General features: G+C 41.9%; 3 protein-coding genes across 3 annotated transcripts; 2 read left to right on the top strand and 1 right to left on the bottom strand.

Moving 5' to 3' along the window:
• Positions 1–39,379: 39,379 nt before the first annotated feature.
• Positions 39,380–48,138, top strand: LOC308287921 (C-type lectin domain family 7 member A-like; the record flags this gene model as incomplete). The annotated part of the gene is made up of 4 exons (XM_080729255.1): positions 39,380–39,650; positions 41,670–41,759; positions 45,493–45,621; positions 47,990–48,138. 4 exons carry the CDS (start codon positions 39,380–39,382, stop codon positions 48,136–48,138), a joined length of 639 nt encoding a protein of 212 aa, XP_080585381.1.
• Positions 48,139–63,782: 15,644 nt separating this feature from the next.
• On the bottom strand, positions 63,783–64,961 carry LOC308287911 (enoyl-[acyl-carrier-protein] reductase, mitochondrial-like; the record flags this gene model as incomplete). The annotated part of the gene is made up of 1 exon (XM_080729243.1): positions 63,783–64,961. One exon carries the CDS (start codon positions 64,959–64,961, stop codon positions 63,783–63,785), a length of 1,179 nt encoding a protein of 392 aa, XP_080585369.1.
• A 637-nt stretch (positions 64,962–65,598) lies between these two features.
• On the top strand, positions 65,599–66,369 carry LOC308287903 (small ribosomal subunit protein uS15m-like; the record flags this gene model as incomplete). The annotated part of the gene is made up of 1 exon (XM_080729233.1): positions 65,599–66,369. One exon carries the CDS (start codon positions 65,599–65,601, stop codon positions 66,367–66,369), a length of 771 nt encoding a protein of 256 aa, XP_080585359.1.
• Positions 66,370–72,089: the final 5,720 nt, after the last annotated feature.

Below are 72,089 nucleotides of genomic sequence, written 5' to 3'. Positions count from 1 at the left end.
CAGCCAGACCGACACATGAACCTCTGAAAGGCGGGGAGCAAAAAGCGCCACTTTGGGGCAGAGCTATATAGTGTACCACGAGTTAACGTAAGGCTAGTTAGCCCCCTCCTCCTCCTCCCCCCCCCCCCCCGCGCCGTGGGCTAGGTTTCCCCGGTCCTGCAATAAGGGGCAGCGCTGCGGTGGAGTGGGTTGGGGGGCCCGAGGAGCCGCCAGGGTCCCGCCAATCGCCCAGGCCATCGATTTTTCCTCTTTCCATCGGCCACCCGCAGTCTCGCTGGCTCTCTCCCACCCACCCACTACTCAGCCAGCCGACCCCCTCCCCATCACCCACACCCCCACCCCCCAAAAAAAGCCTCAAATCCCCCCCCACCCAGCCAGCAGGCTGCACGGCTCCTCTAGCCGCCTGTTTTGACAAGTGCTTTAGACATAATAGCCGGCGTGTCACAGGGAACCTGCTGGCCTGCCAGAAAACGCTAACTAACCATAACACTAATTAGTCAGCAGGAGAATGGCTTTGGAAATGGTAGCTGGAACAGGGTAGAGTGGTGGTGGCGGCCGTGGCCATTGTGGGGAGACTTGGACGTGGTCCTGATTGACTGGGGGGAAAATGGGAGATGCAGAGAGGGAGAGAGAACAGTGTTGCCATGTCCGCTTATTGTAAGCAACTTACTTTGGGTTAGTTTTTCTGTAAAGTAGTTGTAAATTATTGGTACAGTATTAGTTGTGAGTTGTTTGTTTTTAGTTTTTTGTTTTTTTTTGGGGGGGGGGGGGTTCTCAAACATGTCCATGTCAAGGACCCCCAGAATAATGTTTGTCCACAGACATACTGTACATATTGTATGCCCGGGGAACCCCGTAACAGTTTTTTTGTTGTTGTTACAATGGTTGCAAAATATTCAAAATGTTTCTCCTTTTCTTTCAAAATTCGTTTGAAAACAGACAATCTACAAATAGCCAATGTATATAGGTTTAAAGTCCTCGTGCAGCCTATGATAGCCGCTTTGTTTTCTTAGACCTGGTTGCTTAATTCTCTCGCGAAATCTGGCAAAACCGAGCGAGAGAGAGAGAGAGCGATGGGGAGGGCTGAGAAGGAGAAGGAATTCCACACACTCAGCTGCCCTGCCGAACAGAGCAGCAGGGGGGCGATGGGGGGCGGACAAGGTCAGGTTTCGCCCGGGCTCGGTCACGGGCAGCATTTCCCTCCTCGCCCCGCGTGGCCTCTGATAGAATCAGTGTCAGCGGGGTTACTTTCTCCTATAACCGTTTAATGGTTTCATCGCCTGTGTCCCCGAGACATTTTATAAGACAAATAATAAAGTCCCTTTCTCTTGTTACCCGGCAGGTTTCCTTTTTTTCTCTCCCCCTCCCTCCCTCCCTCCCCATCCTGTGGACGCTGACTGAGAATGACATCCATGGCCAACATAAATTCCTCGGGCAGGGATAAGGCAGGCGGATACGCTTTTGAGATTATTGCATCGTATAAGCCCCGCCGCTACTGATGATGAATGGTTACAGATTCCATACCAGCGGGTTTGGCTGTCACTATACTGCAGATGGCAAAGGTATCACTGCATCAAATGGTATCACGACGACAATTTGCAGCACGGAATTGTACACTTCAATATTGGAAAAACAGTCATTTCCTTCCAGTTTGTATAGATCATCTACTCCCGTGGGTATGGTTATTTTGTGAATGTATAAACTGGGGAGTGTGTGGAATTTGATTTCATTTTGGCCAGACAATAATTTTGTGTCAAAGTGTTATTTAACCATAGCAGACCATTGGAAGGAACCTCTTTCCATGCACTGCTAGTTTAGTTTTATAGTATACAATTCAAGGTCAGGCCAGGGCACTTTCCTGGATACCATCAGAAGAACATTTTGCAAAATGCAGCCAGTGTGAACCAACTTTTTCTTTCCCTCACTGAAAAGCGATGGGAAATGTCAGATTGTGTACCTTTTCACTCATCAGAAAAGTGCAAGGAAAGGCAAACTGACAGTATATGGAGACAATAATATACATTTTCAGTTCTATTGACTTTGCCATTATTTCAAAAACATACAGTACGTTAACGTACTTTTACTCAAGTGAATTTTGAATACCAGGCTTTTACTTGTAACAGTATTTCTACATTGTGGTATTTACTATTTATAATATAACTATAACTATTTTAATATAACTTTATAATAAAATTCAAGTACTTCTTCCATCACCGGCAGCAGGGCGAATGCATGCAGACTGAGGAGACTTTTCCGACAGATTTCTATTGTACGTACAGTACGCCCGGCCCCAGATATCAAATCTATCCAGGTCTTGAACAAAAGTCGAAGAAACACTGAGCAAATTAGCTTTTCTTATCTAAAACATGTGGGAACCAGACGAGTCAAGGAGAATGACCCAAAGCTGCCTTGCAAAACAGCAAACACATGCCGTCGGTGGAGTTCTGACAGTCAGATTGGCCCAGGGAGGAGGACAGCTAAAATGGCTGACCCCACATCTTCAAACAGCTAAATGAATGACGTCTCTGAGGCCTTTATTTCCACCGACGTGTGGCTTACCGAGAGAGAATGGCCTCCTCCTCTTCCAGATCATCTACTATAGCAGCGGTTCTCAACCTGTGGGTCGGTCCCCAAATTATTTTGGGGGGTCCGCAGATGATTAACTTAATGTGCAACATTGTTCTCTCACTCAACATACAGACATACAGTTTAAGTGTATAGAGGGTATCTATACATTTCTAAACTGACAATTTAAGGACTTTTAATACCTCTAAAATGACACATTAAACATTGGCCAAATTGTCAAATCAGGCAGATAAAAATAGCCGATTTTATATGCTCACAACGCCTCACAACGCGAGGCGTTGTGAGCATGTAGATCTGCTATTTTCACAATAGAACCAAACAAAATGGTTCTATTGTCATTCCTCAACTCTTAGTGCTCGTCAGGGTGGGGGGGGGGGGGTCCCCAGTTCCCCAGTTAAAATATGATTATTTTGGGGGCCGCGGCCTGAAAAGGTTGAGAACCACAGTTCTATAGGACCAGGGTTCCCAAACGTTCAGTGCCAACTGCCGAGACCCCCTCCCAAAATAATCATAGACCCCCCACCCAGACAAGCACTTGGAATAGGCTCTATGCATATACTCCATTTTGTTCTACTTCCGGGTGTCTTTCGACTTCCTTCACAGGTGTTACCGATGATACTAATGAAGGGTCTGTTCCATTCTGGTCAAACAGAGTCAGGGTGCTGATATTGTGCATGTTGGCTCACTGGAAACACTCTGCTACACCAGTGGGTCTCAAAGTGTCCTTGAGTGTGTTCCAAATGTCCCCATACAGGTGTGTAACTCTGAGAGTGTACAAATGGAAGCAAATGGACCCGCAAGGGTCCATTTGATTCCATTTGTTGATTCCATTTGTCTAGAGTTATGGGGGTCCTTGAAATTAAAGAACCACTGTACAATAAATCAAACAGAGCCTTCATTAGTATCATCAGTAACACCTGTACTGTACTGTAACAGCTGTACTGTTGTAGGAACTGTAGGAGTTGAGGCATTCAATTTAGTTTGACTTGGTTCCACAGATAATTATTGTGAAAATAGCCAAACAACAAGCTCATGACACCTCGCAGTGTGAGGTTGTACTTCGGACTTATGTTTGCTACTTTTTACGTAGCAATGGTCTTATTATTAGTTGTTTTCATTTTAGAGGTATTAAAAATGTCTTAAAAGTCCTTAAATTGACACTTAATAATTGTGCTGATACCCTGTATACATTTATACTGTATGTTGGTTTGTTTACTTTTGAGTGAGAAAACAATGTTGCAAATTAAACTAAACATCTGGGGACCCCCAAAAATAATTTGGAGACTTTGAAACCACTCTATTTGTTTTGGCCAACATGTGAGTGATCAAAGGAAGGTCACTACCTTTGCTCACTGACACATGTTGGCCAAAACAGATGGACAATAAGGTTGATGGGGCTTCTTTCTGATGTCATTTCATTTAATCAACCAAAATGAGTGAATGAATATGAAATTCCAGTGAGACTTTTATACCACCTTTAAAAAATGCCCTGTAAAAATATATGACCTGGGCAATAAAGTGAACCAATAAATGTCAACCACGGCATGTTCAGAGATATTTGGAAATATTTTGAGATATTGCTTTAGACAGACAGAAAGCTTTGGTTTATGACTGAGCAGAAAATAATATGTGGTTCCCTGTGGTCAAGTTATTCCTTCCCAGAATTAAAGTTTACAGAGAAAACCTTGATGTAGTCAGGCGGGGGAGACAGTGTTTTTTAAGGTTTCAAAAAGCGTGGGAGGCTAATAGCGCATTGCAGGCAGCGGCTCGCTGTCGTTGCAACCGCTACCGGAGTTTGTTGTTCATGGCACCAAACTCAGGGTTCCAAAGTGAAGCCGCAAGCGCCGTCCTGTTACTCATCTTATGGCCTCGTCACTGTCTTTATGATGGTGAATCTGGGAAGCAGAATCTAAACAAAAACCAAATGTCTGTGTCCACATCAGAGATCTGGGAAAGGAATCTGGGTCTTCTGGGAGTCCGAGAGGGAGGATATTGATTGATTTGGGTGGTGCATTAAAGGGTCAATTGTTCTCAATAATTCTACAAATTGTAAAATGGAGGCCAATCATCCACACACAATGTTGCACTTCCAAGTTCAAATGTTCTCATAGTTCCTGGTACACACACACACACACACACACACACACACACACACACACACACACACACACACACACACACACACACACACACACACACACACACACACACACACACACACACACACACACACACAGACACACACACACATGAAATTGTAAAACTGAGCCAATCAGCCACACACATGCACGCACACACACGCACGCAATCTGTCTCCATCTCATTCCATGTCTCTCCGTATTAACTAGAGGTGATTTACTGCCTTCTCTATAGTCCAACCATGGGAATATTTTCAGGGTCTGAGAAAATAGATGTAAATGTGGTAAACAAATGTGGTACTTCAGTGATGTGGGACATGTGCTCAAATAGAGCGTGCTTGTCACACTGTATCCTCCCCATTAATTCAAATCCCTGGAAGACGTCCAGTAGGAATGTATTCAATAAACAAAACTGCATTCTTCTCCCCCGTACAAAGACACCCACACACGAGATATGGTGATTTAGAGAAGATGGGCTTTGACACAAATGACATCTTCAGAAAATGGGACTACGCCTTTTTATGACCCAGCCTTGGAGATGAGAGAGAGAGGGGGTTTGGCAGCCATCAGCGGAACACTTTTGAAAGATGCGAGTGCATTCAGTAAACACAACACACACACACAAACACACACACACACACACACACACACACACACACACACACACACACACACACACACACACACACACACACACACACACACACACACACACACACACACACACACACACACACACACACACACACATATATATGAATGGTAGTACATTGATGAACACACAGAGATGCGAGTGCAACAACAACATAAGCATACACAAACCACATAAACGACACAGATATGAGCATAGCCTCCGTGTGCACAAACACGCGCACGGACGTCGTACACACACAAATTATCCATTCGTTATTCTACAAAAAAAGAAGTGACATGAAGGCATGCAGTAAGAGATGTCCTTGGATCGCACAGGAGGAACTAAAGCCGCTTTCAGAATCCTCAAGTTATTGCCACTCATTCTTTTTTATGTAACGCATTTATCAAGAGCTTCAATTTCATTTTCAACCAGTAAAAAAATAAAATAACATGGCCCCCCTTGCTTCTGGGGGTTCCAGAGGCCCGAATGATGGTGTGCATGATAGGAAATGAAAGGCCGAGTGCCATTATGCTGATGTTTGGTGGCTCCTAGCTGGCCTCACCGCTCTGTTTACCACCGTCATTGAATAGAATTGGAATTGAGTCACAGGATGTGTGTGAGTGGGATGGGTGGTGGTACTAAAAATTTTATTAGGCAGTGATGGTACTCATACTGTATATATATATATATATATATATATATATATATATATATATATATATATATATATATTATTATACACACAAAGTATATATCTTTTTTTTTTGGTACTTTAGTAAAAGTAGGCTATCAATACCAGAATGTAGGTAATATTCTGTTATATGCTACAAGTCCGGTATAAAAAGGTTACTCTCATAAGTACAAAAGTATTGGCTTCTATACTTAACTAAGTAACTCGAGTACTAACTCGAGTACTAAAAGTAAAAGTGCTCATTATGTTTTCAAATGTATATGGAACAACATTTATAAATATCCTTTGAAAATGTATATAGGGCTATATGTAATAATAATCAAAATCTACAAAGTAACTAGTTACTAAAGTTATCAAATAATTGGAGTGGAGTGAAAAGTATAATATTTACCTCTGAGATGTAGTGGAGATGAAGTGAAAGTGTTGAAAATTGGAAGAACTCCAGTGAAGTAAAATTACCTCAAAATTGTACTTAAGTACAGTACTTGTCTTGAGTACATGTACTTAGTTACTATCCACCACAAGATGGCAGTAAAAAAAGCTGTATTAGGTGAGGTGAACTGCATGTTTCCCCCATCAATAATGAAGGATGGATGGCACTGATGTGGCATAAATCAAGGGGAGGGCAAGTGTATTAACAAAACCGGACCATAAATTATAGAAGACACGTTTGTTTGACATCGAGGGTGTTTTCAATTGCCTTATTTGTATTCCGATTAGTTTTTCTGCTTAGTTGCTTGTAAATATTGGTGTTTGTGGTTGGTTTGAGCTTGTTTCTAAAGCGTAGTTGCTTATTTGCTAAATTAATATGTATTTTGGCGTGGGACCTCCATCTGAAAATTATGTGCCCATACAAGATTTGTGTATTTAAAATGTTACAAAAACATTCCACATTTCTGTCAAGATTAGCAGATCGCGTTGTGAGATTGTAGTTTTCAAATAACCTGTGTGCCCGTACGTGTGTGCAAGTTCATGTGGCCATGCAGTCACTTCTTTGGGGCTTGTTTTTGTAGACCTAACCTCTTGTTTGTCTTGCAAAATATGGCAACGCTGATTCTGACAGCAGGTGTTTAGAAAAAGATGCAGTCTAGAAACTATGTACAAGAAATTTCCAAACATTTCCAAAACATTGCGCAGTACTTTTTTTTGTTTTTGTTTCTAATGTTTTGACAAGTTGGCTTGAATCAAACCCAATTCTCAACTGGTTTCCCTCAAGACCCAAATGTTGCATTCTCTCCATTAAGTTCAGATCCGGTGGTACAACCTGTGGGAATGGTTGTGTGTCCCACATTTATATGTTAAATCCTTCTTGTGAAATACTGGCGATACTGTGCATTAACCACCAAACCACCATAAAGCACGACTATGAATGGATAGTTGAAGAACCGCAAGCTGAATAATAACCACTGTTTGCCAGTATAACCACGGGCACTGAAGCACTGCATTTCTTCTACAGTAGGTTAGCCTGCTATTCTTTGGCAGTGAAGCCAAATCTTTAACGCACCGATTTTCAAAGTCAGTAGGGGGAGATGACATTGCTATTCAAACGTAATCTCTTAGTTGTATCCTACTACTTGGTAATCTGAACCACGTGAGAATCACACTAAGAACCCGTCGGGGATCAAACAAAAGGTTAAAGGTCCGTCCGTCCGTCCGTCCGTCCGTCCGTCCGTCCGTCCGTCCATCCGTCCGCCCCCACACACACACACACACACACACACACACACACACACACAAATTGGAAATAATTAAATTAAATCTGCAGTTTAAACAAACATAACAGAGAAGTGGGAGTGCTGAGAAAAGTTGAAGCCAACTCAACTTTTGGGTTGCCCATTAAACATGGCTTTGTAGCCTGTCGCTTTGTCACTGCTAGTGTGAAGGCAGCATTACAGAGATTCACAGCTCATGTTGGCATCCGATGACAATGTTACAGCAGGGTTGATTTAGTCGCGCAGCGACAAGTGTCGAGCGCCAGTCTTCATGTCGCTGCTGGGCCTCCTTTGAAAATGGCTTGTACTGTATGTCGCTTTGTCACTGCTAGTGTGAAGGCAGCATTACGAGAGATTCACAGCTCATTACATGCTGGCATTCAATGACAAAACGTTACGGCACAAAGGGGAGGACACTGCATGGTACTACCACAGGCTATGCATATCACACTCACCACATTATTTAGCTTGAAGGGTTTGTTCAACTTGCTGTCAGCAGTTCAACTCCACCGGGACTCGTTCTAACTGATTCGCTCTGAATGTTTTGTTTGACAGGTATGTCATTGTGTGAGAGCTGTGTGTTTAGTTCCGAGACTATTTCTTTTAATGTTTTCGCCCAATAAACATACATCAGACCTTGTCAAAGAAAAAAGAAATAGAAACAAAAATAAAAAAATCTGTTCCAGTATTTATCTACATCATTTCTAAACTGTAAAATAATAATCCTGTAACGATCATGAATTCACGCGGAGGCTGTTGTATCGCTGACAAACGTTTCTGTTGTCAGTCCAGTGGAACTGAGAAACGCCGAGCTGTGTTTGTTCTGTGGCAAGAGAACAGGCGTCTTGAATACCAGACATTAGTGTACACACACACACAAACAGTCTTCAATGAGCCGGCGGTCAGACACTATGATATATACAAAAGCCCTGACACAAGCCCTGATCTGTGTGGTGTCCAGTTTTGCCAGATTTTGTGAGAGAAAAAAAGCAATCGGGTCTATGAAAACACGCCCAAAAGAAGTGATTACGGCTAGGCCATATGAGCACACACATACACACACATGCACGCACACGCACGCAAAAAATAAATACAAAATAAATCTAAAACAAAAATGAGAAAAATTTGGAATGTTTTTGCAACCGCAGACAAATACATATTAATTTGGGGGTTCTTGACATGAAAATGTTTCAGAACCACTGGTTTAAACAACTTTAGGACTTCAGCCCAAATAAGCAACTATACTTTAGAGCAGTGGTTCTCAACCTTTTCAGGCCGCAACCCCCAAAATAATCATATTTTAACTGGGGACCCCCCATCCTGACGAGCACTAAGAGTTGAGGCATTACATTTTGTATAACACAGTTTTATTGTGAAAATAGCAGAATTACATGCTCGCCTTGCGTTGCCAGGCGTTGTGAGCATGTAGATCGGCTATTTTCACAATTTCTGCCTCTAATATTTGACAATTTGGCCAATTTGTCATTTTAGAGGTATTAGAAAGTCCTTAAATTGTCACTTTAGAAATGTGCAGAATCTGCAGATACCTGCTATACACTTAAACTTTATGTTGGTCTGTTTACTGTTGAGTGAAAAACAATGTTGCACAATAAGTGAATCATCTGGGGACCCCCCAAATTAATTTGGGGACCCCTCTGGGGGTCCTGACCACAGGTTGAGAACCACTGCTTTACAGACAAGCCGGAAAAAGTGCAAACACCAATATTTACAAGCGAACGACTTGACAGAAAAAACAAGCCCAGAATTGCATAATAAGCAGAGGTGGCAACACTTGTGCCGTATCCTTGAGTCGTGCAGTCAGGCCGACACAATAGATTTCCCGTCGCATGACGATGACGAGCACCGAAAATAGACAATCTACAAGCTCACAATACGGCCTCCATGCAATGCGTTGAGAGCATGCATATCGGCTTGTATTTTCCGCGCACTACGACACCGTAATACGACAGATAGGCTAGAGCATATCGTCTTTGTCGGGTGGAAACCTTGCATGTTCAAAACTGATAACATTTCACAATTCAAATTCAAAAACAGCAAAAGTAGCAGGTCTACAAGCTCGAAACGCGTCTCTTTGAGACGCGTTTTGCGCTTGCAGGTCTACTTTTGATGCGTTTGTGTGAAGCTGTAGTAGTATCAAGTGGGACGTTAATTTACAAAAACTAAAAGTTACAACATGGAGGTTAGAGGTTTCTTCCCGACAGCGACGATATATTAAGCATGAGGCTGCCACACCACACTACCCAGTCACCCAGCCATTATATGCAAATACCCACACCGTTCCACTCCCATGCACATGCATGGCACAATCTCATAAACACACACACGAGGACACATCTATTAAAAACAAACACATACACAGGGCTCCTGGCTCTGTTTGTCTGCTCCTGATCCAAAGGGCTAACAGACGCCTCTGTGTCCTTCTCTCATCACCAGGGCCAGTGTACAAAAACACACACACTGACACACACGCACACGCACGGACAAAGTAGATTTATGAGGCTGCAGTGTACAGCCAAAACACTGCCTCCGACCCTTTCCCACAATCCTCTCTGCTCCTCCGTCTTCTTCCCACTCCCTCGTTGAGTGATGTGCAGCCGCCGAGTCGGGAGCCTTTTAACAGTGGGGTCGATGACACCGGGCCTTGGTCAAATAGAATTTGAAGAATAGTTTGTAAAAGTTTGTTTTAGAGAGCGTTTTATTGCCAGTTGGGAGGGGAGGGGAGGGGCTGGCACTGCGACCACACAATACGCCAGAGAAAAAGCCAGATAGTGACTGGAAAAGTCAATTTATCTCAACACGACTGTACGGGGCGTGTCCAAAGCCCCTTCCCTACTTTCTTTTTTCTAACATTTTTGTTAGTTTTAGTCTTTGAGTATCTATAGAAAAGCGCTATACAGTATACATAAACTTCATGCAATATTACTATTATTATTATTACTGATGCAGTACGTGAACACCATTGCAAGTAAATATAATTTTGGTCTCATTGTCATGAAACTGTTAAAATTTTCAAGAATTTTCATTTGAGCTTGCATCTACTTTGGCCATTTTCAAATACAGTTTACAGTTTAGGCATTTAGCAGACGCTTTTAATCCAAAGCGACTTACAATAAGCAGGTAATACATCACTATAATAAGCAAGATAATATGTCAGTACATCAACAACAATATAAAAAATGCATAGGAATATCAATCTAGAAAAACAATAACATAGGTAGTTTACAGTTTAGGCATTTAGCAGACGCTTTTAATCCAAAGCGACTTACAATAAGCAGGTAATACATCACTATAATAAGCAAGATAATATGTCAGTACATCAACAACAATATAACAAATGCATAGGAATATCAATCTAGAAAAACAATAACATAGGTAGACCATGCACCTAATCAGTAAAAAACATTTCTAAAACCTAAAAAATGCTAACTAGCTTCATGTATGGTCAATGAGTGTTACAGTAGTGCTATGGGTTTAGGTGGAGTCTGAAGTGGTGAGTCTTCAGTCCACGGCGGAAGCTAGAGAGTGAGTCTGTAGTTCTAAGTGTGACAGGGAGTTTATTCCACAGTTTGGGGGCCAGGAGGGCAAATTGTCTAGGACGAGTGGATTTTTGTGGGGTTTTTAGCGAGGGTTCTGTCAGCATTCCTGTTGTTCTCAACGGGCCTGAAAATTAAGGCCCGGCCCTAACTGGGCCCTAGTGGGCCGGCCCGGCCTGAAGCCCGTCCCGACCCTATCAATAATCATAATTTTGCCCGAGAGGGGAAAAAAAAAAGAAATCGCCAGTAGGCTGCACCAGTCTCAAATTACAGCAGAGTGAGAGAACGGACATAGGCCTATAATAGTTGGCGAAATGGCAACTTCACATGTTCAGTTGTTCTTAAAACATGCCAAGAACTGCACAAAATACTCTAGTTAAATCCCTGTCATACAGTAATCTCATTCTCTCCTGACATTCTTGCTGCCTGTGATTTATATTTCGTCCTTCCAATGGTGACGCACCAAACACAGCAGCACCAGACAGGGCAGATCTATAAACCCAAAACGTGTTCATTTCGCTCGCATTCTGGGCTTGCAGATCTGTTATGATCGCTGCGCGACACCACACCATGCTTCAACATGCAATACAAATCAGATGGCTTGTGCCACCGCGGCTGTAAACCCTTCTTTAGTAATATAAATGCACACAGCATCACAGGGACACTTCATTAACCAGAAATAATATGGAATTAATAATATCTTACCAGACGAGCTGATCGTCTGTAACAAGGTAAGGTTGTCAACTTGTAGTGCTTAAGTTGATGTTGTTACTGTTTGAATTTACTTTTCTTGGATTTATATAACTTATAACAAACTTGTGGAACTCCTAGCTGTCTTTTAACATCGCAACCAGCCTCTCCAACTCGTAGCTCATCTATCTATAAATGCGAGAAGTCTCTGCGTGTGTGTGTGTCTGTCTGTGTGTCTGTAATGATTCGGCACGCGCGTTCCCCGCCGCGGCACGGAGTGCAGTGCCGGGCCTCGACCCGACCCGACACGCGGTTTTCCCGAACCGGCGCGAAACGTTCGGAATCTCCTTATGCGGGCTGATTGTTGACATCAGGCTGTTACGGAGGAAATCGGCGCAAGCGCTGACTCATTGTGACATCACTTCATAAAAGGCTCTGACATCACGTACGCCACATGAGTCAACAAAAAATGGACGCATATAGACGTGTTCTGATGTTCATATATGGGCTTAAATGGACACAGGCAAAGATATGGCCTGTGTCCATTTATGACAACAGGTATAATGGGGTTTCCATTAAAGGGGGAACCGGCACTGTGTCTGCAACACAGTCGGAGGCACAGACAGATACAGAGATCTCCATAATGGGGAATAAGGGACACAGACAAACAGATATAGAGATATCCATATATGGGCATAAAATGGATGCAGACAGACAGATACAGAGATCTCCATATATGGGCATAAATGGACGCTTAGAGACAGATAACTCCATATATGGGCATAAATGGACACAGGCAAACAGATGGTCAAAACGGGTCCGACAGAGATTTCCATATATGGGCATAACATGGACGTAAACAGACAGATATCTCCATATATGGGCATAAATGGACACACGCAAACAGATGGTCAAAACGGATCCTATGACAACAGGTATAATGGGGTTTGCATTAAAGAGCGGGACATTCATTCCCTATTTACATTGTTCCCGAGTTGGCCAGGACGCCGACTAGACGCTCGGCCGCCCTTCGAGCTTCTAGTGCTGCTAATGCTCTGAGGCAGAATTACTGTATATCCAAAGGTTATGTAAGTGACGTCGTCACAACAACCAAGCTGCTAATAGGCAATTCTTCCGTACGCGTCACCGATTATCCTTGGTCCTTTGGTCAGGCTTCAGTGCCGTTTTGCGTGCAGACAGACAGACAGGGATCCGCCAAGGCTCGGCCCGGCCCGATCAATTATCATTTATTTTAGGCTCGGCCCTACCCGACAACGTCGGGCCGGGCCGGGTCGGGCTTGGGCAGAATTTGAGAACTCTAATCCCTGTGTTGGCTGATCTGAGTGAACGGGTGGGGTTGTAGGGGTTGATCAGGTTTTGGAGGTATAGGAGCCGTACTTTATAGCTGCAGTATATAAGACTAAGTCGTTTATTCACCAGTAAGACACCTAAGGGCGAAAAGCGACCTCGTGCTAAAGGGTAAGGTGTCTTGACCATTTGTCTTGGCCATCCGTCTTGGCCATATATGGTTTTCTTAACAGGGCACCATCTGGGATACAATCCCTTTTATGCCCATAAAGTATATTATGGAGATTCCTAACAGAATCCCTTTTATGCCCATATATGGAGATCCCTGCTCTGGGTATCTGACATCACTATGATGTCACCTGTGATGTCAGTGATGTGTCAGGGGAACCACAGTGTCAGATGTTACCCGTCCGGACGGACGAATACGGTCAAGCTGGGCGGTGCAACGCTGGTGATGCTAACCGCTCCGTCCTCCCGTCCTGGCGTCCTCACGGGAAGACGGTGCGACGCTGGTGAGATGCACAGCTGGAAGGAACACGTATTCCAACCTGCATGGGGAGAATATGCAAACTCCACACAGAAAGGCCCCTTTGCCAACCCTACCTAGGGTATGGGCACTGATGATGCGGAGGAGAGAACACACCCCAGCGCCAACAGCGTCCCCAGCAGGAATCAAACCCGGACCTTCTAGCTGTGAGGTGACAGCGCTACCGGCTGCGCCACCGTGCCCATATAAATTGAATATTGATCATTGGACTGAATAGAAGAGCAGGGAGTCAAAATACAACCACCCCAATTGTATAAATTATATTGTATTAACATACTCTACCATACAGATTGGACAAAATTACATTTCATTCATTAAAACAAGAAAAAATTACTAGATTTAACACACTAACACATTTTGGGACCCCACTTTGGGAACCACTGGCATAAAATTATAAACCACGATTAACTAAAATATGCCACGTTAGCTTGCAGATTGACCTTTTCACCATTGGCCGTACGTCTATGTATAATGGGGCTTAAGTGGTTAGGGGAATTGTGAGGCCTTTCACAGGCCGTTCAGAGGATGTTCCCTGCCAAGGCTGGCTCTGAGTGTACAGTAGAGGTCGTCCAGGGAAAGCACCGTGGGTCAACAATACAACTCGGAGGAATTCAGACAAAGGGCGTGAAAGAAGGTTCATGCTGGCTCACGTGTGTCCCCCACCCCTGTGACTAACAGTTTGGAAGACAACACCGCACACGCACCCACCCACCCACACACACACACACGCTCTCATGTCTCTTGATCTTTGTCCATCTATTATTCCTCTGGTGCCGTTCTTTTGTTTTGCTTTAATGACCTTTTTGCTCAGCGTACAGTTTGCACGCGCCAAAGCATTTTTACACTGATCTCTCGGGTAGATCTATATCGTCTCGCTGTCGGGTGGAAACCTCATGTCCAAAACTGTTCCCTTTCAGGATTCAAATAAAAAAAACTAGCAGATCTACAAGCTCATATGCGTTGCTTCCAAGCTTGTACATCTGCTACTTCTGATGGTTTTATGTGACACTGTAGTACGATTATGTAGGGTGTTAATTTACAAAAAAGAAATGTTTGAATATGGACATATGATGTTTCTGCCCGACAGAGACGATATCTATCAATAAAATATATCCCCCCCCCCCCCCCACACACACACACACACACACACACACACACACACACACACACACACACACACACACACACACACACACACACACACACACACACACACACACACACACACACACACACACACACACACACACACACACACACAATTATCTCAGAAACATCTGTCATGGGTGGAGACCGCATGGAGCCAAAAAAATTAACACAGAAGAAACTAAATATTGTGATGATTATCACGAGCCCCGAATATTATGTATCAAGAGACAAGAGAGCAAAACGACAACGATCTTTCATTATGTTTTGCCAGTCACACCAGAGGCAACGAAATAAACACGAACCTTCACATCAACTCAATTTCTCCCTCTTTAAAAAATACAAAATGAGAGCATTTCTGGCAGTGTTACAGGAAATTACGAGTTGAATTAAACTCTTAAACTTAGACTCTGTCCAAAAACAGAAGGCCATGAGAGTGGAAACAGAAATTGAGGGAATGTTGGCAGCGACATCTTAGCTGCCCCCCTCTCACATTTTTACATGTCTTTATTATTTCACTAAAATGGCTCGCCTCCCTCATTTGGCTTTTCTCTCTTCGTTTCTCAACCTCTTCTTCTTAATGGAAGTCATTTGTCAAACGGGAGACAGATAAACATACTTTTTGGCCGTGGGGTTTGAAAAGTGAAGATTATTCTGTCCCTTCAAACGTCATCATTCTTTTTGTGTTGTTAGTCCGATCTCTGTTTATTATTCATTCAGAGATGTACCGATAAAAAAAGAATTCTTCCTGATACCGATTCCGATACCAGTGTGTAATTTAAACAGATCTAGGACAGTGGTTCTCAAAGTGCGGTCCAGAGACCGTCAGGCTTCCTTGAGGGTGTTCCAAATGGACCCTTACATGTCTGTAACTCTGAGGGTGTACAAAATGGAACCAAATGGGTTGCTAAAATAATAATGTATAATAGTACAGTATGGGGCTCTTAAGTCTGACAACATTATGTAGGCGGAGGAGAACTTCTGGTGCCCGTGAATCTTTTTACTATAAGCAACTTTTTCTTCTCTTTCTTGTTGACAGGAAAGTGGCAGAATTATACTTTAGCCGTTATTTTTGTCTCGGATCTGTTGAAATAGCGAGGGACACAGCACTGCCCATATTGACAATAAATCTGCTTGGGGGACTACAAAATGATGTCACGGCTTAAAAGCCCCATAGCGGTGCCACGTCGGCCTAGCGGTCCAGGGGCATATAGATGTGCCGTTTCAACTCTTCAATATTTACTGCTATTTTCCTGAAAATGTCCTGCTAAGGCATTTTTTCACAGGTTTCTTTCCCGGATTTGCCTTTGTAATTTCAGGGTTTCCTGCAGGAAAAAGTCTTGACCAGGGGGGAAGCATAGGCTCACGCGTTTGCGCGCGAGCCGAAAAATGTTGCTTAATTAATTAATTTGCTTAATTAAAATGCATTTATATTAATTCTTATGTTTGCCCTCAAAATATTAAGTGAAGTTAAATAAGAGAGAGAAGTTGCTTATAACAAACAAAATCAAAACATATTTCGATTTTTGCCCTAAAAATATTAATGAGTTGGTGTGAAAAAGGAAAATTCACATTTATTCAACATTGTGTAGCAAAACCAGTTTAGCTACTTTGACCCTGTACATCTTCTATTTGAAAATAGCTAATCTACAAGCTCACAGCATCACACAGCTAAACCAAACATTGGCGAGCTTGTTTATAGGCTACTTTACATTTAAGTACCAAGCGTTCTTATTTTGTTTTGAAGTCCGCCGATCGGCTCTTATTTTGAAGCCTATGTATTGACCGGGCTAACATGGTCTGACATGACGAACAATAACATAGCTACCTAGCTTGCTAGTGCTACTGTGTGCTGATGATGACCAGTGATCGGACGCTATACTATCGTCGTAGGGTTAGGTAACGTGGTATTGGTGCTGCTATGTTTAATCTTACACATTGAACCAACGTAAATAGTAAAGCTTTTCACACGGAAGGCTTTATTGAGCACCCGCACAAAGTCCCGTGAAACTAACTCACGGAGTGGTGCGTGATTCTCATGCAGTAGCCTACACAAGTTCACAACACGTAACACAACCCTCCCATGCTGGAGTTAAATACTTTTGCAAGTTTTTCTACGTGAGTCGCGGGTAACAGCCAGGATTTCCACCGCGGAGGTAAAGTCTCAGCCCTGAGCTGCTCAGGGCAGGGCTGCATTGTGCCAGCCACCCTCTCCTCCTCTCCTCTCCGTGAGGAGAAACATACTTGCGGGTGGCGGCGCAGCGCAGCGTGGTGTAGGCGAAATGTGTCAATCTACTGTAGGCTATATTAGTCCCAAATCGCAAAATGTACTATAGTGGTTTTAAAAGAAATCTACATCTCTTCCGCGCACCGTTAAAGCCCCGGTGAACATTTGTGACGGTGGGCTGCTCTGGACGTGTGTATGTGATGAAAACAAGCATGCACTGGTGACGTTTAGGGCTTTTCGCTATGCGTCTTGGCCGGGCGCTAAAGATTTCAGACCAGGGGCAGCGCCTGGCTTGTAAAGTGCTGCAGGAAACCCTGAATTTGTATGGAGAATGGAGCGTATCTTTGCACAAACTCGCGAATGGCAATAAACCACTCCATTCAAAGATTTAAACTTCGAATTCAGAGGTCATAAAAATAGCTGATCTGTAAGCTCAATGTTCTGCAAATTCGTCTTGCCCATGGCAGGACGTGTGAAGTTTTGAAATGGCACATCTGTACCACATAGGCTCTGATGCCTGACAGCGCGTTGTAGGATCGAGTCCCAATCCCGGTGGCCTTTGCTGCATATCGCTCCCCGTCGATCTCTCCCTATTTTCTGTCTACCTACTGTACTATCACTAAAGGCAAAAAGCCCTAAAATATCGAAGAGAATAATAATTGTACAGTAAGAGTATAAAAGCATAAAAGAGTATGAGGCATTCAAATGTGACTGTAAATTATATATCATGTGACACATGACATACTATCAAAATGGCACAGTCGCGGTGGCATACTCGTCGATACCAGCATTTTAAGCCGTATCGGCAGTTTTTCCGTTACTGGTATCAGAACAAATCTAATTCATTCAACCATTCTTTATTCCTCGCTTCAGTTCCAGTTCTCCTCATCATCATCGATGGATGCCTGCTTGGCAGGCAGCTGACCCGGCTGACACACTTCCACCCAAAATGACAGCTTGTCCGTCTGTCTGTCTGTCCTCCCTGCAAGCGCTCAGATGCACATGTGCATGTATGCGCTCACGTGCGCGCGCACACACACACACAGATGACAAACATGCCAGGCTGATCAGTCACACACAAGCACACACACACACACACACACACACACGGGTGACTGTGATTAACTTGGCTTAACTACAGCAGTCTGGCTCAGCTGATGGACCGTATTTGACAATCAATGAGGGTTCCAACTTAATGACAACCACAGAGCCAACGGAGCTGCTCCACATATGAAGAGAAGCGACATGTTTCTGCATCAGTAAGGACTGCTCTCACTCTCTCTCTCTCATTAGAAGCAGTGTCCATCCAGGGAAGCTGGGGTTGTGTGTCATCATCACTGTGTGTCCTCCAGACACATAGTGACAGCAGACACCTCCAGCCCATCAGTGACAGTCAGCCTCTCTGCAGGGCTCAGCAGGACCCACATTCACAACATCAGGCTGCCTCTACTCTCTAGTCTGTGCAGCATTCATTTGTTGTTATCATCCGTTTTTTATTCGAGATATTGCCTTCCTTTCACTAAACCCATCCTCCTCACACAGTTATGAGTGTGGTGGCTAATATGATTACACAAAGAATGCCAGAAACTGAGCCAATTCGTTTTTTCGGACCCTGTAACTTTCTGTACACATTTCCTTTGTCTCTTCCTTCCAAATGTGGTTCTGTGACTGACTGTGACAGAAACACAACCTGTGTCAACCTGGTATCCCCTATTTTGGTGACCAGTGATAGACCAGTGATTCTCAACGGGCCGGGGAACACTTGTGGCCCACCAGGGTATTCATGGGGTTCATTTGTAGTCCTACACGGCCATGTTGAGGACCAGCACAGGTGTTTCAATTTGTCTGATTGGCATAGAACCATTCTACACCAGACAGACAGATACTCTGCACCTTAATCTCAAGTGCAAATCACGGATACTCTTCTAGCACTAATGTCATGAACTGTATATGCCAGCTATAGCCTACTACACGCACGCAACCTTATTTCTTAACCAAATGTTTGGATGGATATGCTATGTGTAAATATGTAGATACCCTGTTGTCTCTTTTTTTTTCTCCTTCCCTTGCCCCCCCTCCTTCTTTTCTTTCTCTTTCTGGAAACAACAAAAACGATCACTAATCATACATGTTTTATGAATATGCACTTTAGATATAATTATTACGAAGATTAGTTATATACCACACACTTTATTTCAACTGCAATGATTGGTCTGCACAAATAAGAATTTTACCCATATTACTTGTAATGTGATGTGACAAATAAAGATTGATTTATCACAGCGCTTTAAGCGCTTAACCATCTTAGTCACTCCAAGTGCTCACATCATTAAAACAAAAGCTATGAATTAGTTACAATTGTTGACCGTTACCCTGCTCCATTTCCTTAAACAATCATGTTAATTGAACTCAAGAGTGTAAAGTGAAGAACTATGTAAGAAATGTAGAACACAACTGGATATATCCTCTAAAGAGTTTTCCTCAATTAATAAATAGCTTACAACTTCAATAACACTCAAAGGTTGCTACTAATACCATGCCGGCATTCATTTTGTATGCATATAAGTTACCCTTTCCCAAAGGTGGATAACTCATGAAAAATGATCTCACATCATGTCATGAGCATGAAAGTTTAATGTGTTAGCATGCAGCCAAGATGCCTTATTAATGTGTTTGTAATCAGATCACTCAGATAATGTATGTAGGGTTGGGATGGGACGATATGAAAATTTCATATCACGATTATTGTGACAAAAGAAATCGCGATTTACGATATTATCACGTTAATCAAAATCCATTATCCTGGGGCGGAACATTTTCCAAAAAATAGCAGATCTACAAGCTCACGACACGTTGTGTGAGCTTGCAGATCGGCTATTTTTTGGCAAAGACATTTGATAGAGGGTGAAAAAAAGACTTTTACCAATTATAGAGGGTTTAAGTGGAAACGGATATGCAGCTTGTCAAATAAAAGGTGAATTGATCCCAGTGCATGATGGAGGACGATATCACGATAAATTAAATCTCCACGATACGATTATCGTGAGTGTTTTTTATCACGATAAACGTGATAAATCGTGTATCGTCCCATCCCTAATGTAGGGTTGGTATCCTGAATCGTGAGGAACGGGATCCAACATTGAGGAACTAGAATCGGTTCAATCACAGAACCGTTTTAATCACATTGACAGTGGTAGGGTAGGCCTTACATTATCATTACATAATGGTCTAATAGCAATTGTTTGAGATAACCACAATTATTTTGCAAACAATCGTAAAAGTTTCCATGTTGAAACATTTTCATATATAAATAGTTGAAAAGGCAAATCTTACACAGTGTAACGCAGTGGGATCTTTTAGATCAGGGGTGGGCAACTTTGATGATGGCGAGGGCCACTATATTTCGACCTTCACTGCAGAGGGCCACGTTGCATATTGCTACGTCCTACTCTGTCATATATGTCATACAAAATAAGCAAAAATTGCAGATCTGCAAGCTCAAAACGCATCACAGCGCGATGCGTTTTGAGCTTGTAGATCAGCTATTTTTGCTTCTTTTGAATTGGAATCCTGAATTATTATTTTGATTTAATTTCAAACGCATTTGGTTATATACTCATGTTAAAGGTATATTCAGTGATTGTATTTCATTCAAATAAAAATATAATTGGTACATTTTCCATTCATTCTCCTCACTAGAATGTGTGCTGACCATATAGGGACTTCCATCATGGCCCGTGTTACGAGCATAGCTAGATTCGGTTTTCAGAGGTGGCCAGCCAGTCCTCGACCAATCAGGGTAGAGTATGGCCGTAGTTATGTTATGATGTTTAGTTATGATGGTCAAAATAAAAGTTTCGAGAACCACAGTCGCTCTGAATTAAGAACGTCTGCTAAATGCCTAGATTGTAAACTACTGAACTCATAAAATGCCACAGTCTCATAGTAAATCAGTATCATACATATCCTGAAGCTGGAGACGTAGGCCTACCGATATTCAGTGATTGGGTCTAATGATCAAAACGAGAACATTATAATGGTGTGAAAAATCTATAAAAAACTAAACATTTCCACGCTGTAAGGCCAGTAAGGGACAAGATGACCCCCGGCCACTTTCAATATCACTGAATACACCTTTAACATCATGAACCTAAATACAGATACATTGGAATACTACTATACTAGTCATTAGGCTACTGCTATAGACTGACGGAATTAAATGTTCATGTTGGAATTGTAACAGCTGAAATGAATAATATATCAATATTCCGGTATTAACCTGCGGGCCGCCTTAAGTGAAGGTGGGGGCTGCATTTGGCCCCCGGGCCGCCAGTTGCCCATGTATGTTTTAGATTATTCCATCTATTCTATTTCCACTTTTAATGTTTTTTTTATAAGGTTATTATTTTATTCATATGTTCCGGTGTTCGACAAAAACACAGTTAATCACAATTATTTGTGTGACAATTAATCCTCACGCAAAATGTCATAATCGTGCCAGCCCTGGCACTCCGGAGAGCAGATCTGGGCCAGGCTCATGCCTACCCTGGGCTGTGTAAGTTACCACACTGCAGTAATACCACTTAGGCTGAATGACAGCCATATAAATGTTCTGTGTATAAATGTGAAACACCACAAACGCAAAAAAGTTGTACCATTAAGTATGTCAAGTTACAGTACTCATTAGGGCTGTCACGATTACATAATCATCTAATCGCAATTTTTTGACATAATCGCGATTATCTTTCATCATCGTCATAATTGTTTCCATGTTGAAAAATGATCATTTTTTTGGGTCAAAAATAGTGGAGATAGCAGAATAGTGGAGATAGCATGTAGATCGGCTATTTACACTATCAATGTTCTTTTTTATGTATAAAGTTGTCAAATACAGTATATGTCAGTAATTTCTTTGTATGTTTAGGTTATGTGTCATATCTACCATGTGCAACTTCAAAGCCTAAAAGCCAAACTGAAATGTAATTGTCAGCGGCAAAAACACAATTAAATCGTTAATCACAATTATTTGAGTGACAATTATGTAAAATGTCATAATCGTGACAGCCCTAGTACTCATACAAATGCCATTTCCTCTGGTCCTGATGGCTGCTGCAACCATAGACCTGGCTAGGCAACCCTAGCCAGGTTGCTCTGCGGAGTGCCCCTGTTCAGTTGTTATCATCCCAGTTAGCTCTCTAAAGACAATTAAAACAAAGTTTACTTAACCAATGTTTAAGAAATTGCACCGAGTTCCACCAAGGTCATTGTGCATGGCTGTACACACAAGAATACATTCCAACGTTACTGAATAACCAATGGGAAACGGAATTCTGTCAAAGTATTTTTCCATGGAAATCTCAATGCCCCCAGGATGTCTGATTCGTGCCCTTTGTGGGGTTTGGTGGTACAATTCCATGCTAGACTGTTAAAAAAAACAAAAAAGAAACATCAACTCTCCAGTCCTTCTCTGTAATGCGGTGGTTTCAGAATAAATCTGGTCTGTCCAATCGATTTGCCGCCACCGTTAAGTGCCTGCGTCGTCTAGAAAGCTTAGAAACCCTGCGGTGCTTTCCCACCTGTTCAGCACAGATAGGCCACCATTGCGACACCCGCGTTGTTGCAGTGAGTTCAGAGCCTTCTGCTTTAAAAGGTTCTGTGAGCTAATGAGTGAATGTTTTAATGAATGCACGGCGACAGACGGCTTTTTATAAAAAAATAAATAGAATAACTGGAGTATTATGGGTCCGACAGGAGTAAAAGAGTGTGGATGCTGCCGTTTCATGACGGAGACCCCGTGAAGCACAGACGCTCTGAAACCCACTGATAACGGCTGAGAAGACGCAGACCCACAATGGTGGCTTACGAAACGTCTGTGTGTGCCTCCTCCTCCTCCTCCAAAGGTTTACCCCCATTGTGAGGAGCATCCCTTTTGTTTCTGTGTGTGCAGGTTTCTTTTTTTAAAGAACCTAAGCACTTCTGAAATGTAGTTCCTGTTTAACCCATTAAGACCTAAGGCCGAATCTACAAATGCCTTCTACAATCAGTGCAGTGCTTCTCACACTTCAGAGGGATTCAGGTGAAGTTTGCTACTGAGTTGCACGACCGAAGTGGCCAAGACCCGAGGGCAAGTAGAACATGACCTGTACTAGCCCGACGGGCAAGTGCCTCTGAGACCTTAGTGTCAACCCCTGTACAAGATTTTTCAAAAAATAGCAGATGAACAGGCTGTGAGCTTGTAGATCAGCTATTTTATTTAATCAATCTAAAATGACACAGATGCTTTACCCGGTTTTAATGGATTAAAAGTTATTTAACTTTTTTTGGAGGAGACTTTATCCTTGAAGTGCATTTTATTTAGAATACAAATTAGTGAATTATATGCAATGCATGTATGGCAGCATCTCTCATTCCCAGAGTATAGAGGGGGGAAAGGGAGAGAGAGGCAAGTGGAAAATAACTGATGGTCTTGAGTCTCTCCTCTAACTGATAATGAGCTCCTAATCTGCTGAGCAACTCAATAAAATGCTAGGGACTTTCTCATGCGGTAAGAGGCAAATAATAGGCCAGTTTAGCCCCCCCAGTTTCTGCCGAACAACGGTTCAGAATCACACACACAGAGCCTAGCTAGCTGTCATTTGTCAACCTGTGTAACAGATTAGAAACATTTCTGTTAGGTGTGAGAGCCCCATTAGGGCCCGGCATCAAATTCCCGACATCTTGGCCGCGAGGCTGAGTTGGGGCTACGTGTGTGTGTGCATTACTATACACCCGACCGACCGGGGCCTGTCCCGGAGGCAAGGAGATGGATTAATCCTAGCAGCAGCTTCGCCTGGCAGTGGATAAAGTGGCTGGCGAGACAGCTGAGAGAGAGTGGGGGAGGGGGGTGGGGGGGGGGGGGGGGTTGGGGCGTCTCACACAAAACCAAATTAAAGATGGAGTCCTGGAATCGCTTTCGATATAGCCATGCTTTGGAACGGAACACTAAAAAGGGGGAAAACTCGTTACGGTCTGACAAATGCAGCTCCAAGTGTCCAACGAATGTCAAAACAGCCCCTCTCTCAAATGGAAGTCTAAACAAACACGATGAAGGACGCAGGCGGCAGGGGTGTCACAAGGGGGGGGGGGGGGGAGAGTGGGACTGAGTTACTAGGGCCCAAGGTGGAGGGGCCCTAGTAACTTAAGCTATTGAAAAATAGCAGATCTACAAGCTCACAGCGCGGCACCGAGTGCCACGCTGCGAGCTTGTAGATCTGCTATTTTTGAAAAGTCGTGAAAATGTGTGCAAATCTTTATGTGTTTTTTAAGCGAACATTTGTAACTCAAATTTTGCTTCTGGGGGGTCCCTGGAACAAAATATTTTGAGATGGGGATCCGGTGCCGCGGTGCCGCGCTGTGAGCTTGTATATCTGTATATCTGTATATCTATTTTTCAATAGTTAACATTCATGGGGGGCCCGCAGTGAATCCTTGTACGCAGGGCCCAGAATTTGGTGTGACGCCCCTGGCGGGCGGAGAGGGGAGGGGGTGTTAGTAACTCAACCACATTGACCCCGGTGTCCCTATTTTGGGCACATTTTTACAATTTAAAAAAAAGTTAGAACTACGTAGATAAGCTGTTTTAGCTATTTGTAGTAGGACAAGGTATATAACAGGGCTTAAGTGGTTTCAAGAGCAGCAGGACGGTGTTACAGAGGTCAACCACTGTGATGGATGGATGGAACGTGTAGGTTAGGTTTCCTCTCTGATCGACGACTTGGGAGGTTTAGACATTGGCTTCCCCGATTGGCCTAACCAACCCCATCGGCCTCACGGTTTGACTGAGGTTTACGTCACGATTGTGCTGCACTACACCAATAAGTGGGACACACAACTGAGCTCACAAAGCCGTTGTACATTGGCTAATTCCGGCACAGAGGTTTGGTGTAGGAAAGCAGACCAATACCAATAATGTTAAGTGGTTAACTGTCTGAAAATGTACATGAATCCAACTCAACACTGCACAATGATAGTTCTGTCTAACACGTCTGTGAGTAGGAAGCCATCTATTAAATCTATGAAAAAGTTGACTGTAATCTGCAACACAATTCTATACAATATGCTGAGGTCCCCTCCCTGCTTCATCTCTCTCTCAGCTAAGGGGTCCTTGGCCTGAAAAACGTCAAAGACCCCTGGTATAGGTAATAAAAGTAATGATCTATTATGAAATGCAAGCCATTAATCAGTATCAGTCGCTTACAAGACCTTTGCAATTGAGGTCCTCCGGATATGAAATGATTTGCCTCTGGCCCTGAGGCCTGCAGACCGGCCTCCTCTTAAACTGTATTAAAAAGCTCACTTTTACTGCATAGCTTAGCAGCGATGGTACATCAGGCTGCACTGTAGCCTACTGTACATCACATAGTAATCTTTGTTTTGAAAAGTGCTCATTATCATCATAATATCCTTCCAAAAGGACCAGCAATAGGCACACAGTCATATTTTGAAACCTATCAACGTCTGAAAAAGGTTGTGGATTGGTGGTCTTTGGAGTGCAAATTAAATTCCTCTGCTGTATTTTAAAAAGGCAAGATCCCAAGCACCACTGTATTTCTTTTTTAAATGCCAAGAGGATTTATGATGGCCATAAGTGGGGTCGGTGCATTAGGGCGGACTCCTTTGAGTTTTGCCATTTCCATTTCAACTGGTAATTTGTGGAGCAGAGAATTAAAGTATTACAGAGGGAAAAGATAGAGTGAGCACAGGACAGAGAGAGAGAGAGAGAGAGAGAGAGAGAGAGAGAGAGAGAGAGAGAGAGAGAGAGAGAGAGAGAGAGAGAGAGAGAGAGAGAGAGAGAGAGAAAGAGAGAGAGAGAGAATGTGGGGGGTTGTTGGATGAGGAGAGAGGAACAGTGAGAAATTATATTGAGATCGAGTGAGCGAGCGAGCGAGAGAGCGAAAGCGCAAGAGAGAGGAATGGTACAGTACTTGTGAAATATACAGTGCAGAGAGATTTGTATATCTTTGTCGGACAGAAACCTTTTATCCCCATATAAAACTCTTTTAGATTTTCTATAAATTAACGCCCTACGTGATCAAACTACAGCCTCAAACAAAAGCATCAGAATTAGCAGATCCACAAGTTGGAGATTTCGAAGTCAAAGGTTGCCAATCTACTACTTTTGATGCTTTTTAACTTTAATCCTGAAAAGTTAACATTTTGGACATAATGAGGTTTCCACCCTACAGAGATATAATAATAATAAGCCACTTCAGGACGGTGAGGCCTGGATGTCAATAACTTGTGGCGAGGGCAGATGGAGAGCAGCATAAACAACAAACAGCCTCACTGGGAGTTTTACTGCATGACTGGAGGGAACACATGACGAGCTGCATGGAGGCTGCTGGGGCAGAGGGCAGATGGTGCTGCTACACTCTGAGGTGGGGAGGAGGAGGGAGGGTGAAACACATGATGATAGACCCCTTGGGAGAACCACCGAGGAAAGAGACAGTGAACATGCTTTGATTGTCGCCTCTGTGTGACAGAGTGAGTGTTTGTGAGTGTGAGAGTGAGTACGAGTACGATTCCTTAAAGGAGGCATCCAGACCAAAACACATATAGGGCTAAATCTGCCTTTTATCAGATCCCTTCATACATGCTGCAGTTGTTTTATATACATGCCCCTCTTCTGCATTCTCCCCAACCCTACACAGCTAAAACGTGTGTATTTGACGAGTAGTCTACTCGTCATTTCTGCATGAACGGCTGCTAGGGAGGGACAAACAGTGCATCTGAGAGTCTCATGAGACGGTAAATAGACGATCCATAAAAAAAAGGGACATTTGGAGCGATAGAAATAGACGCATTAGCGAGTAGCTTCCTCTTAGGGGTGGGGAGAATGCAGAACAGGGGCATGTATATGAAAAAAAAATGCAGCATGTATGAAGGGATCTGATAAAAGGCAGATTTATCCCTATATATGTGTTTTGGTCTCCTTTAAGAAGGTTCCCACTTCCCAGACCTGAGGCTGATTCTAAAAATGTCTTCTAAATCCTAACCCTAGAAAATATTCCATTGTTTATTACAAAAAGAAAAGAAACATCTAAAATGACACAGATGCTTTCCGCGTTTTAAAGATATATCAACTTAATAGGTTATATATTTAAAAATATATATATGATTTTGATTAACACAATGTATTGCATACATATTATTGTAGTGCTTCTAGAAGTGATGTCCATAAGGAACCTCTGGGTTACTCGAGGGGGTTCCAAATGGACCCTTACAGCATCTGTAACTCTGAGAGCGTACTTATGGAACCAAATGGACCCGTATGGTCCTTGAAATTAAAAAAGATTGAGAACCAAATTGTATAGCAGACGTCAAGTCCACATACCAGCTCTGACAGTGTGATAAAACCGGTTCTAGAGACAGACAGTGCAAGGCCATCGGAGGAGGCCTGTCAGAGAGGGAGCCAGAGCCATCTTCTTTCTCACACATTCCTAAATGTCACGCTGGGAGAGACAACTCTGAGACGTTTGCATGGTTTATTCAGTGCAGAGTGAAAAAAAAAAGAATAACTTCAAAGTGTGTGCCTCTGCACTTTCTCTTCATTACTCGCTTAGCCTGGGCTTTGCGGTTTCACTCGACGCTCGCCTCTCCTCATGAGTGGGATCACGTCTTCATCTGCTTGTGAAACCTCAGAAACCTCTTGTCTCCACGTTTTACCTTTGTGTTTTTTTGTAAATTAACGAGTACTTGATCATAATAAAAAGCCTTACACAAAAGCATCAAACATAGCAGATCCACAAGCTTGAAGCTCATTTTGAGCTCAAAACACTGCCAGCACAACTACTACACACACACACACACACACACACACACACACACACACACACACACACACACACACACACACACACACACACACACACACACACACACACACACACACACACACACACACACACACACACAATAAAAAGGACAGCAAAAAGAATAGTTATCGCTTGTGTTTTTGTTCATGTAAATACCATGCTCCAGACCAGACCATAAGGGGTGCTAAGCCCTAATGAAATGAATGCACGCAAGTAGCCTACAGTACTCAACTGTACTCACTGTGACTGTCCACCACTGCAAGTTTGAATAGTTTCACCAGGCTGATAATTCTCACCTGTCAAATGAGATACCTGTCACAGTCTGTCACAGTAAGACTTCAGGCTAATTGAGAATCTTGCGAGCACATTCTAGAACATAGGATCACACTTTTTGATTGCCTGTGAGTTTGGCCTTTCTTCCTGCTCACCGCAGAAACCAGAGAAGAGTACATCAGATAAAACTTGGCTGCTTCTCTTCTTGACATCATCTTCACAGAGTCTGATGCCCAATTTACTTCCCTATGAGTCATCTCCTCGACCCTGCATGGACTAGTTCCATCTGTCTAAGTTGCCAGGAAGGTAAGAACAGACATCTTCATTGGACATCATCCATTACAATAGGCCTATGCGTAACATTGGTTTCTTTCAAAAAACATCTATCAGGAGACCAAAAGGGGAGATAAATGAAAATTCCCCATCTGTTTTGTACATAGTGTTTGTATTTGTTGATATGTATGTGTTAACTTTGTATGCTTTGTTGATTAATTGAATATATAGGACCACAATGGAAACAAGTCCCTAGGAGTTGTTTCTGTTCTTTTAGCTTCAATGTCTGACTGTAACTCGTGCCATTTATATTTCTGACTAATACATAGTCATATACTAATATACTATAATATAGCCTAGACACAAAGACCAGTACCATAAAGACACAATGACCAGTACCATATAGACACAACCATATGCATCTAACAGTCAGAGAACAGGGGGAAAGAAATATTAGAAAGCACACTGCACGTGTCCCTGCTTCCCCGCCTGTCTCATGTCTGAATGAATCCTGGAGGCAACAGAATGCAACCAACAGTCTGAGTGGAATCACACCAATAACAGTAACCTACAACTGGACCTGAAAGTAGTAGCTGTGTACAGTTGGTGTTGTCTTACATGGAGTTTGAGTGACATCTAGTGGTGACATTCTGGTACGACGTCTAACAGCAGAACATGCTTTTCATTGCAAGTTTATATTAAAATGTCCATTAGTAGGCCTATGATCTATTATGTCCAGTTTGTCTACAATCAATGGAAATCGTTCAATAGCCTGCCAAGCAGACATAACAACATAACGATGGCGGCATACTTTGCGCTATAGGAGAGGAAATATAATCTAACAATTAGAAGCATCAGTCGAATTAATGAAAATAACAAGCAAATAGCCATATCTCCTTTAATTTCAGAAGGTGCTTGAATGAGGAGGCATATATCTGCATCTGCTACACCAATGCAACATTAGGCTATGAAGTCACACAGCAAATGTGACACAATCATAAAATATGGCAGGCTGAGGCTGAGAAATAACAAAAACCAAGCCCGCGCATTGTCCTACAATCATATGCACGGCGGCCTGCCAATGCCATAGATTAGGATAGCGAATCATAGCCTATTAGTATCCTCAATTCAACTGGAACTGTTACAACAAGAAAGGCTAACATGTAGCCAACTTACCAGACTTTGTCTTCTAGAGGAGACATTTTCGTCTAAAATCCACTTGCCAAGTTTAGAAGCAACAGTTGAACTCCTCGTTTTTTAATGAACTGTTGATGACTTCTTTCTTTCGGTGTGCACAACTTGTTTGTTGTATTCAAAAGTAGCATTTAGCCCACCAAACAGTTGTGTTAATCTTAAAACAATCAGCCTACAAAATAACAAACAGGTGTGTAGACCTACGTTTTTGGGAAAGTTTAAGTCCCAGTAGGCCTAATGTAGTAGGCTATTCAGTAGCCTATGTTTTGGTTGTTAAAGGAGCTATAGTCAACTTTTTCTTGAAAAACGGATGCTAAAATAAAAATAATGTTTCGAAAATATTTTATAAAAAAATAAGCTTCATATGTGTTTCAATTAAAAAATGACCACAAAAAGCGTAAAATAATGATAAAATAATCATTTTGGCCCTTTGTTTACATTTACAGGGCCCGTACTTTGTTTACATCCTAGTCTGTAGACTAGGATGTACACCTACAATGAAAAAGTTGACTATAGCTCCTTTAAATATTTGTCTCATATTCCATAACTTGGAGTGTAGGCCTACATCCACAGGTGACGCTTTGTTTGCTTGATGGAGCAGCACTGCTTCAAAGTGCCATTGGTGTTGCCAGATTTCGTGAGGGAAACAAGCGGTCAGGTCTACAAAAAAAAGCTGTCTGGCACCAGTGGTGGAAAAAGTATTCACATGTTTTACTAAGTAAAAGTATCAATACTGTGATACATACTCTGTTACAAGTAAAGGTTTTGGTGTGAAAATGTAAGCTATACTGAACTTAAACTTGATTGATTGATTGATTGATTGATTGATTGATGAGATGAAAAAATGCACCATGCAAAGATAAATGGTATTTACAATAGAAATGTCAGGGGAGGTATTAAGGATAGACAATGCAAAATAGATGGTATTTACAATTGAAAGATCAGGGGGAGGTAAGGATTTGCCTGACTGCGAGCGTCAGACATCTCACACCACACTACGTGGGGGGAGAGTCTGAAATTGAGGGCAGACATTCTATTTCGGCGGGGGGGGGGCTAAAGCCTATTGACGTCACACACACACACACACACATACACACACACACACACACACACGCGACGGCGACGTGGCGTGACATTGCAAAAATACGTTATTTCTCATAACATATTATATGTCTGCATGTTTACGTTAGTGCAAAATGGTATTAAAACGTGAAGAAACGGCACTATTTCATAGTTTATTAAAATAATACGAGTCGAGTCTGACTCCGCCATGACAGTTTTCACGGACCAATCAGAGTCCACTAGACTCTCACGTGGGCAGAGGACACCAATCAGAGTCCACGAGCGAGTCTCACGTGAGCTCAAGAGCTCTGTTTGGAGGGGGCTGGGACCGGAGCAGCCACACACGTGCCCCAAGCATACAACCCTGATTGGCCCATTCAATGCGCCCGCTCTTTGGGCGCTTTCGAAATAGATTAAAATGTGTGCAGCTTCAGTCCACACTACACACCACCCACCAGCAGGGGGTGGTGATGTGCGGACTGAAGTGTCAGGCTAGGTAAGGATAGGCTTTGTTTTCTTTAGTTGCGAGAATAGCAGCCACCAAGTGGCTTTTCAGTGCCGTTTTAAAGGAAGGTAGGAATTTACATACCTTTAAGGCCTTCTGTAGGGCGTTCCACATTTTAGCGACATAGCAATGCATTTGACCATTTTTGTGCCAAATCTGGGTTGGACATGATCTGTGGAGCTGCCTCTGATGTTGTAATTTGAACATCCTTGATGTTTTGGAAGTATTTTGTCAGGTACTGTAGGCTACATGTATCGTAGTGGTGTGGTGTATGTTATACACCAGGCCCATTGCAAGATGCTGCACTGTGTCATGTCAGCTAAATGATTAGTGGTAAGGTGAGCCCGAGAAGGAAGGTTAAGCGGAAGCCTAATTAGTTTGTTTTGGGCTGTTTGTAGCTTTGATTTCAGGGCCTTTGAGGCGTCGTGGTACCATATGTGGACTCCATCAATGAGTGCTCCAGTTAGAGTCTTCATTGTATTTTCTCTTTTTCTTTTTTCTTTTTCTTTTTCTTACATCTCTGTAACTTGTAACCTTAACTGCTGTGCTGCCTCTGGGCAACTGAATTTCCCCCGTAGGATAATAAAGGTATCTATCTAACCAGTAGGGCGATCCGCTGTAAGAAACGAGTTTGTTGGTTGATTTTTTGATTACATTAGTAGGATGCGACCCATGTAGCCTACAGTAGGTAATTTCTAGCCTGATACTTCAGTCCGCACATCACCACCCCCTGTTGGTGGGTGGTGTGTAGTGTGGACTGAACCCGGAGATATTTTATTTTATTTCAAGCGTGCCTGAAGAGCGGGCGCATTGAATGGGCCAATCAGGGCTGTAGACTTGAGGCACGTGGTATGCTGGTCCGGTCCCAGCCCCCTCCCTTCGGAGCTGTTCTGCCCACGTGAGATTCCGTAGTGGACTCTGATTGGTGCTCTTCTGCCCACGTGAGCCGCTAGTGGACTCTGATTGGTCCGTGAAAACTGTCATGTCGGAGTCAGACTCGACTCGAATTCTTTTAATAAACAATACAATAGTGCCGTTTCATTACGTTTTAATACCATTTTGCACTAACGTAAACATGCAGTCATATAATATGTTATGAGAAATAACGTATTTTTGCAATGTCACGCCGCGTCGCCGTCGGCGACACACGGGGCTGTGTGTGTGTATGTGTGTGTGTGTGTGACGTCAATAGGCTTTACCCCGCCCCCGCTGAAGTAGAATCTCCGTCCCCAGGCTCAGACTCAATCCCAAAACGAAGTGTGTGATTGAGTCTGGCGCTTGCAGTCAGGCTAGGTAATTTCGCCTTTTCTTATACATGAAAAGACGAAACTACCTAGATTTGGCTCAAACAAAGGGTTACATTTGTTCTCCTGCTATGCCGCTAAAATGTGGAACGCCCTACCAAAGGCCTTAAAACAAAACAAAAAAACATCTAAATTGTACTTAAGTACACTACTTGAGTAAATGTACTTTACGTCACGTAGGCCAGACAAGCACGCACACGAACGTGCGCATGCGCGTGCACCACACACACACACACACTCTCTCTCTCTCTCTCTCTCTCTCTCTCTCTCTCTCTCTCTCTTTCTCTCTCTCTCACACACACACACACACACACATACACACACACACACACACACACACACACACACACACACACACACACTTAACAACCAGTAAGACGCCTCAGGGTGACATGTCTTGGCCATCTGGCCAAAGGGATTTGGTTCCCCTGGCATCACAGGGATCTCCATATATGGGCATAAAAGTGATTTGGTTCCCCTGGCATCACAGGGATCTCCATATATGGGCATAAAAGTGATTTGGTTCCCCTGGCATCACAGGGATCTCCATATATGGCAATAAAAGGGATTTGGTTCCCATGACATCACAGTGATGTCAGAGCGTGATGTCAGATAACTTTAACAATATAACAATAAATACATTGTTTTTAAAACATTTTAAATCAAGTTCAGTTAGACCAGTTTAACCGGTTTATTGCTCATTTCTTAAAATGTGCAACATTATTATATGGATCTTAATTGCAGCTGCGCTTCCCCCGAATGTGAGATTAGCCATCCATCTATCCCAGAATGCATTTAGCAGAAACCATAGCTGCAATATGGCAGAGGATAAACCTCACATAACTGTTAAGTTATGCGGTCATTTTCAAAATAATAAAATGCTTATGATTAGTCTTGTTTTATGCTTGTATGGGAACTATATCGTCTCTGATATCCTTTCCAGGATTAAAATTCACAAACATCAAAAGTAGCAGATACTTTTGTGTGATGCATGAACAAGTAGGGCATTCATTTACGAAAAATCACAAAAAGTTAAAATATGGAGAGGTTTCTGGCCGACAGCAACGATATACAATGTCAAATTAAGACACTATCTCAAAGACTTAAAACTATATACTAACTTGTCTCCTCACACACTACCCTCAACAAGATCTCAATCAGAGCAAAATATTGCAATGTGCTGTAATACCAAATCTCTCCAGCAAGGGGACTCCAGCACTATCTCAAAAAGTAAAGGGCTCCTTGATGTCACACACAAGACAGAAATAGAAAAGGCAAGGGTAGATGTATAACTTTGATTTGTGGGCTAAAACTTACATTCTGTCAATAGAACCTTCTGCTCCAAACTAGAATTAAATTCTTTTTGAAAGATATAAGAAAGGGAAGGACATTTGTTAACAGAAAATGTAACAGTTAGCCTTAAGGCTGGACTTGACTGACAAGCTTTAAAGGAGTAGTTCACCCCCAAAATGACTTTTTTTTCTATTGATTAGTCATGCCATGGAGAGTAGAGTTCAATAATATTTTTTGGTTTTTGTCACATTCCTAAAATTTGATTCGAGTAAATTTACCCCCATTGATTCCGGATGGTGACCCGTTTCGAAACGGGTCACCATCCGGAATGAATGGGGGTACATTTATTGTTATCACATTTTTGTCTTAGGAATGCGACAAAAAACTTTTTTTTTTTTTTTTTATCTCCATGGCATGACTAATCAATAGAAAAAAAGTCATTTTGGGGGTGAACTACTCCTTTAAGTATGTTAGTTCTTGAGAAATAAAAGTTATTCTCAGTAGAATGCTGACGTACAAAGGGTAGTTCCATTTCCACACTGATGAAATAGCAACAACATAAGAGGTTACAGTAGACATGGTGCAATCAGGGCCTTTCTGTGTCCCCTGGCCTATACCCTCACAAAACATGCAGTAATCCTGGTATCTATACTGCCTCCCCCTGGCCAGCCGAGGTGCCTGATGGAGAGGAAAGGAACTGTTTGGAATAACGTGTCCCTACCACACCGGGAAACTCTCCCATCTGTGTGGTGAAAAGGGAGCATGAGGTTCGTCCATTGCTCTCCCCTGGTAGGCAGATGGTCAGATGGACAGACAATCATTTGCTAAATTAATACTTAGATTAGATGTTACTGTCCCAAGAGTTGCCTTTATAAGGAGTGTTGTTTATATCCTGTACCTCATGTGTCGAAACATTAATATAATAAAGCCTTGACTGGGAGCTTTTTATTAATCAGTGAGCAGTCTTCTATTTTATTGTTTCTTTAAGGTCCCAAGAGTCCCTTCCTAGGAACGAGGAATATTTCAATTTAAAATGTCATCTTGTAAAAAAATATGAAAAAAAAAACAATAGGTCTACTAATAAATGTACCCAGTTGCTGTCCACCAATTTTTTTACACTGCTTTTCCTGCATGTACAGTAAGTATACTGTATTAAAGCTCTGTTTGAACTTTCAAAGACTTCTGCTGACCTCAAATAAGTTATTTGTTATCGCTAAACAAAGGGTATTTATTAAATGTAGTATATCATATTTTCTTTTTACACAGAATCATAGGTTGTATGGTCATGATTCACTAGGATCCTGGATGGCTAGATTCAAGGCTTCAAATATTTTATATCAATATTTTTGTAAAAGTCTATGGAGAAAATGAATGGGAGTATTTTTTTTGTGGCACCAGTAAACCACGCCCGCTGCTATGCCCGAACAGCATGCATCATGTTCTATATTTAAATGCCGGATATTATAATGTGAGTTGACATCAGACCTCGCCCCAGCTGCCTTGTCGGTTCAGGCCTTTAACCTCTTGTTCAACTTGTTGCCTTGTGCTCACAATGCTGTGCAAGGACAGACAGAACTGCAGGGGAAGAGGAGAGGTTTGAGTCCAGTTGAACTCTGTCTATTACTTCCCCTGGCTGGGCATGGAATATGTGAGACTGAATAAAATAATGGGTCAGAGACGCTCTTCTCATGGCGTGAATAAGTGCTCACATTTTTTTGAGTGTGTGTTCTTGCTTTCGTTCCGTGCTGAACTCAGCCAGCGAAGACGGCTTGCTGGAACATAGAAACGGACAATAAAACTGACTATTCGGAGCTAGTATTTATATGGCATGAACACTGATTTCTATATCAATAGCAATAGCACAGAAGCAACTCAATAAACGTCAGAGACACAGAGAGGAAAAACATGTTTATTGTTGTTAGTGTAACACTTACATCTTTGTATCCTTTTTTATAAATTGTGCAGGAACATACAAATCCAATGGGATTCCGAAGAATGGAAGTCAATCTTCTTTATTGGGGTGTCGGAATAGTGATGTGTAACCCTTTACGTAAACTCAAGCAGAATCACACTACCCTATACTCTTCTTTCCAACAAAGTATAGCTAGCCACAGCTATACTGTAGCTAGAATTAATCATCATATAAGGCATATCAGGCCTGACATGGTAGCTGAGAGCTAACAAATCATTTGGTCTCGGACTGATATACCTATTAATATGCAGAAGAAAGACCGGGTGTTATTGTATAGCAAAGTACAGCACACTGTTCATGACAAAAGAGGTACACGCATGCAAACAGAAAAATCACCATGTCATTTCAGTCATTTTTATTTAGGTATAGGCATGGGCAGCATATGAACACGTTCCGGCAGGGAGCCTTACTCAGTGGAACACACAAGGGGGAAGCAGTGGTGTAAAGTAACTAAGTATATTTACTCAAGTAATTTTAACCCTATTAACAATATTAATTTGGGACCCATAACATAGAGATACAATTCACAGAAGTTTCAATTTGCTGTCATCTACACTTAAGACAGAAAGTACTGTACTGTACAAATTCTACCCTACTGAGCATGTGCTGAAGAAGTCTCATCCCTCTAGCTTGTTTCACATTAGAATTATTAAACGTGTTATTTGTCCCCTGCTATCTTTTGACCCCAGTCTCCTATGGGCGTTTACTGATGACATCAGGGCACTCCATTTATTGAGACACAGGTAGACAGACAGACAGGTCCCCATATGGGCACAAGAGGGACACTGACAGACGTGTGCAATGGGTACTCTGACAAAGCCCCTGACACTATCACTCAGACATGTTGGTCGGATCGGTGGTCTGACTTGGTGTGTGGGCTGCGTAGTCTTAAAAATAAGGAAAGCACCCAAAAGGTAGATTGTGATCTACCAGTAGATCACAAAGCAAAAAAGCTGATGTCAAAAAGCTCTAGCCTCCTCCTCATTGGATGAGAAGGCAGAGACAACACTGCTCTTAGCCTCCACCCATAGAGTTATAATAAGTATAGAGAGGGCACCAGATATCCCCGCCCGTCCACTTGCATTGAGCTGCTCACCCAGCGCATGAAGCGTACTTCCGCGCTTGAAATGCCATGTGACGTAGTGGGGCCTAAGTGACGCGTTTTGTGTCATCGTGTTTGTTCATGGACGCACTGTGGCTCCAATTCATGAACGAGCACTTCCGCAATGAAAGCTTCTTTGTCAATAGAAAGAAGCCTAGATGCGTGTTCATTTCTGGCCCCAACAGCAGTATCCACAACTTTCCAACATCCCATCCTGCATTTCGCAGAAGGCATGAGCTTGTACAGTATGTCTGCTGTTAACCGGAAGTGTCCCGCAGATAATGCTATACAGTAAAGTCTTGTAAAGCCTATACCTCAAAACGGCCATGACGCTTCAGCCCTCCCCCTAAGTTCTGTAGGCTTACCTCCACCTCTTTAGATCTATGAGAAGTCAGAAACAAGGCAGGAAGGATATTGAGAAAGAGGAAGTGTTTTTTCTTTTTTTCAGACTAAATTCAGCATTGTGGAGCATTTCTCATAAGGGGGGAGGGTGGAAACTCCCTCAGTTACCAAGAAGAACATTGCAATGGTTTTTAGCCTTTTGCTGCGTGTCGCTGTCTCAATTCGGGGTCCAACCTATGTTCCCCAGGTTCTATGTTCCCCGCTCTATGTTCCCCACCTCACAGCATTAGTTTTAGTGAGGTTAGGGTTAGGGTCAGGGGTAGGTTTAGGTGGTAGTGGTAGGAAAGTGGGGAACATAGAACCTGGGGAACATAGAACCTGGGGAACATAGGTACGGTACCCTCAATTCAATTCAATTCAATTCAATTCAATTCAATTCAATTCAGTTGAGCTTTATTGGCATGAGAAAACACACCGTACGTTTACATTGCAAAAATAAAAAGTACGATAAAATATAAGAGAGACAGAGAGAGAGAGAGAGAGAGAGAGAGAGAGAGAGAGAGAGAGAGAGAGAGAGAGAGAGAGAGAGAGAGATCACAACAGCCGTATATTATATTTGTCAAAACAGGCCTATAATTTTCAAGAATCAAAGCTACAATTTATGGTCTGAGATTGACAAATATACAGAGTTACAGAGGAGGGGCCACATATTCCATTTTAGCAGGTTTTCGATGGCATCTCTGTGCACTTCCCCCAAAGGGCTTCACTCCTTGCACACACACACACACACACACACACACACACACACACACACACACACACACACACACACACACACACACACACACACACACACACACACACACACACCACCACTACCTCTTTTCTTGTCTTTCTTTGCATACAGGGAGGGTTTGTGGTCTCTGTAGAAGACTCTCTTCCTCTATATACTCTCTTCCTCTACAGTCAATATGAAAACTCAGAATGTTTTCATAATTACTGTACGTCAACTATTTATATCAAAATAAAATAATTGTCAAGCAGAGACAGCCGTGGACAGCTGCGGTGCTTGCTGCAGACAAAGTTCTGGCTCAAACATGAGGAAGCTTGGTATACATGTACTAATTTAACCGTGAGCTATACTTTATGGCTGTCATTATTTCATTACATTTTTCATAATCAATATATTATTATTATTATTATTATTAGAGTATTTAAAGGGGATATATTGATTTAAGTGATTTTAAGTTTCGTTTTTATATTATGCCATCATTGTGCAGACACAGGTTGTATAAAGTCTACCCTAGGTAAAGGTATTTATTTATTTATTTATTTATTTAATGTTACTAATGTATCAAAGATACATGATCAGACTGAGACAGGGTGCTGTGAGGTCATCACTGATCATGTGATCTGTGGTTGTTGATATGACCTTATAGGGTCATATAATGTCAAAACTGATGTTTGGTGTGTGTCTCTGTATAGTTTATGTGATGATCATGGCCCAAGAGGTTCTGAAGGGGAGTGTCTGTGTGTGTGTGTGTGTGTGTGTGTGTGTGTGTGTGTGTGTGTGTGTGTGTGTGTGTGTGTGTGTGTGTGTGTGTGTGTGTGTGTGTGTGTGTGTGTGTGTGTGTGTGCGTGCACGCGTGTGTGTGCGTGTGTGTGTTGTGTGCTTGCGCGCGCGCGCGCGCGTGTGTGTGTGTCAGTGTGTGTGTGTGTGTGTGTGTGTGTGTGTGTGTGTGTGTGTGTGTGTGTGTGGGTGGATTGCTGTCTTATTTACATTACTTCCCCGTCAGTGCTCTAATGTACCAACTAGCCACACAGAGATAAGATCACATTTAGCTCGAACATGTAGTTACCTAGAAATCATGTAAAGTATGTAGATATAGATAGTCAATAGTTACTGTATGTAGCCAGAAATGAGCTACTAGTCAAGCCTCTCATTCTGGTACATTATTTTCGAAAGTTAAGCCATGTCAGACTTGACGAAGAAAGCAAGTCAGAGTGACGGACACAGGGGACAGGGAGGTGAGGACACTGAGGACAGTGGACATATGGGAGAGAGAGGAGAGAGGGGGGACAGGGGACAGTTCGAGGAGAGAGTGGTGGACATCTATGAGAGAGGGGAGAGCGAGGACAAGGGACAGTTGGAGGAGAGAGTAGTGGACATCTACGAGACTGTGGACATCATCGCTGGACGACAGGAGGGCATGAGGGACAACACAGAAGGAAGACGCACTCAGGGTGAGTCAGGCAACCATGTGAAACGTTGTCATGGTGGAGCTTAGTTACTATATACAATGATTACTATATATAAAATCACATTTTATATATAATATATATATATATATATATATATTTTTTTTTTATATATATATTTATTAGGGGTGTAACGATACATTTGAATAGCGATTCGATACATATCACAATACATGGTTGACGATACGATACATGGACGATATTGGTTCATTCATGGTGATACGATACGATTCGATTCAATGATTTAAAATCGATATAGTAACTATTTAGCAAAAAAAATAAATCTGTGTAAAAGGTGTGGATAGTGCAGGTTTTTAAGGGAAACATGTATTATTATGCATATAAATAAGTAAACACAGTGATTATCTGCCGAATACATGGATATTATATATTGACAAACCTGCACCTTGACATGAACCCAGAGATTACACACATTTATCGATAGACCAGTGTAGCTATATGGAATGGAAAAGTAATTAAACCCCCCCTTTTAATTTTTTCTTCTTAAAAATGCTAAATACTGTACAATGCACAAGAAGGTAGTATCGATACAATCGATTCTTTGCACTGCCGATTCGATACGATACAAAATAAAACGATACGATACGATTTTAGCTGTTTTCATTTCGATATACTTTGATTTTTTTAAGTTAAAAACGATATTTTTAACTATATCGTTACACCCCTAATATTTATATATATATTTATATAGAGCAGGGATGTCAAACATACGGCCAATCCGGCCCCCCAGGCTAGAGCATACATTTCTGAGCATTTAGGGAAAAAAAGTAAGTCTCTAGCCCATTCCTGTCAAGAGTTATGATTGTTTTAAGAATTAACCTAACTAATGTCTGTACACACTGCAGGCTAGGTTTCTCCCACCTGGCAGTGATTGAGTTGATTGATTGGAATGTTAAGTGACCAGCTCTCTCTCTCTCTCTTTGAAGATCACAGCATTGCTAGGAATAGGGTGGTTGGTCTGGCTATGAATAATACCTGAACATACCTACAATATTCGAACTGTACTCAAAGATTACACATATTAGACATGGAAATTAATGTTGTTAAAAAAAATAACTTATTTAAAAAATATAATAATAATAAAAATGTAAAAGTTTTATAATTCCGATATTTTCAGAATATGCCATTATTGTTCATTACTTTTATTTTTTTTATTATAAAATACAATAAAAATAATTATTGTCCTGCATCAATAATATTTTTTTTAGCCATTTACAAATTATAGCGTACTGGAGACTATCAGGAATTGAATTATTCTATTATCAAAATTAATGGTTTATTCTTATTGGCACTTCTTAAAGGAGTAGTTCACCCCCAAAATGCCATGGAGCCAATGTAGACTCATTCCTAAAACAGAAATTTGATTACAATAAATGCATGCCTATTGATTCCGGATGGGGACCCAAATGCATTTGGGTCCCCATCCGGAATCAATGGGGGGAAGTGTACTATTATCACATTTTTGTCTTAGTAATGCGACAAATAAAATAAAAATATATTATTGAACTCAATTCTCCATGGCGTGAGTAATCAAAGAAAAAAAAAAAGTCATTTTGGGGATGAACTACTCCTTTAAACAAATAGCATCTCTCGTACCTAACTGCAACTGTAATACCAATAATGAAAGTAGCTATTTTACTTAATAATGAACACAATTTGTAAAATGATATACTGCTATACTGCTAGCTACAGCAGTGGCTGAGACGACAGGAAGAAAAACAGAGCGAACATGTGCGCGAGTGTGCATGCCATCCGATCCGCGACTGGTTCGGCCCTCATCAAGTCGCCTTTCATCCAATGCGGCCCTCACCCCAAGATGAGTTCGACACCCCTGATATAGAGCCTTCATCCAAGGCGCTTTAACAGAAATTTTGCATTACATTAACCTATTCACACACATTCATACACCGATGGCGGAGGAAACCTCAAGTTGGGTGTAGCTATCAGGGATTTCAGACTCTTGGTTTTGTGTTTGTGTTCCAGGATGGTGTTCTAAAACAGTGGTGGCAGCGTGCCTGGGGATGCTGTGTCTGGTCCTGCTGGGCATCATCTTAGGCCAAGCTGCTGTGAAACGTGAGTCTAGTGCAGGGGAGGCTTTCCAGTGGTGTTGCGCCTTTATTCAAGGCGCTTTACAGAGATTGTGCGTTACATTCACCCATTCATACACCGATGGCGGAGTAAACCATGCAAGGCACCAACCTGCTGCACCGGGGGCAACTAGGTGTTCAGAGTCTTGCTCAAGGACTCTTCAACATTAACTCAGGGGGAGCCCGGAATCGAACTGGTAACCCTCCGTGTTCTAATGACGGTTTCTCTACCCCTGAGCCGCTGTATTTCCAATTTCCACTACTTTTACTTCTACACTACATATCAGAGGCAAATATTGTACTTTTACTCCACTACATTTGAACACTTTATAGTTACTTCTTTTCTTTGTAGATTTTGATTATTGTTACAGCCATATATCAATTTTAGCCATTTGAAAATAGCCGATCTACAATCTCACAATGCATCGCAATGCGACGAGCTTGTAGATCTGCTATTTTCAAACTTTTGGTACTTTAAGTACATTTTGATTCCAATACATTTGTACTTTCACCCAGGTCAATTTAGGATTCTGGACTTTTATTTGTGTTTCTACATTGCAGTATTGATACTTTTACTCAAGCAAAAACATGTAGTACTTTTTCCACCACTGAAGCTTTCTCACAATGGGTGCCGTGACGGCAGTCCCAGGGGTATATTGATAATATTCGGAATTCATCCATGTCACTTCAATTTAACGCCTTAGACCCTCTACTACTTGCACTGCCCTTCATGCCTTATTTCTCAATGTACATCAGATATCTTTTTTGTTTTTTGAAAGTTCCCCCTAGAATAGGGATACTGTGGTTCAAGTGGTTAAAAGTCAAGTAGCTTGTAAATCAGCTATTTTCTATGTGTGCGGTGCCGTACGACAAAATATACATTCACTATACGCATGCATGCAGTCACTCTGTGCAGAGGCTCTGACTCTGTTATACGTTCCCGCCCCCATTTCAGACTGTTTGTAGAAAGACCATGTGACCTACTGTTCAGGGCATGTCAGCACATTTTAAGGCTTGACTGCATGCAACTGGTTACAACTTGCAACCATTATGCACAATGGCAGTTGCAAGGAGTTTGTTGCAAGGAGTTGCGACTACTTGGTGTGGTCTGGTCTGGCCTGGTGGTATGAAACAACGCTATTCAAGTTGGAGGTCCTTCATTTTTACGGTCTAATGCTGCATTCACACTGAGAGAAGCCAAGCTAATGGTTTGCTTGGTAATTCAATGTATTCTCTATGCAAACCAGCTTTAAAAATTACAAGCTTTTTATCCAGCTTGGACATTTTAAAAGCTGGTTTGCATAGAGAATACATTGAATTACCAAGCAAACCATTAGCTTGGCTTCTCTCAGTGTGAATGCAGCATAAGGCAGGGTTGGGCAACTTTGATAGAGGGAGCCACCACTGTATTTCACTCACTCCAGGGGGCCACATTGCATGTTGTTGCTGTCGACAGAAACCTCTTATCTCCATATTTGAAACTTATTTCCTAAATTGATGTCCCACTCCATCATTCTACTGTCATGAATAAGTACCGTAGCTAAAAATAGCCAGTCTACAAGCACTAAATGTGTCGCAATGCAGCATGTTCTTTATTTAGTTATACTGTACTTACAATATGTAAACTTTATGAACTTTATTACAAATAAGTTGGACATTAAAAGAGTACAATTTTAATATAGCCATCAAAACTTCTAATATGGACTGAAGTAATTAAAGGAGGTCCTGTTTTGCATGTTTGGAATTAATATAATATATCAGTATATTCCGATATTAACCTATGGGCCACATTAAGTGAAGGTGGGGGCTGCATGTGCCCCCCGGGCCACCAGTTGCCCATGTATGGTCTATGGTATGAAAGCGTAGCCTGATCAGGTAAAAAAAAAGAAAAAACATGGTAGGCTGCATACGGCTTGCCTTAAAGTACACAGTTATGTAAACAACACAGCTGCATAAGGCTGGCCTTATAGTACACAGTGATGTAAGCCAGTGGTTCTCAACCTTTTCAGGCCGCGACCCCCAAAATATAATCATATTTTTACTGGGGACCCCCCCCCCCCCCCTGACGAGCACTACAAGTTGAGGAATTACATTTTGTACAATACGGTTCTATTGTGAAAATAGCAGATCTACATGTTAACAACGGGGTTGACAATTTGGCCAATGTTTAATTCGTCATTATAGAGGTATTAAAAACTTAAATTGTCACTTTAGAAATGTGCAGATACCTTCTAGTCTATACACTTAAACTTTATGTTAGTTTGTTTACTGTTGAGGGAGAATTTTTCTTTTGCAAATAATCATCTGGAACCCCCCAAAATAATTTGGGAACCCCCCTGGGGGTCCCGACCCACAGGTTGAGAACCACTGGTGTAAGCAACACAGCTGCATAAGGCTGGCCTTATTGTACACAGTGATGTAAGCAACAAAGCCGCATAAGGCAGAGATGATGTGTGTGTGTGTGTGTGTGTGTGTGTGTGTGTGTGTGTGTGTGTGTGTGTGTGTGTGTGTGTGTGTGCGTGCGTGCGTGCGTGCGTGCGTGCGTGCGTGCGTGCGTGCGTGCGTGTGCGTGTGTGTGTGTGTGTGCGTGTGTGTGTGTGTGACACACGCGTGTGCGCACGTGCATACGTGCTTGTGTGCGAACGTGCGTGTGTGTGTGCCTACTGCACATACAGTATGAAACAGAGCTGATACCTTTAAATGCATTTTGAGGAAAATAATGCTGCTATTTGTACCCTGTATATATATATAAAATGTTACAATGCGACATAGCTCTGTTTACACAATGCTGTACCCCCTCCAACTGTATGTTCCCCATTTTCAACTGTTTTTATTGTATTTGTGATACTTGCTTTGGCAATGTAAACGTATGTTTTCTCATGCCAATAAAGCTCCTTTGAATTGAATTGTGTGCATATGTCTGTGCCTGTGCCTCTGTGTGTGAGCAGCTAATTTCAGACACCACTGGCCTCTACTAGCCTGCCAGCCTACTACCAACCATATTATTATTTGTATCTGAACTAGAAAGCAAAACAACAAAATCATTATATTCCATACTAGATAAATATAGGCATGCATATCATGCACAACAAATTAACATTATTGTTATTATTAATAGGCATACATCTATAAACAAGATGGTTCCATCTTCCTTCTCATCCTCCCCTCTGCGAAACCACTTCCACATGGTCCAGTTATACAGTACAGGAGCTACAGTAGTGTAAATATTATAGTATACAGGTAGTATACAGTATATGGTATAGTAGCCTATATATGCTTGCATTGTCGAAATAAGATGAAAAGAATCACACCTGTCTGTCATTTCAAATGGTATCAAACACGACACACATGCATATCTCCTTGTATGGGCCGTTCTCCATACACGGAGATCCTTGTTCCAACATACATTCTCATGCTCACACACACAAAGCTTGGATGGTTAGCACCGCTCAAGAAGTAGCTCTAACAACATGCATGTAAAAAATCACACTGTGTGAATTGAGCGGTGCTGATGCTGATGATGATGATAGACCCACAAGAATGTCACAGGATATCAGTATTTGATACCACTTGGACATACACACAAAGTCACGCTTTGGAGTAGTTAGCACCGCTCAAAAAGAATAAGAATAAGAATAATCTTCTCAAAGCTCCTTTTCCACACAGATGCTTGAACTCATGAGTAACTGTGTTTATCATCACCTGTTGGTTCTTTACAGAGAATCCAGAGAATAACCTGACCACCTGTGACAACCTGACCACCAACAACAACCTGGCTGAAGAGAAAGAGCAGCTAGAGGCCAACCTAAAGCTGTTGCAATGTGAAGTAAAGCATCTTCAGGGAACAGGTGAGAGAAGTTAGAAAAAGTATTGAAGGAATATTAATTGGTGTATTTGCGACCGCTTGCGGGAGCAGTTACTGTGAAAACCTGCAGCAGTTGTGTCAAGCTGTAACCCTGGCCTGTTACTCTTGCCTGTAACTCTTACCTGTAACGGCACACACACACACAGACACACACACACACACACACACACACACACACACACACACACACACACACACACACACACACACACACACACACGAAGACCAAAGGGTCGAAATGTGACGTGTCTGCTGCTTTGTCGTCAATAATACAGTAATAATACATGTTTTGGGGGGATGTTAAAAATAAGATGTAGAACATTTTGTCTTCAGGCAGAATCATGTTGCGACACCTACTGGTCAAAATATGGGGCAATTGTAAAAAATAGGAAAACTAAAAGTAAATTATACATTGTGTAAGGTGGAGGTGTCAAGGTGGGGAAAGAAGCCTATCTTATATTATAGGCATTATAGGAATTAACCTCAGACAAATTGCATCAGAAACTCTTAACTTTGTTTGTTTCATAAATATGTTAGTAACAACATATCAAAAGTCCTAAGAAATCCCAGTAGTGGAACATACTGAAAAAGCTGCTGAAAGTTTGGTGGTTTTTCATGATTCTGAATCCATTGCAAGCATTTGTTTTGCACAAAAATTTGAAAAGTGATTACTCATCATCACTAAACCATAGTTTTGTGGGTCCGTTTTTAGCCAAATGGACATTTTCCGTGCAAAACAAATGCTTGCAATCCATTAAGAATAATGAAAAACCCCTAGTTTCACCCCTTACATAATACTCAAAGCAGTTTTTTTTTCTTTCTTTAAGTTAATGGGACCCAAACTTTAAGTGGCTTTTTCAATATGTTCCACCACTGGGACTTTTGATATGTTGTTAGTTATACCTATTTATGAAACAAACAAAGTTAAAATAGTTTCTGTTGCAATTTGTCTGAGCTTAACCACTTTTATCCATAGAGTGCCTATACTATTATGGCCACACCTTTGGTAAAATTTTGTGGCATTTGATAGGATTGAATAATTGAAGCGACCTTGTTAGTTTATGCAGGACACAGGAGTCGTCCCGCCCAGCTGTAGTCAGCTGTCAGTCAGCTCTGTTCTCATTCCTCATTCTCATATCTGCTGGTCATTACGTCACATGACTGCCATACTCCAATCAAAGCTCTCAATCAGTAGGGAAGGCTGAACACGTTAAATGAACGATCGTTCATGAACTCGTTACTATTTTGGGCGAACATGAATGGAACGTTCTTTATTTCCACTTGATTGTGTTTGTTGTGAACGCATTCATTCTGGCGTTCATGAACGGCGTTCATCGGCTCGTGTGCGGCCGCGCCCCGTTGCGCATCGTCTTTCTTTGTGTTGTGGTTTGAGATTTCACATTTCACTAGTTGCCCCTAGCCACACACCTGTAATCACGGGCTGATTAGGGAGCCGTATGCGGCCGCCGATTCAGTGGCACACGCAGATGTGGGATGTTTTACTTTTGCCTTCACAATAAAAGCTTATCAGCTTTAGGCTGTGACAAGAGCAACGTGGGGAAGGCTAACCGATTCAGTGGCATTTCACATTGCAAAGGGGTGCAAGAGGAGTATAAACAGTCTAAACATTGTGGGCACCTCAATGTTAAATTGGATGAGTATTGCTGTGTGGTTCTATATGGGCTGTGTCAATAATGTTGAGAAATAAAAGCTCGCAAATAATTGCTTCAACGTATTGAAAAAAAAGGAAAAAAATAGTTCATATAGTATATTGAATTTTTAGTTCAAAATGTTGAATTATGAACGATGAATAAGTTCATTTTACAATGTATGAACTGAACTTTGAACTAGTTAATTAAGTGAACTTTCACAACACTGATTAATGGTAAAATGGATAATAAAGGAGTGTAAACAATGCTCAGTTGTTCCCTACAATGACAACTTTGACAGCGCTGGCTTTCTTTCCTCTTGAGTTGAGCGATATGTTTTTGATGAGCGAATACGGGCTGAGGTAAGTATATGCTCTGTCATTCCCTAACCTGACAGGGAACTGGTGTCTGCAAAGGGTGAAGAGTTTACTTCATTCATGGTGAGGCATAATGAAACTCATAACCGCTCACTTCACACTGGGTGTGATTTTTAAAGTAATTGTATGTTGATCAGAGCATTCGACAACAAATGCATCATGCTCTAAGCACAGCAGCACACACCCATACACACAAATGCTGATATAACTGTTCAATGCAATGGATATCGCTCAATGAAGTATGTACCAAGGGGACAAAGAGGAGTAATAAGTAAGTAATGAGAGCATTGGAAATCTATTAATAAAAGTATTGTTTGATGTTAAGTGGTGTGTTCCAGTGGATGGACGATGTTTAAATGCAGCTGTTATCGTGAATCTACTGAAGTGAAAACCTGGGCTGAAAGCAGAGCAGACTGTCTGAACACTGGAGCTGATCTGGTGACCATTAACAGTAACGAAGAACAGGTTAGTTAGTGTGTGTGTGTGTGTGTGTGTGTGTGTGTGTGTGTGTGTGTGTGTGTGTGTGTGCGTGCGCGTGTGTGTGTGTGTGTGTGTGTGTGTGTGTGTGTGTGTGTGTGTGTGTGTGTGTGTGTGTGTGTGTGTGTGTGTGTGTGCAATTATAGTGAAAACCTGAAAGTATGCGAGAAAATTAATTATGGTTCAATTATTAATAATTTAACAGGAATTCATCAAAGGATGGGTGAAGAAGGGTGTCCTTGAGTCACTATGGATCGGTCTGAACAGGACTGGTGGCAAATGGGCTTGGGTGGATGGAACACCCCTGACAACACAGTGAGACATTTTATTTGTTTTTATGTTATAATAAGTATTTCAAATGTGGTTGACTGAGTTTATGTTTTTTACATCATGTTGTTTACTCTGCAGGTACTGGGCGAGTAAATATCCTGTCTCGTCTCCTGATACTGACTGTGTCTACAGCTACTACGAGGATGGAGGATTGTATAACGGGGAATGTTCACCTGTTAGAAAAACCTGGATCTGTGAGAAGTGATGTTTCTCTTCACTTCATTGATGAAACTGCAGCTTTAATGCTTCATGAAACTGAGAGAAACATTATAAATACAAACTGTTACCCATAATCTGCTAAACTAACCTTCCAGTATAATTGTGCAATGGATGAACAGCACATTTCTTAAACAACTACTAAGGAAAAAAAAGAAACATAAGGATGTTAAGAAACGGCCTTGTGCTTTTGTATCACACACTATTAGACTATTGTAATGTACTTTATACAACCATTAGATTTAGATTACTCTCTGTAATGAAATCAAAAATAGGAAAATAGACAATTACCTGTATTACCCCTGTACTGTAGTTTCATCTTAGCACTGGACCCCTGTTAAGTTGAGGATATTCAATTTGCTCTTCTTTATCTTTTCTTCATTTAATGTTTTAATTTCAACCACTTAACCTTTTTGTTGTGGTTTCATTTTGACTTTGTTTGAATAATAATAAAAAATAAAAATAAACTTTGAACTGCATTAATGTCTGGAAAGGTGCCTTATTATTAAAGCTATACTATGTAACTTTTTTTAATAAAACAAATCTTAAAATCTATTAAATCGCTAAAGTTTTAGAACATCCACTCTGTTAATTTCAGCCCCAAAAGCCTTTTCTTTATAATATGTGTTCTACTAAGCCTGTGTGGCCGACTGGCCGTGAGGGGGGTTGCATTTCCCGTCAAAATGACGTCATCTGCATCACTCTTTATACGTGTGTCCCTACCGGCCAATCACAGCGCAGATCATACATTGCCGGCCAATCACAGCACGTCTTGCGTCTCTTCAGGAAGTAGCTTGCTTCAACAGCAATGTTTATGCTGGTCTAGGATAGGGTTGTTCGATGTGGCCTAAAAATAAAATCTCGATTTATTTCTCAGAAAAGTCGATTTTCGATTCCGATTTCGATTTTTTGGTAAAAGAATAATACATTGTTTCAACTATGTTGTTTTCATTTAAAAAATGCAAGGAAATGATTTTTTTCATTATTGTTTCATTTTTTTATTTTTTTTATATAGCCAAATAGCAAAATGTAATAAAACAATAAGGGTAATAATAATAATAATAACTTTAGTTGCGCAACAATCACATACAGAAGTTAACTTAGCGTCCTTAGTGTTTCATTATCAATAGTGAGTGACAAAACAGCCAAAACAAGCCAGCTATTGGAGGATGGTGAAACGGGTGAAAAAATAGCTAAGGCCACCCCTGCACTGCTCATGCACGGAGTCTCCGTGACGGAGATGTTGATTGATTGTAAACGGAGGCGAAGCGCTTTGCTTCCCGAGTCCCAACGCAAAATTAACACAGTGACAGGGACATTAGGACTACAGTAGGTGGGTAACACAGAATTAGCTTCTTTCAAACTACAACAACAAGTAGGCTAAGTTTACCAGCTCAGCAGCTTTTTGTTGTTTGCTGCCTGTACCAGCGCGAGTGAGCGCAGTGCTGTGGTGAGCTCTGCCCAGGCGTGCGCTGCAGGCGCATCAAAGAAATGACACATCAGAGATAAAGTAGTATTAATTTGGTGTCGGACCTTGTCGTCCTGCTTTAGGAGGACCGGGCTGTGTACTTTTTGCCCCGTGCAAGGCTCCAATGAGTAAGAATTACCCTAATTAAAGTGAAAATCGATTTGACGATTTCCTTTTTTTTAAATCGTCCAAAGGAAAAAACCCGGATTTCGATTAAAAATCGATTAATCAAAAAACCCTAGTCTAGGAGTCTAGCATGTAACTCCCCAATGCCTGGTTGCAGAGGGACACGAGAGACCTCTACGGACTCGTCTCGGCGAGGCGAGGCGGACGCGGTGGTCTGAAGGCCCGGTCCGATATACTGCTACTGACCACTAGTTGAGCAACTTACACAGTATAGCTTTAAACAAAGATTATTCTTAGGGGCCACACGCCTATTGAAACTGTTTGCAACGGTCGTTTTTTTTTTTTACGAAACTGGGAAATAGAGGGTATGCACTCGAGTGGCAAAGTGAGTTTAACGTCGTTTAACACAAATTTTCTGTTTGGATGTATGGGCTGTCAAGGCCATAAAGTAGTTTTTGCCACTCAGTAGGTGTTCCTGCATACCTTGATGAGGTATGATGATGTCAGTCTTGAGCTTGTTGATCGACTAGTTTTGGTGAAGAGATTTTGTGTAGATTGAAAAAGATCACTCAAGTCCTGTACAACTCAGGTCTGTTTCACTTGTTAAACTGTGACATTTATAAATTCCAAATATAATATCCAGGCCATTAGCGCGGGAAGGGGGGGGCTATGGGGGCTGGCACCCACCCTGGTAGCAGCCCAGCCCCCCCTGGGCCGGGGGGAGGATTTCTTTTTTTTTTCGTTTTTTTTTTATTATTATTATTAATATTATAATTTTTATACAGTATAGGCCTATATAAATATAAAACAATGTATTTAACTTTTGGAAATAAAATAGAAGTCGAAAAAGGTGTCATGATCACAATCACATGGGTGGTCACCTGCTCCCGGAACAAGGAAGGCGCAACGCATAATGCCGGTAAACACAGGCTGCACGCAGGCAAGGTTAAATGAATCACAAGACAAGACAGTGACGGATAGGATAGCAGCATCAGCATCTCACAAGTTGAAGCACCATGAGCCAGGAGAGGCTCACACATCTAGCTGTGATGCATGCGCACCAGGAAAAGCTGGACACGTTGGACATACCGAGCCTTGTTAGGAGTTTCATTAGAAACACACCGGAACGCAAGGCTACGTTTGGTGCCATTTGGTAAAGGTAAGAGAACTTTATTTTATGCTGTGCTGTTTTATATTTGTTTCATCTTTGTATCATTTATTTGTTTGTCCAGTTAGTACATCAGACCGACAGCATCTTTCCTTTCCCCCTATCTCTCTCCTACACAGATGCTGCCTGGGACAGTCGGAGTGTCTCTCTCTCCCATTCTCTTTCTCTCTCTCCCCCTCCCTCTCTCTGTTACTGTCTGAGCTGCCTACATGCACTGGCTGTTATGTCACAAAAGAAAAAAAGAAAAGCCTGTATACTTTAGATTTCTCTTGATTGGTTAACGTCACACTAGGCTGTTAGGCTGTATACATTTCGAGCCTTGTTTCCAGTATATTTGTTTGTTTCAGTAAAGTTCTATTGTAAAAATAGACCAGTGGATTGTGTGGATGTAGATCCAGTAGCCTACAGTTTGTTTTCTGATCGGCTTATACCGCTGTGCAGTTCAGTCTGTAGTGGCTGGCCTGTAATAAATAAAAAAATAATTATTGTTGTTAAGCTTAAGTGTGCAGTTGTTGTTTTTTTCAGGCTATTGTGTGCTTTGCGCTGTTGATTATTATTCTGCATGGCTGGCTGGGGGTTTTATAGAAATCTATAGAAATCACCCAAATCCGCCAAAAAACCGCAAAACTTTCGCCCAGCCCACCCTGACATTTTTAGTTCCCGCGCGCCTGATCCAGGCAGACTACTCTAGGGTGCCAACCCCTACGTTCAACATTAATGAAAATAATAGTTTCTGTGTCTTTGTATCTGCATGTTATAAAGGGTTAGGGTTATAATTATATCATCTAAATCTACAATGTAGCCTATCTCTTAACCAATAATAATGAAAAAAAAAATTTAAAGGCCTTTTTAATTGTACCCATGGGTGGACTGACTCTATCTCGTATCTTTGTCTGTATCTCTGTCTGTCGGCACCTCGGACTGTATCCAAATGAAATGGACCATTTTGCCATCGATGTTGAACGAATAATTATCCAAGGATTATATTGTATCATTGATTAAGTACAGGACATTTTTAATTCAGTTAAAAACTGTAATAATAATAACTAGAAAGATGGCAAGATGGATGGATGGAAATAACGTCGGACGTAGTCTGGTTGCCCTGCAGGATCAACGACACCAATAATGATACATTTTATTTGTATAGAACAGTGAAGTCATGACGTGACTCGCTCATCCCCCGGTTCCACGGAAGTAATTCTCACCTTAAATCGTCTCATATAAGCATTGCGGTCCAAAAATTAACAAACGGTCTTTGCGATATTGTCGGCGAGGTGGCTCTGTATGGTTTATGATAGTCAGTCACTCATAATTGATAAAGTCTGTTTCTAGCGAAAATGTAACTACTTCGGCGACAGTAACATTAGCGTTTTCTCACCATCAGTTGAATCTTCATATCCATATGAGTCAAACCGCTGAGATAATTTGTTTATAATTGGAACACAGTTCTTATATGACGTGATATGAAAAAGGTCTATGGGAATTCAGAATGGGGGAAGAAAACAGCGAACCAGGTAGGATGTGTAAATTACGTCACACTTCACTACTCTATAGCACCTTTCATGACACAAAATGCAGCTCAAAGTACTTTAAAGTGCTTAACAGAAAAAGTAAAAATGATTAATAAAGCATAAAGGAACAGTAAGAAATTGTTTACTCAAGTAACATGCTGAATACAGGAATACATTATGGTATTGCTACTGTTACTTAAAGACCGGCTGACACGGCCAAAACAGCTAATTAAGGCTATCAAATTAGCATATTTTTTTAATGATGTCATGTACCCCCATGTTAAATTACCCAATCAAATTAATTTATTGTAGTTACTGTACTGAAAGTAGTACGTTCTGTACAGTAACTGCAATACATTAATTTGATTGGCTAATATGGGGGGAGGGGCAGAGTTGAGCGCTGAGCATTATCTTGAGAAACTAACCCAACATAACCGTGCGAGGAGGAGAACAAATGCGACTTCATAAAACAAATTTTAAAACAAGCAGTTCTAGGGGTAAAAATATTATAGAATCTGCTATAGGATCCCCCCTAACCACGTACAAATTACAAGTCTTCTACCAAAAAGGTGTCAGAGATTAGTACGAGGGTCCAATGTTCTCCTCCCCAGCTCTGAGCCCAGTAGCCATCTCCTGCTGTAATGGAACGCACACCGGAGCATGCACTGAAGTCCGAGGCTCATAAACTCTGTGTGTACTGTGTAGCCTGTGTGTGTGTGTGTGTGTGTGTGTGTGTGTGTGTGTGTGTGTGTGTGTGTGTGTGTGTGTGTGTGTGTGGACACACATGCACACTAGCTCTCGAAAATAGCCGTGCGGTGCGTGCTACAAGCTAACAACAACGCCTCACGTTGTGCGCGGCACCGCACGACAGACGAAGTATACATTCACTAACGGATACGGCCCGGCCTCCCTTTCAGACTGTTTGGAGAAAGACCACGTGACCTACTGTATCATCTGGGCGTGTCAGCTGGTCTTTAAGTTAAATAAAGAAAATTGATGTCACGCTGGGAAAACTGGTTTAAAATGAAGATTAAACACAAAGATGTCTATCGTCATGTGGCGTGAGCTGGATTTGAACCGACTAGTGCTCAGAATAATATTATTAAATACAGCATTAGCTACATTGGATGACTATAGTGGGGAAAGAACAAACCAATCTGTTTCTGATCAACATTTTATTGACTGAGTAGAGTACATTCCTTACTGTGGATATAATAAACATGTTTCTTGTGTTTGTCTACTGCTGCTGCATTTGAAACTACATTCATGAACTACATGAGTGAAGCCAGCAGACAAAGTAAGGTGAGTGAGAGGGAAACAACGAAATGTGCCGAGCTACAGTAAAGCCTGTTGATCTTCAGAATATCAGTGTCGGTCATCCCCTCTCTCTGGCCGATGACTGCCGAAGCGTTTTTGGGAGTGATGGTGTCTTCTCCATTCTTGGAGAAAGCATCCCTGCTATAATGCATGACAGAGGAGTAGTCGTACACAGTGTCCAGGTTGTTGGTCGCATGCTTCACGAAGTTGTCTTCTTTTCCAGCCTGAATGTTTTCTAAGTTGATCCTGACGTAATCGTCGCGGTCGCTCCGGGACTGCTCGTGGTAGAAGCCCAGCGCGTGAAGCAGTTCGTGCTGAATGACGCCGTTCACGAAGCAGGTGCGTAAGTCAGAGTGCCGGAGAGACAAGTCCTGTTTACCGCCTACTCTCCCCACGTATGACACGCATCCGTCTGAGTTGATGATGTTCAGGTAGTGCAACTGGCTGACTCGAGGAACAAAGCGGATGCACGTCTTGTTATGGAAGGTTTCCATGGCATCATATATCATGCGTACATTATCGCTGGGGTAGGAACTGTCCAAGACATACGGCACCTCCAGAAGAGAACAGAAAAATCCATAACATTTTATTTGTTACATTTTAAAATAAAGAAACAAACAAATGTAAGAAATTCCATAAATTAAAAAGAATTATAATTATATAATTATAATTAAGAAGTAGTGAAAATAGCCGATCTACAAGCTCGCAACGTGGCGCGAAGCGACGCGTTGTGTGCTTGTAGATCTGCTGTTTTCACTAATTGCTAATCTCTCTTTTGGGTCTCGACCTGAAAAGTTTGGGAACCACTGCTGTATGCTGTTCATATTAAATATAGTTCATATTTACCTCAACCATGTCGTCCCTTTTCGTCCATTTGCATGAAATGCAAGGCCTGGCATTGCGAGACGTCATTATGTCACCTTCAGTCAGACCTTTCACGTTTCTGTTTACTTCCGAAATATGTGAATAGATGTCCTGTCTGCTCGATAACCTGCTCCTAATACCTGAAAGAAGACATAATAATAATAATGATAATAATAGCAATACCAATAAGAACAATAATATTTGTGACGCAATTATTTGCAATTAGGGCACAGTTAACTATGAAAACCGTCACATCTTGTGCGTATCTTGTCCGTGAGTAACGCCTCAATGTCTTTCTGGTAATAATAAAATGTAAATAGGTGTCTGCTCTGGTTGATGCCCTGCTCCTATACCTCAAATAATTACTTCAATCCTCAATTACCAATATTAATTTTATGATTAAAAACACTTTAAAAATATGTATCGCATTCATGTACATCACATGTAAAACCCTTCTTTTTTCTTTTCATATTTTATTACCTACCGTCCGGATGCATGGATGTTTTTCCCCTTGATGTTTGCTCGCTGGGGGACAGCCGTGTCCTAGGCTCAGTGACCGGGGTCATGAGTCCTCTGGAGGAGGCTGCATGCAGGCCAGCCACTCCACTGGTCACTGGGACAGGTGGACGTCCAAAGCTGGATGATGCTGGACAGGGACGTGCAGAGAATGTTAATTTCTCAAAGGGCCTTTTGGTGAAAATATCGAAAATAGCTGACCTCCAAGCTCACAAAGAGTTTGGACAAGGCAATTATCTTGAATGCTGCTATCTATGCCTTCAGGTATGGCATGGAAAGAGGGCATTTGGATTTCTTTCCCGATAGTAAAAACTGCATTCAAGGTCTGGAGAGGGCACTTTTTAAAAGGCAGGGGCTCAAGCCCCCTTTGATGTCTATGTGTGCACGTGCCTGCTGGATGTCAAAAAACATAATATTGTATCACTGTAAGTAAACATATGACAAAGTATAAGTAGGTTTTACTTGGGAGACGTAACGAGAAGGCAATGCACACAGCGCTTCAAAGTGAATGCAAAAAAAGACGAGACGATGGGCGACCGGGTTCCCGCGTGAACGAGCCGATGAGCGCCGTTCACGAATGCCAGAATGAACGTGTTCAACAATAACGTTCATCAAGAGGAAATACAGTGTGTTCAGTTCGCGCTTGCCCACAATATGAACGAGCTAATGAACAAGCGTTCATTTGCGTTCAGGTACTGAACACACTGAAAACCATGCTCCTGTGACTTAAAGTTATACCATGTAACTTTTTTTATAAAACAAATCTTAAAATTGGCCTAACTGTTAAATTGCTAAAGTTTTAGAACACCCACTCCGTTATTTTCAGCTTCTAAAGCCTTCTCTTTATATGTTTTCTATGATCCTTGCCGGGGTCCGGATTTCGTGGAAAAATGACGTCATCTGCATCATCCGTATACGTTGTGTATACGTTGGCCAATCACATTGCGGATCATACACACATGATACACTACCGGCCAATCACAGTGCATCTTGCGTCTAGCATGTAACTCCCCAACCGCTGCTCGTAGAGGGACACGAGAGACCTCTATGGATGCGTCTCGGCGAGGCGAGACAGACACGAAAAACGGACGAAAAAAGCAGACGTGACCGCGGTTTGCTATACTGCTACAGACCACTAGTTGAGCAACTTACACATTATAGCTTTAAACAATGTACTCCGTTTGGAAATGCGTTAAACTCGTTGAACATCTGCAGCGTTAGGTGAGTGGACTAGTTAATTATCTCATGCTGGCTATAGTAGTGCTGCGGCAGCGTCAGCATAGAGCTGTTGCTTTGATAAAATGTTGACGGTGCAAATCTACATTTAGGTATTTTATTTATTTTGTCTTGCACCAGTGACTAAGCTACTGGATCTGCAACATCTTTGATACATTAGCGTTGTGCTCGTTTTCAGTTAAAATACGCAGACTGCCGTCATGTAGTTCAGTGATACTCAAACTCAGGCCCGCGGGCCACTTCTGGCCCATGGCATAATTTGGACTGGCCCACTGGCCCATCAATCAATTATTCAATAAAAGATATATATTCTTCTTAGACAGAATGAAGTTATTATCTTATGTTTAGCCTAATTACATTAACTAGCCCTTACCCGTTCAAAGATATGAGCTCCAAAATGATGTGCAGTGTGTGGGTTATGGGATGTGCACTGTGCATACAGTATATGAGGGATGGAAAGTAACTTTAACTGGTGCTTGCATGATAATATGTAGGAGCATCAATGTAAGAAATACCCGTTTCGTTTAATGGCAACCCCCCCCCCCCCCCCAGTCCGCCCTCCCACCCGCCCGCCCGCCTGCGCACACACCCGCCTGCCTGCACACACACACACACACACACACACACACACACACACACACACACACACACACACACACACACACACACACACACACACACACACAGAGAGCTGGTTAAACATGTTGCCTCATGCTAGATGCAGAATAGATATGCCTCAAGCTAGATGCAGAATAGATAGTAGATACACCATAAAAATGCTAATATACAGCATACGATTTGTGAAAGTGACAAACAGGCTTCACAGTTATGTCAGGTGTGTTCATATGCTAATGGTGATGCGATTTCAGATCAATTGCTCCAGCCACTGAGGAGAAACGCTGTTTCAGACAGACAGACAGACAGACAGACACTCACTCACTCACTCAGACAGACATTCGCAAAATTATAGTATAGATATTACTTGAATATTCAGCCAGGAAGGGAAAACTGTGTGAACTCTTTCAGAGCAGCAGCCAGCAGCAAAGATGAGCCTCAGCATTAAGCACCCAAAAGTTGATGCAGAGAACCGGGAGAGTGTTTTCTGCAGGTCTTTCAGTCCGAGTGAAAGGCTGCGTTCGGAAATGCGCACCGGGTCGGGTTAGGGTTAGGGTTAGGGTTAGTTTTAGGCATAGTTTTACTGAGGTTAGGGACCCTTTGATACACTCGGACTGAAAGACCTGCAGTAAACACTCTCCCGCAGAGAACCTGCACTTTAACCCAAAATGGATGGACACTTTCGCTTTCATTTTACCATCTCATGCAAATTCAATACCACTATGTTTAATTTGCCAGAAAACAGAGTCAGAGCCAAACAGAGTGCAAATGAAAGTTATCAAGTATCATTAATGTTGTCATTTTATCAACTGGCCCCTGGATCCTTGCCCCTTTTGTAATGTGGCGCACGTGTTCAGTTATTTTGAGTATCCCTGATGTAACGGATTCATTGCTTTTAAATATTCAAAAGATATTTATATGGCTCTGTTACACTGCAGTATGTAATGTGCTCTAAATCACTGAAATGACTGTTGTAGCCTCCAATGATGCCATTCTGTTTTTGCACCGCTGGGATTGGCTGCCTTTCCGTGATGGACGGAAACAAAGGCCACATTCAAATGACGGCGGGTTGCGGGCGGGTTCTGAAAATTGATGCGGTGGTGCAGGGCAGGCTGGGCCGAGTCAGATCATTAATATGTGCGGGACCCGCGGGTCATAAAAAACCTGCGCATCACCAACACACACACCACCAGTGTTCAGTGTCGTGCTCAAGGACACTTCGACACTAGCGGGGATCGAACCAGGAATGTTCCCAAGTGTCTGCTCTACCTCCTGACCCACTGTCACCCCAGTTTAAAGTTAACGTTTAATTTCTAACTTGTCTATGAAAAATGTATGCGTTCACAAATTATTCTCATTACATTTTAATGGAAGCATCCCAAAATGCTTAAAGGAATATTTCACCCCCAAAATGTCTTTTAGTATATCTATTACTCACCCCATGGAGACGTGAGTTAAAAAATAATCGATCAATGGGGGTACATTTATTATAATCAAATTATTGGCAAAAACAAAAAATATATATATTATTGAACTCAAGTCTCCATGGGATAGGTAATCAATATAAAATAAGTCATTTTGGGGTGAACTATTCCTTTAATGTATAATTTTATGGTTCATATAATCTAAAAACATAATAATAATAATTGATTTTCTTACGGATCAGAAGGACCAGAAGTAAAACCACAGTCACCATGCTGATGTCGCCTCCTCTTTAGGCAGAAAGCCACCAACACTCTAATTTATACCTGTAGACACCAGGAAATAGTTTGCTTCTGGGAATGTGTGTGTGTGTGTGTGTGTGTGTGTGTGTGTGTGTGTGTGTGTGTGTGTGTGTGTGTGTGTGTGTGTGCCGCGCGCGCGTGCGTGCGTGCGCGCGCGCGCGTGCGTGCGTGCGGGAGGGAGGGAGGGAGGGAGGGAGGGACAGACAGAGATTGATAGGTTTTACAGTAGACAGTAGTTTGTGTCCTCATAGTGAATGTTTATCATATAATGACATACTGTACCAGACATACCGGTAGTTCTAACTGAGCTCATTGTTGTGTTCATTCCAGATGACAGAAGGCATGTCATCTGTTCAGAAGGAGCTGCCAAGACAAAGGAGGGCAGAACGGGACGTCATCAGTTGAGAGAGAGTCTTTCAAATTGTTTCAAAGTGCTGTAGAACTGCTGAAGCAAGGCTTTACGGAAAAACTAATTTGAAACTTGAAGATACAAGGTTTCTGCCCGACAGTGACGATATAGTGTGCTGCTGCGCTGTCCTTGTTTTATGTCTCAGAGTGAACCAAGACAAATTCCTATCAACTATGTTGACATGGCAATACATGTATTGAATCTTGAATCTATAATACCATGGAAACCCTCCATCCAACTACAATCACCATGGAACCAGCCTGGGATCACCCCCAACCTAAACGTTTGCTCACCTCCGATCACAGTTTCGCATCAAACTATTGTGACACTGCATTCAATTAAAATCCTCTCTTGCCTTCATTAATCACTCATCATGTAAGCCTACTTACCGTATCTTGTTTTTGTCTCCCACATTTCCCTGTGCCAGTATTTTGCTGACATTTTATCCTTGACGTTTCCATGAGAAGCATTTAACATGGCATTATTACGTTTAATAAAGCAAATCAAATCATATCAAGTGTAGCTTGCAGTGTGTGTCTTTCTATAACCAAACACATGGTTTAGCTGGTAGAACCTGATCTCAGATTACTGTAATATGCATCCTTATTCACATGTCATTCACATGTCAGTGCAGCAGGGTGGCATTTTAATTAGTTTTTAAACCCTGCACATACAGGTTTCAAATATCATCTGTGCATTGCAGATGCACATGATATGATCAGTACTCTTTGCATTGCTTTGTTGGAATGAACAAATTGTCGAGTGTTTCATCCTATGAATCCATATTCACATATTTTGTAATTACTGTACGGTCATTTCACCACGGGACAATAGGTGAGCTGTGAGTGTTTTTCTTTTTTTTTCTTTTTTGCGTTCGAGGGAGGAAAGATTTTTTTGAGGAGCAGAAGATTCAGTGTTGTGACAATGTGCGCCTCGATGGCCGAGGGAGGAGGACAACGGTCCACACAACTACAGCGATGATGGCCGCCGCAACGTAGGAGGCCACCGCGACGGTGGACGCCGGCGCGGGTGTGGGAGATGTCCACGATGGCAGCGGCTGCCTCAACTCATCACATCTGCAAGCCTGGGACCTCTGACCTTGATTTTTAGCTAAGCAAATGAACATGAGGACCATTAATCGGAGTCTCTATAGATCTTAAAGGCATATTTGCCATGACATTTTGTGATTGTTTTTTATTTACGGCCTAAATTCTGCGTTTCCTGGAAGAGATATTACAGGCTGGTTTTATTACTTTTTTATTATGTATGAATGACTCTGGGTATGACCTGAGTCGATATAGGACCAGGCATGACTCAGAGTATGTGCGGTATTATGTTATTTCTCAACTGTGAAGCGCAGTGTTTTTAAGTAAACAACGCCTCGCAGCGCAAGGCGTTGTGAGCTTATAGATCTGCTATTTTTGGCTAAAGTTCTCCGAATATGGACGCTATGGTTCAAGTGGCTAATATAAAAAAGGAGGAAAAAGGTTTCTATCACACAAAGATTTGGAGGACCCCCTGTAGTAACTCTGAGGACACCTTAGGGGTCCCGGACCCCCTGTTGAAGACCCCTGCATTAAACTATCCTGTCATGCCCTAATTCATTCATCACTCATCATGTACTTATCTGTTTTGGCTCTCAAGTTACCTTGTTCCAGTAAACCACTGGCATTTTAAACTGTTTCTGTGAGAAGCATTTAACATGTCATGAAGACAAGCCAAACATGGTTTAGCTGGTCGAACCAGATCTCATCCTGTCTTCAAGTAACCCTGTCCTTTGAACAGTCAGCAATCTGTATAATAACCATATATTAGTCAGGATGTCAGGGATTGTTCACCCTTTGCTCTACATCCACAAAGTTGGGAAACTGCCATGCTTCAAGGGGCTCTGAAAGCTGAATAGTTTACCAGACCTGTGAATCAGAATCGGCTTGATTGTCACATCACAGGTTAAAGAAAAAAAAGTGGGTGGATTTGTTTCTGTGCATAAGAAGAAGAAGAAAAAAAGAAAAGAATATCCATTAATTCAAGGCACCATGGGTAGTGTAATTGAAATAAAACAAACCTTAAGCAAGAGAAAACTGTATTTTGATGTATTTATTTTTTTAATTCAAAATGTGTTTCTCAAGCTCAATGCATGTGTGCCAATAACAATAAAAAAAACGGACTGCACCTGCTTTGCATATATCCCTTATGTGTCTGAATTATCATTGTTCACTATATTGCACTTTATTTCAAATGGTATATATTTTCTTTTCTTTCTTTTTTTTCAATGGTCAATGGTCTTCCCTGAATAAGGGCAATACATATTTGAATGTCACATGGAGGGGTAATTTAACTAGAGGCTGACAGAAAAAGCAAGGCGAGGCATGTTCATTTGTATAGCACACTTCAACAACGGCCATTTAAAGTGCTTTACATAAGATATTACACATCAAGAGAAAGCATAAAAATCAAATAAACATTAAACATTAAACATTAACATTTTAAAACAACAACATTTTAAATGGAAAGAGGCAAAGAGCATACCATAGCTCCTACTTTATTTAGTTTAGGCTTGTTATGATAAAGATTGTGAGGTATGTTAGTTTTGTTCTAAATTGTGCATTCTGTCTTTATTATAATGTTTGTCAGTATCTGTCGAATTGTGTAGGGGGGATTGTAGAGGAAATAGGTTGATGACATTACTGAGTTTAATTATCTTTTTTATGCCTTTATTGATAGATAGACAGTAGGAACTTGGGGAGAGAACACAGAGTACTCGACCCCACTTGAGTAAGAGTACAGATACTCTTGGTCAAAATGTACTCCACTACAGTTTGCATATTCTCCCCCTGTCCCCTAGGGTAGGTACCCTCACAAAAAACATGCAGTAATCTGGTCTCTATAGTGCCTCCCCCTGGCCAGCCGGGGCGCCTGATGGAAGGGAAAGGAACTGATTGGAATAACGTGTTCCTTCCACGAGCTACGTCCAACCAGGTAAGCTCCCTCCATAGGTGATAAGAAGCGGCCTGCTCACTCCTCATGCACTGAAGGAGGCATGAGCTCAGTTGGGGGCTCTCCCCAGGTTGGCAAAGGGAGAGCACCGCCCAGGATTACAGCTTAGGCAATTGGCACTGGGTGAAAAATGGGTTACAAAATTGTGGAATAAAAATGCAAATAAAAGAAGGAAAACAAAAGAAAGAAAACGTACTCCACTACAAGTACTGTAAAGCAGCTCAGTCAAAATGTTTTGTTGAAATCACTTGACTCCACAGGAAGAACAAAGGCCTACTGTATACCAGTCCAGTACAGTACCACAACAATATCTGACCACAACAAACTCTGTCTCCGTCTGTCTCTCTGTCTGTGTCTGTCTGTCTCCCCCATCTGTGTATGGGTACAATTGTTACCTTTAGGTTGGCTGGCTGAAAATTACTCCTTTCAGCCTTCCTAGAAATTTACTTGAGTAAGAGTAAAGTTATATGTCTGGGAAATGCACTCGAGTAAGAGTATCAAATGAATCTAACACTCTAAAGTAAAGTACAAATCCTCAGAATCTGTACTTAAGTACAGTACTCAAGTAAATGTACTGTCCACCACTGAGTGACATGCAGCAAAGGCCGTCAGGACCGGGACTCGAACCTATAGGCTACACTTGAGCATAGGTGATTGGACCGCTGCGCCAGACGCCCAGGCCCTCGATTGTCTTTTTAATACCTCAATTGAATGATGCATGAAAGTGAAAACAATTCAATAAATCAAACTCAACCCAGGGCAAATAAAGGCTACGTGGGTATGTGTACATACCCATGCATGCACACAAAGTATTGCCACATCATTGTTGCCCGAGGTTTGGTGTTTTTGTTGCATTCCTCAGACAATAATTATATGACTGGTGAAGTTTCCGTTGGCGCTGAGTCTTCTACTAGAGACTCCACCTGTAATCAATATACAGTAACAAGACCGCCTGCCAATTACGATTTTATTATCATATAGCTGCTAGATTATTCCTATTTATCACTGCCGTTAACCTTACACCAACTCAAGTGTCACTGAAACAGATTGTGTACTTTGCGCCTGCTACAGAACACATTATGTTGGTTGTTCACACGCTGGGATGAATTTTGACAGTGCAGTTTTTTTGTTCTCTGAAACAGGATCACATGACCAGGACCTGTTTGGATGAGATGTAAGGCTGCATGGCAGCATCCAGGGCTGTGCGGTAGTCCTGCAGACTGACCTCAGTACAGCCTGGTGCCGTCAGCTTCCCCTGGCGCACCAGGGAGCACAGCTCCTGCAGCATGCCTCTGAAGGCCCCTTCATTTGAGTGATCCTTCTTCCACTGTGTGACCCAGAAGCCGCACACTTCCACATCCTTAAAAATGAGATCACTCACAGGTACAGTGACAGGCTGTTTAGCCATGCCCCCGTAGGTCACCATGCAACCTCCAACCTGTAGATGACGGAGGAGTTCTGTGGCACTCTTGCCCCCTACACCGTTTAGTGCCAGCGTGGGTCTTGGACACGTCTTGAATAGTTCTTTCATCTCAGGCCGCCTTAGTGTCTCCTCCTTGATGACATGGCTGGCCCCCATGGCCTTCAGCCTGTCACTAAGCTGCGTGAACTCTGGCCTGTCTCGTACAACGTTGATGGTAGTGATTCCCCTCGCTGCGGCAATCTGTATAACAGCCTGACCTACTCCACTGTTGGCTGCATTTTGGATCACTGTGTCACCTGGCTTGAGGTCCTTAAAGTCAGCCAGCATCCTGAAGGCAGTGCAGGGGTTGACCCCCAGTGTGGCAGCACACAACAAGGGAATGTCATTTGGCAGTGAGACGACATCTTCCTCTGCCAGCACTGCTGCTGTCCTCCAGGTCCCTAGCCCAGCATCTTTGGGAATAATCCAGTCTCCCACTTTGAGAGATTTCACCTGGCTTCCCAGTTCCACAACCTCAGCCACGCCCTCATTACCCCCCACTGCTGGGAAGTCAGGGAGGATGGCATAGGTGCCTTGAATCATGTTGATATCTGAAGGGTTAATTGGGGCTGCCAGAATTTTGACAAAAACATCTTTTGCACCAATGGAGGGCAGGTCCATATTCTCCAGCTGTACAACTTGAGAAGGGTCCCCATGGCTCCTGTACACCAGAGCCGAGCAGCATCCTCCTCCAGTAGGACCACTAGAGTACAACCTATGTCTAACTCCTAGACATGTGTGTGCTGCTGCTGCTGCTGCTACTGATTGTTTTTGCACCACAGTCGCAAAGGTTCTGCAAGTTGTCTGATGTCTGGAACAACTGCTCTGAATCAGTAGGCGTGCAGCTTGAGAGAGCGTCATTTTACAACTGTACCTTTGCAGCGTGAACTAAACTGCAATGGGCTACTTGTGCGCCAGCAGAGCGCACCCTGTTATTTATATTGGGTCGCACTTGTTGATAGTGATGACACCAAGAATGCTGGTCCCTGATTGGCTGTTGATGGTGACGTCACCAAGAATGCTGATTCTTTCACCACCTGCAAGCTGCTCAAGCAGCCCTAAAGGGAGCACTCGACTACAGGAAACAGAGTGGAGAGTACAGCCCACATCTTCATTGACTGAAAGAAAGAATATGATGCTATGACAACACATTAAGGTTAGATAACACACTCCATGTTTGGGCGTAGCTGCATTGGAAACTCCTTATATGGCGATGGCTCATTCATGGTGACATGAGCATGATGACATAGGCATACTGCTGGGCTCAGTAGGGGCTTGTGTTCAACAATCCTTGAAATGTGTGCCTGATGTGAAGGCCAAATCGCAACACCAGTTTGACACTTTGCTTGAGCTTCTAGCATGTCCACTGTCCAAAATGCCACTGAGGTACGACGAGCAGACCAACGAGTTGATCAACGAAGGGCTTGGCTTTGTCCCCCATCCGACAATCACAAGTGATATAGCCTGATATATTTTGATCGCTGCAATTCTTGAAATCATGGCAGGCACGGCTTTACGAAGCGCTCTGAAATCGTCGTCTGTGGCTTTGCGAGAGAGCAGTGTTTTAATGAGCAGACTGATGGGGACATCATGCACCTCAGCATTGATACCGAGGCATGAAGACAGCTCTGCTTCTGGGAGCTTTCCCATTCAGCCAGTGAGACGTTATGCCCGACCTGCAAGGAAGAAGAAGCAAGTTCCAGAGAGCCAGCTCAGTGATCTACCCCCAACCATGTTGAAGAAGGAATATGCAGCTGTTCCCCTCGCTCAAACGACCGATGACGTTGTCCAAAGGCTGCTTAATTTGGAATTGGCAAGCCATAGCGAGAAACTCCAACTGAAAAGGGAGCAGCTTATTGCAAAAGTCCAGGTGGATGAAAGTGACCGCAACTCTCTGCAAGTGAAGGTGGCCATTTTGACTGCAAGGATCAGAAACTATCAAGAGCACTTACAAAAGCATGAAAAGGACATGGCGAATAAGAGACGTATGCTCATGGCCATCGATCGCAGGAAGAGGTTTTTGAAGAACCTTAGGTTGGTTAACTACGATGCCTTTGAGAATGTGTGCCAAAAGCTGGGCATCACCTACACCTTCCCTCCAGAGTATTACAGACGCATCACCCGCCGCTGGCTGGCCAAAAAGGCTCTTTGCATCAAGGTCTTTCAAGAGGTGCAGAAACAAAAAGCAGAGCAAAAGTTGAAGATGAAGCAATCCGTCGCCAGCACACACAGAGAGGCGTTCGAGAAAACCCAACAAAACTCACTATAGAGGAGAATGTGGATTGGAAGGTCACATGTTTGTATTATGTGTTGACTTAAGTACCATTTTGAGGAATTTGTACTTTACTTGAGTATTTCCAATTTCCAATACTTTTACTCCACTGCATCTCGGATCTAAATATTATACTTTTTACTCCACTACATTTACCGGTATTTGAAAACTTTAGTTACTAGTTATTACTTTTTAGATATGTATTATTATTACAAAAAATACATCAACCACTCAACTCTAAACATTTTGTCAGTTTGAAAATAGCTGATCTACATGTGACGCATTGCGAGCTTGTAGGTCTATTTGCAAAGGTTTTTGTATCATTTGAAAACTTGAAATTCTGCATAATGAGTACTTTTACGTACTTTAAGTACATTTTGATACCAATACTTGTGTACTTTTAATCAAGTATACATTTCGAATCCGGCCAGGTGGTAGATCTGCTATTTTCTAAAACATTTGACACATTTAAAAAAAATATTTGTTATTTTACTTTGGAATTGTATGTATATTTTGATGCCAATACAGTATTTCAATATTATAGTAGCTATACTGAAGTAAACAATAAAATCCTCTAAACAACCTCCTCAGTCAAGGTAGTTTTATTTTATTTTCCCATTGAGATGCAGGATCTATTTTACCAGGACTGGGAGTCCTGGCATTTGTGTACCCTTGTTTTGATAGATGCTTAATACATTTATATTATTATAATAACTGGAATATCTACAGTAATGAATGGCAATTTTTGGAGTATTTTAAAATATTTTTTAAAATAGTAAAAAAACAAAACAAAGAAGTTTAGGGGCTTAGGGTTTAGCATGGACGAATATAGGGCCCAAACTCTCTTGTGAGAAGATCAGGTGTAGTGTGGAGAGAGGGGGGGTGAAGGGTGACATCTAGTGGCTGAATGTGGTCTATAATATGGTAATTTTGCATTGTTTTGAAACTATTAAAGATGTTCAAGTTGCGACTGTCAGGTCGCAAGTTACCATGAAAACTTCCACCGGCTGTCTGTCAGTCCCTCCGTCTGTCCGTCACGTCACATCACACTTTTGGCCCTATCTCCGGCACCGTTGCCCCTATCCATGACAAACTTTGCACACACACTCCTTGGCTGGCAAACCACAACCTGCCCCTGATTTCTCACATTCCCCTCTTCTAGCGCCACCATGAGGATGCTAAGGCCAATTTGTGTATACATGCGACCTGACGGTCACTTATCTCCCGATTAGGGAGTCTTACTGGTTTACTTACTGTACCCTGTCTGTCACAACTCACTACATTCAACAACAGGGGTATGTATCATATATGCCACTCATCTATGAGTGGCAAAACATAAAGCAGCATGAAGCGTTGGAGTTTCGAAGCGCTCTTTGGGAAACTCCTCCTCACTCTTACTGACTCCTCATGACTCCTGCTGACTCATAAGTCCTGCTGACTCCATGACTCCTACTGACTCCTTATAACTCCTTCTGACTCTGTTTTTTGCACTCGGCGTTCTCGGATATAACTTCTCGTATATAACTTCCAAGTACGATTATGTCACACACATACTCTATCTAACTAACTGTTTCGGGCAAGGCGCCCTTTTGACATATTTTATGTATTGGATACTTTCGAGCAAGACAGAAACATGTACATACTGTAAATACAAATTGTTTAATACTCAAATGTTTTACTTGCAGTAGGCTATAGAAATAGCTGTTAAAAGCAAAAGTCTGGAATGTAGTAAAAGTACAGATTACAGAAGCATTGGTATCAGAATGTATAGGTCTGTATACTCATTAATTTAGCAGAATGCTTCTTTTGAAAATGCAAAACAATACGTTGACGCATTGTGAGCTTGTAGATTAGATTTTCAAATGGCCAAAATATATCCACCTGTTTCCGCAAGACTTTACTGTTGCATTATCTGCGGGACCCTTCCGGTTAACAGCAGACATACAAGCTCACGTCGCGGAAATGGTGCTCGCCTTCTGCGCAATGCACGATGGGATGTTGGAAAGTTGTGGATATAGGGTTGTGGATTATTTTGTATGTTTTGTAATATAAATATCTACAAAGTAACCGATAACAATATAGTAAAGCAAATTATAGTAACTAAAGTTAGTTTAAGAAACACAGGATACATATCAACATCTCCTGTTTCTTAAACTAACTTTAGTTACTACAATTGTAGTGGAGTAAAAGTTCAATATTTGCCTCTGATATACTGGAGTAGAAGCACACCGTTGCCCGCACATCTAACACTGTGTCATTGTTTGTTTCACAGTGTGGATTCACGTTTCACGTGCACTAGTGCGTGCCTGTGACTGTGAGACTGCATTGCGGTGTGTATAGGCTTTATAACTCCTTCACGTCCAGGCTAGTATCCTAGTAACAGCTAACTGCCTAACATACCTGTGAATTGAGTAGGCTAAAAAAGGACCACAATGTAAACATCCTAGTACAGACCTTTTATTGGAACTGTACTGTCCTGCTTCCTGTGCAAACTGCTAATAAAGTATTCAATCAACCCATGGACCATAGCATGCAGTGCTGCTTTGTTGTTGGTGGTAGTGATGTTCTTTATGCTATACAGTTGTTCCAGCAGATGGCAGTATTTCAATGCAACAAGTGGGACTGTGTTTAGGTTTCTTTTTCCCTGAAAGTCAAAACTATCAAGAGCTAATTATTGTAATGGCATTAAAACACTAATCCTAATCTTGATTATACAACCAATATAGGCTAATTAATGTTTGCTCAAACCAGTCAGAGAAACAATTAATATTTTACTTAATGACAAATGTCCAATCATATTGACGTTATCAGCAATATAATTTCTGATGCAGACAGCAGAAAAGAACTGAAACAGAAAGGAAATCTATGGGTTTCATTTCCCCCAAAACACAGCCACTCACGCTCTGCCCAGTGTTGCCAGGTATGCTTATTATAGGTTACTTTGGCCTTTTTTTTCTGTAAAGTTTCTTGTAAATAAATATTGGTAGTTGTGGGTTGGGGTCTTGTTTCTAAAGTACAGTGGCTTTTTTGATAGCAAATCCGCTAGTAGATCAGCTATTTTCAATAGCCAACGTATAGGTTTAAAGTGCTCATGTGGCTTAATAGTCGCTCTTTTTTTGGGGATCGTTTTCATAGAGGTTGCTTATTTCTCTCCCTAAATCTGGCAACGGTGACCCTGCCCTGAGGAGGTCCTGATGATTTGGTTATAATAAGATGCAGTAACTGCACAGTCAGACAGACAGCACATCATCCTCCTGGAGAAGTCATATATGCACATAAGACTTTTTCTATTTCTCTGCCAATCATGTCAGGGGATTGGATGCGCATTTTCCAGGCAAAAGCTGCAAAGCTCAAGCCAGGTGACTCTTGGCGTTTGGAGTTTGATGATGATATGGTGCCGAACAAACAGAGTTTTGGCTGGAAACAATGTCAAAAGGGTGCATTCGCAAGGTCAGTAATTACTGTCTTAACTCCGTGAAGTGGTGCATACAGTATCTTCAAATGTATTTTTACATACACTGTAAAAAAATACATTCGAAAACTGGTGTGTGTGTATGTATGTGTGTGTTTCTGTAAGTAACTGTTCATGTGTGGTTGCCTGAGTGCGTGCGTGCACGGTGCGTGCGTGCGTGCGTGTAAGTGTCACATGCATTGTAATGACACTGAGGTTTACACTGTACTGTAGATTGCATAGGTTTAATTAAAAGTTGAGCTATTTGACAGGTTGTTCATGGCTATCTTACTCGTCGTATAGTAGGCTATATTGTCAATAGAATCATCAATACGGTAAATCAATCAACGTTATTGTCACAACAAAGTTACAAGTAAAAGTGTAGTGAAACATTTGCAGTTCAAGGAGTAAAAAGAGAATTATAGAATGGAAAAAATAGCAAAAAAAAATAGCAGCATATAAAAATCAGTATCATGTCATTTAAAGAGGTCCTAAATCACACGTAGACCATTGAATAATGTGCATGTCAGTATATAGCTTAGAAGTCCTAAAGGAAGACCTGAAACATAATACAGTATGTGCATTCAGTATAGTATGCAAATCAGTTCAGCACAGGCAACAGACCTAGGTTTAGCAGTCTGACAGTTTGCTTAAAAGAACAACAACAATGATCCATCATGCCTTCTCTCTCTCTCTCTCTTTCTCTCTTAAAAGGTTCAGCTGTTCAAAGTGCAGGAGAAGCTGGACTTCAGGCCAGGCCATAGTGGTGTTCCGCATGCGCCTGGCAGGCCACCAGGGCACCGCCAAGATGAGGTCTTTACGCCAAAGCTGCAAGCAGTGCAGCGAAGCCCCGATGGAGGAGGCCCGATTCTCCTCCGCCGACATCAACATCATCCTGGATCACCTGATGGAGAAGATCGGGGTCAAGTTCTACGATGAAATGCCGGCAAAGAAGGAGTACAAAAGGAAAAAACAGCTTGTTGGCCCCCACGAAGAGTCCCGCTGTGAGGCTTGTAAGCAGGGCGTGTGTACGTGGCGAAAGCGATTCTGAAGGTCATTATAAGACAAGATGCCGTGGCTCTAAAACTGGGTCCCAAACCTGTTCCACTGTGGGACCCACATGTGTGGCACTTCATCAGCTAAATGTTGGGCTAAATCTGAATTAGGACTTTTGCACTAGCACTTGATTTATTACTTTATACTGTACTTACTTATACTTTTGTTTATTCTTTATTCAGATCCCTATAGCTTCTGATCCCTATAGTCTTCCTCCTGGAGTCCACTCAAAACAACACATTATAAAACAACATACAGTAGCCTATACATACTGTAGGAAAAACAACTGACACTCATCAGTTGAAACGTTAAAAGTTACACTGTAAAAATCCCAGTCACGTTTGATCAAGAATATAGGAACAGAGGCAATCCGATTAGCCTAATGCAATTTTATCATAGTTGAGAGTGGTTTCCCTACTCTTCAATGAGAAATGTAGAGCTTGATGTCAGGTACAACACCTACTGGTGGCCAACTGCTGCTGCTTGCAGCTCATACTGTAGAGCAGAATGTCTAATTGGAACTGAGGTAAAAATTCTGTCATACCTTTACATAATTATGTGTTACATTGCAGAATCTTTTTGCACTTTTTGCACTTTTAGCTTGCACTTTATAAACCTGCTTATTATTTAAAAATGTCCTTATATAATATAGTATATTAAATATACTATATATTTTTTTAAATATAAGAAAGCTGGAGTATCTGTTTGTGACTTGTTTAGTGCTGTACAATATACTAGGAAGTTGATAGATATTGTGTGCATGAGCTGACTTGCTGTTGTTCTTTTTCACATTCACTGTCTTACGTGCATAGTGTGATAAAAAATAAATCCTTATTCAGCAGATCAACAGATATGGTGCATGCTTTTTCTTGTGCATTTAAACAGGGTAATTTATCCAGTATAAAGCGAGTGTCAAGTCACATGTATACACACATAGGCCTGTAAGTGCCATTGTGTACCGCTTTGCGCGATTTTAGGGCAAAATCTGTAGGAGCCGTGTCCAAAAATGTGTTTTCCTAATCTTGATTATACAACCAATATAGGCTAATTAATGTTTGCTCAAACCAGTCAGAGAAACAATTAATTTTTTACTTAATGACAAATGTCCAAACATATTGACGTTATCAGCAATATAATTTCTGATGCAGACAGCAGAAAAAAACTGAAACAGAAAGGAAATCTATGGCTTTCATTTCCCTCAAAATACAGC

Source organism: Nannobrachium achirus (assembly GCF_963921795.1).
Source record: "Nannobrachium achirus genome assembly, chromosome: 1".
NCBI classification, from domain to species: Eukaryota; Metazoa; Chordata; class Actinopteri; order Myctophiformes; family Myctophidae; genus Nannobrachium; species Nannobrachium achirus.
The sequence above is the reverse complement of the archived record's forward strand: the minus strand, read 5'-3'. Positions and strand labels throughout refer to the sequence as shown.